The sequence below is a fragment of the Ovis aries genome, chromosome 1, assembly GCF_016772045.2.
Source record: "Ovis aries strain OAR_USU_Benz2616 breed Rambouillet chromosome 1, ARS-UI_Ramb_v3.0, whole genome shotgun sequence".
Lineage (NCBI taxonomy): Eukaryota > Metazoa > Chordata > Mammalia > Artiodactyla > Bovidae > Ovis > Ovis aries.
Genome location: NC_056054.1, coordinates 35,689,193 through 35,761,281, shown reverse-complemented (window position 1 = coordinate 35,761,281; position 72,089 = coordinate 35,689,193).

The following is a 72,089-nucleotide window of genomic DNA, read 5'->3' as shown; positions in this document are numbered from 1 at the left end:
GTAAGCATCTTTTAATTTCATGGTTGCAGTCACCATCTGCAGTGATTTTGGAGCCCCACAAAATAAAGTCAGCCACTGTTTCCACTGTTTCCCGATCTATTTGCCATGAAGTGATGGGACCAGATAGTTGGTCCCATGATCTTAGTTTTCAGAATGTTGAGTTTCAAGCCAACTTTTTCACTCTCCTCTTTCACTTTAATTAAGAGTGTCTTTAGCTCTTCTTCACTTTCTGCCATAAGGTGATGCTGCTGCTGCTGCGTCACTTCAGTGGTGATGCTAGTTCTCTCCAATTAGCAGCTCTAAATGGGAGGTTGCCCATGTTTCTTTGATCTTTCCCTTCCTTTGTTTAGAATTAGAGAGAGTGGGTTGTCCTTACCACTGGTACTTTCTAGTGATTGGACCTATTTTCATAGCATACACAGGGAATTGAGTCAAATAATGTTGAATTTGGAACCAAAGGTCTAAGGTTTAAAACTGAATTAATTATATAACTTTGGTATCACTTATTTTGTTCTCCCATTCTTCTAGAGTTATTCTGATAATGATATATGAAGGATAGAATTTTGTAAACTATGACACACTGCAGAAAAGTGGGAATTAAAACTTCTCCCCCTGGTGCTTATATTAAAGATGATCCCTCATTTGAAGATAATGGATCAGGGAGACTATTTAAAGAGAAGATTAAAATATTTGACATTTTTAATGTGTTGAGGATGACTAAAAATGACAGATGTTGCCGAATTTTCTAGGGTTAGTGAATGTGATAGTGAGGCAGTGCTGGTGTCATATACTGAAGTAAGGATTATTGAAAAGGAGATTTTAAAAAATTGAGATGTACTTAATATAACATAAAATTCACCAGAGTTCCAAAGAATAGCAAGAAGAGATAAAAAAGCCTTCCTCAGCGATCAGTGCAAAGAAATAGAGGAAAACAACAGAATGGGAAAGACTAGAGATCCCTTAAAAAAAAATTAGAGATACCAAGGGAATATTTCATGCAAAGATGGGCTTGATAAAGGACAGAAATGGTATGGACCTAACAGAAGCAGAAGATATTAAGAAGAGGTGGCAAGAATACACAGAAAACCGTATGAAAAAGATCTTCACGACCCGGATAATCACGATGGTGTGATCACTCACCTAGAGCCAGACATCCTGGAATGTGAAGTCAAGCGGGCCTTAGAAAGCATCACTACGAGCAAAGCTAGTGGAGGTGATGGAATTCCAGTAGAGCTATTTCACATCCTGAAAGATGATGGTGTGAAAGGGCTGCACTCATTATGCCAGCAAATTTGGAAAACTCAGCAGTGGCCACAGGACTGGAAAAGGTCAGTTTTCATTCCAGTCCCAAAGAAAGGCAATGACAAAGAATGCTCAAACTACCACACAATTGCACTCATCTCACATGCTAGTAAAGTAATGCTCAAAATTCTCCAAGCCAGGCTTCAGCAATATGTGAACCGTGAACTTTCTAATGTTCAAGCTGACTTTAAAAAAGGCAGAGGAACCAGAGATCAAATTACCAACATCTGCTGGATCATGGAAAAAGCAAGAGAGTTCCAGAAAAATATCTATTTCTGCTTTATTGACTATGCTAAAGCCTTTGACTGTGTGGATCACAAGAAACTGTGGAAAATTCTGAAAGAGATGGGAATCCCAGACTACCTGACCTGCCTCTTGAGAAATCTGTATGCCGGTCAGGAAGCAACAGTTAGAACTGGACATGGAGCAACAGACTGGTTCCAAATAGGAAAAAGAGTACGTCAAGGCTGTATATTGAAACCCTGCTTATTTAACTTATATGCAGAGTACATCATGACAAACGCTGGACTGGAAGAAGCACAAGCTGGAATCAAGATTGAAGGGAGAAATATCAATAACTTCAGATATGCAGATGACACCACCCTTATGGCAGAAAGTGAAGAGGAACTAAAAAGCCTCTTGATGAAAGTGGAAGAGGAGAGTGAAAAAGTTGGCTTAAAGATCAACATTCAGAAAACAAAGCTCATGGCATCTGGTCCCACCACTTCATGGAAAATAGATGGGGAAACTGGAAACAATGTCAGATTTTATTTTGGGGGGCTCCAAAATCACTGCAGATGGTGATTGCAGCCATGAAATTAAAAGACACTTATTCCTTGGAAGGAAAGTTATGACCAACCTAAATAGTATATTCAAAAGCAGAGACATTACTTTGACGACTAAGATCTGTCTAGTCAAGGCTATGGTTTTTCCAGTGGTCATGTATGAATGTGAGAGTTGGACTGTGAAGAAGGCTGAGCGCCGAAGAGTTGATGCTTTTGAACTGTGGTGTTGGGGAAGACTCTTGAGAATCCCTTGGGCTGCAAGGAGATCCAACCAGTCCATTCTGAAGGAGATCAGCCCTGGTATTTCTTTGGAAGGAACGATGCTAAAGCTGAAACGTCAGTACTTTGGCTACCTCATGCGAAGAGTTGACTCATTGGAAAAGACTTTGATGCTGGGAGGGATTGGGGGCAGGAGGAGAAGGGGATGACCAAGGATGAGATGGCTGGATGGGATCACGGACTCGATGGACATGAGTCTGACCAAGGATGAGATGGCTGGATGGCATCACGGACTCGATGGACATGAGTCTGAGTGAACTCCGGGAGATGGTGATGGACAGGGAGGCTTGGCATGCTGCGATCCATGGAGTCACAAAGAGTCGACGCGACTGAACTGAACTGAACTGAACTGAAAATTAACCTTCTTAAACTGTACAAATCAGTGGTTTTTACTATATTCACAGTTGTGCAACTATCATTTTAAAACATTTCCATCACCCCCAGGGTGCCTCATACTCCATTAGAAACCATTTCCAGTCCCCTTCAGCCCCACTCCCTGGCAAAGTATTTCTGTCTTTATGGATTTGAATATTTTTAAAATTCCATATAAATTACATCATACAATTTTTGTCTGACTTCTTTTGTTTAATATGATGTTTTAAAAGTTCCTCTGTTTTGTTGTACCATGCATCAGGACTTCATTCAGTTTTAAGTTGAATAATATTCTATTGTACAGATACATCACATTTTGTTTACCATCACTTGGTGGTTATTAGTATTATCTCTGCTTTTTGGCTATCTTAAATAATCCCCCTATGAGTATTTGTGTACAAATTTTTGTGCAGACATTTGTTTTCATTGTTTCAAGTGACTACCTAGAAGTTTAACTGCAAGATCATATGGCATCTCCATTTTCAAAATTTTAGGAACAGCCAAACTATTTTCCAAGGTGGCACAAAAGAGATAATTGAAGAAAAAATTTGAGAGTTAACTTGGTTTTTTACATGTTGAATTTGAATTGTTTGCAAGACCTACAGAAGGCTATTTTGGGGAGACTGACAATTATATGTGTCTTAGACTTAGTAGAAAAGTATAAATTAGAGCTGTGGGTTTTGTAGAACTAAGATAGGAGACAGCAAGAGCTCATCCAAGGAAAGTATTTTAAGAGACAATAGCAGGGAAATAAAGACATGGGCATAAGGAAGAACTACATCTCTAAGGCCAATTTAGACAAGTATGAGCAGACTGTATGAGGGATGACAGGAAAAGGGGAGATGAATTAGGACTTGGCAGGTAATCACTCAAGGTTTTCTTTGTGTAGTGAGAAGATCTGCACATGGGAACAATTTCACTGGCAGCGATGGGCATACAGAAAGCAGAGAATGGCATCCTGATATAAGATCTTAAATCTTGAGAGAAAAGGAGGAGTCTACTAAGCAGAGGAGTGTGGGAAAGACTTTACAAGCATAAGAAACAGTGTGTGTACAGGCACAGTAGTTCAAAGTATCTGATGAGTTCAAGTTAATTAAACAACATTCATTTGGTGGCTATTTTATGCGAGCACTTCTACTAAGTGCTTAAGTGCTTCATCAGATGAACTCATTTACACCTTTTGACAGCTTTCCATCTAGAGATCAGGAAGTAGACTCAATGGTGTTATATAATGAGCCAGGGCTACATATCTGGAAAATGGTAGGGCCCCGCTATGACCTGGTAATTTGATTCCAGAGCTATACTCTTACATGGTACAGTAACTCATCTACCTTCTTGTAGGTAGCAGGTATTAAGTTACCGGTATTCCTCATCAATGTTTCACTCCTGGTAGCTGATTGTCTTTACATGGTGCTGTGACAGCTCTTTGGTATGCTCTTCATCCTTCTTCATTCTAGAACAGGGATTCTGAAATGTCAGATTCATTTGGGAAGTACTCCTTAAGTGACTGTGCTCCACTCAATCTGGTTGGATAGTATCACCAACTCAAAGGACAAAGGACGTGAGTTTGAGCAAACTCCAGAAGATAGTGGACAGGAAGCTTGGGGTTGCAAAGAGTTAGACATGACCTAAGGACTGAACAACAGTCTGGCTACTATAATAGATGTGTCGTAAGTTAATCATTACTGAGAATTCTCAGATATTCAAATTGAAAGATAGTCCTTCCTAACTTTCCAAGTTTAGTTGCTGAAATAGTAGAAAATATTAAAGATTTGTTATTCTGGCTATACTGGACCTTATTTATCCTAAAGTATGTGTGTGTGTTTCTTTCATGCTTATTGAGTATCATCCATATACTAGGTGCTTTCACTGAAATTACTTATTTACTTTTCAAGATATCATTATGATATGTGACAGGCTATTCCATTTTGACATAAGAAAAAATTTAAAATCAGAAAACTTAAATAACTTGATCCAGTTCATGGGACTGGGAAAAACAAAAAATTAAGCCCAGAGATTCATAATTCAAGTCCAGGGCCCTTTCCAGTATCCCAGACAATCTATCTTAGGGAAATGTTTGATAAAAACATTAATCCATTACTAGCTTTCCAGTAGTATATTCTTCATTTTCACGATGTGCAAAGACTTGTGTAAGGCTACCTATGAGAAAGTTCCAAGCTACTCACTGGTTACACTTCATAATGGGACTTATGTGTTTGGAAAGAAATTTTAAGTTTGAATTCTTCTTTCTCTAATATGCAAATGTGAGCCATCATGTGGTCTGAGACTACATCTGTTGAAGGATCATGGACCTTTCTGGCAGAGGAAAATAAACCCCAACAGTTGGAGCTGCTAGCCATCTGTCTTTAGCTATTTCACATTTTATCAAAAATCATCAGCATACTTAGAAAATAGCAGTGACCAACTGATATTACTAAAATTTAAAGTATAATTAGTTGGAATCCCCAAACTGTTTATTCAGAGATAAGATATGTATCTTTTGATACTTTGGAAGAACATGAAGAATTATGGAAGATAATCATATTGCAAAGCTATTGCAGAATATTTGACAGTTTTCTGGAAGAAAATAGATTTATATACAAATATTTTATAGGTACAGAGTCTTAATTTCTTACACTAGAAATGTAATTTAATTAGAGACCATTTCTCTGAATTCTTTTGTCTTATAGGTGAGAAAAATGTAACCAAGAGAGTTTAAATTGCTGGTCTGAGATAATAAAGCACAGAAAAAAAAGTGAAAGTGAAGTTGCTCAGTCATGTCTAACTCTTTGTGACCCTGTGGACTGTAGCCCACCAGGCTCCTCCATTCACTGGATTCTCCAGGCAAGAATACTGGAGTGGGTTGCCATTTCCTTATCTTATGATGTGAAAAGAGAGAGTCATTTAATTATTATTATTATTACTAATACAAATAGCTCCAATTTATTTCATATGATTTTAAGGACTTTACATATATTAACCTAGCACACCAAATCAAGGTGGTAAATATTATCATTGCCATTTTACAGAGGAAGACTAAGGGCTATGATAATTAAGCAATTGCAACATGGACTCTATACAGATGTATGAGTGAGTGAGTGAGTGAAGTCGCTCAGTCATGTCCGACTCTTTGCGACCCCATGGACTGTAGCCCACAAGGCTCCTCTGTCCATGAGATTCTCCAGGCAAGAATACTGGAGTGGGGTGCCACATCCAGAATGCTATAAATAAATAAGCAAATAAATACATGATGAAGAAGTAAAAGCTCTTCCTTGGATTAGAGGGCCATCTCATGAATGAGGAAGGAATGATGAAATCAGAAAAACCACCATTTAGCAAGCATATTATTCATTGATGAAGGTATATGATAGTGCAAGTGGGTGAAACAGTAGAGATTAAGATATTTACCTAGACCACAAAGTTTTGTCAGGTAAGATACTTATGATTACAGATGACAAAATAACAATATTTTCACAGTGAAGAAACCTAGCACATACCAACCAGTGATCAAGTTTAATATCTGTATGAATAAGATGAATAATATCCTGTTCCTCCTGACCTCATGCACTGGGAATGACACAGCATCATGTCTGGGGTATTCCTGTCAAAAACGCATAACCTGAAACATGTATCATCATGCAAAAACTCAAAAATGAGGGGCATTCTAAAATATATCTGACTTGTTTCTTTCAAAAATGTCAGTGCTGTGAAAGACAAAAACAGAACAAAACATGTGACCCAGGGTTTTCTTTTGATAGGAAGGACAATTTAGGAATAAGTGGACAAATATGAATGCCATCTGAAAGTTAGATGATAGATTTAGATCAATGTTGATTTCCTGATTTTTTTATTTATACTATGGTTATGTAACAGAATGTCTTTGTTTGTAGAACATACACACTGAATTGTGAATGGTCATTTTGTTTGTAACTTACTTTCAAATTGTTCAGAAAAAGTGTGTGTATGCATGTATATGAATGATAAAACAACTGTGGAAACATGTTAACATCCAAAAACTCTGGGAGAAGGTCCTAGGGAATTCTTTGTCATCTCCTTATACCATTTGTGTTACTGTATTATTTGTACTATTTAAGGAAATTTAATATATTTTCCTAAAATCTAAAATCACATCCATACCAGTGATGATAACAGTTTACATTCCCACCGACTGTAGGAGGGCTCCATTTTCTCCATACCCTCTCCAGCATTAATTGTTTGTAGATTTTTTTATGATGGCCATCCTGATCAGTGTGAGATGATACTGCATTATAGTTTTAATTTTTTTATTGTTCAGTTTCTCAGTCATATATGATTCTTTGCAATCCGCTGGATTCCAGGCTTCCCTATACTTCACCGTCTCCCAGAGTTTGCTCAGTCTTATGTCCATTGAGTCAAAGATGCCATACAATCATCTCATCCTCTGTGGTCCCCTTCTCCTCCTGCCCTCAATTTTCCCCAGCATCAGGGTCTTTTCCAGTGAGTCAGTTCTATACATCACATGGCATTTCTCTAATAATTAGTGATAGTGAGCATCTTTCATGGTTAAACGTCTGTATATCTTCTTTGGAGAAATGTCTATTTAGATCGTAAAAAAATAAAATCATGTCAAAAAGAAGTTAGGAGAAAAAGAAACTTGCAACACCTCACAGCCTTAGGTCTGGGACACTAAGCCCTGCCTGCCAGAGTTCAAAGTCTCTCCTGCCTCAAGCATCAGAGGGTGCATTAAGCACTCATGGATGCTGTGTATTGTCTCATCTTGACAGAGGGGCTCTTACCTCACCTTTGAATCCTCTAAATTTTACTGTGAGGCAGAGAGTTCTACTTACCTAGATATATCTCTCTCATATAATTTCACTAACAATGACCCTTAACTTTATCAGACAGTGCAGTTCGGATGTGAAATCTGGAACCTATTAATCGCCCTGTGTCAATCTCAGTTTCCTCCCCTGAAAGAGGGTATGATAACATCTATATCAAGAACTGTTGTGAGGGTTAAATGTAATCATGATAATACACTTATATTTTGAAAACACATGATAGTCTTTGAAAACTATTTTAGTTGTGCTTTCATTTTCCCTTGGGTGTCTGCCATGATAAGTAGAAGAGACAGAGTGTGTCTAGGGAACAGACTGGGTGATGACCAAGTTTTGCCAAAGGTTAAATTATACAAAACTGTCTTCTCTAGGTTCCTGGTTCTGTAAGGAAAGTGTTATATACTCTAAGGCAAACGTTGCAGGAGAGACATGAGATCGTGGAAAAGGCACTGGCACCCCACTCCAGTACTCTTGCCTGGAGAATCCCATGGATGGAGAAGCCTGGTAGGCTGCAGTCCATGGGGTCGCTAAGAGACTGCTCAGACAGGAATGAGCCACTTGACTTTCACTTTTCACTTTCATGCATTGGAGAAGGAAATGGCAACCCACTCCAGCGTTCTTGCCTGGAGAATCCCAAGGACAGAGGAGCCTGGTGGGCTGCCGTCTATGGGGCTGCATAGAGTCGGACATGATTGAAGTAACTTAGCAGCAGCAGCAGCAGCATGAGATTGAGTTCACTTAGAGGAAAGGAACTACATGGGATCAGAGGGTGCCTCTTTTCTAAAAGCTCTTCATGCTTATATGGCATGTTTACAGGATGTAAGAAGAGATCAAGAATCTGTTCTCCGACAGTATTTTTGAGTCAAGAGATTTCAACAATATCTTAAATGGCAACAGGCTTATCATTGAAAAAGGAACATTGTGTTTGGAATTTGAGACTGTCAAAAACCATTATAAAATACATGTTCCACAGTTAAATAAAATGAAAAATGATGAGTATATCGGGGAACATCCTTAAAGGTCTTGTATACCAACCTCCTGGAGAAGGAAATGGCAACCCACTCCAGTATTCCTGCCTGGAAAATCTCAAGGGGAGAGGAGCCTGTGGGTTATAGTCCATGGGGTCACAAATAATTGGACACAACTAAGCACATGGGTCACACATACCAACTTACATGCTTTAGACTTGGGAAAGGCAGATGCAGAGAGGGGAAATAACATGCTATTTTAGTGAATAATCCTAGTGAATAATAGGATGAGATTTGTTCTCTTGACATTTAGACATATAAAAAGGAGAGACATTACTTTGCCAACAAAGGTCCATCTAGTCAAATCTATGGTTTTTCCAGGAGTCATGTATGGATATGAGAGTTGGACTATAAAGAAAACTGACACTGAGGAATTGATGCTTTTGAACTGAGGTGTTGGAGAATACTCTTGGGAATCCCTTGGACTGCAAGGAGATCCAACCAGCCCATCCTAAAAGAAATCAGTCCTGAGTATTCGTTGGAAGGACTGATGCTAAAGCTGAAACTCTAATGCTTTGGCCATCTGATGTGAAGAACTTACTCATTTGAAAAGACCCTGCCTGATGCTGGGAAAGATTGAAGGTGGGAGGAGAAGGGGACGACAGAGGATGAGATGGTTGGATAGCATCACCGACTCAATGTACACGAGTTTGAGAAAACTCCAGGAGTTGGTGATGGACAGGGAGGGCTCGCGTGCTGCAGTCCATGGGGTTGCAAAGAGTCAGACACGACTGAGTGACTGAACTGACTGAACTGACTGACTGACATTTAAACAATGGAATCACAGAAAGGTGGTTTTATGTTCCTTTGTGTCTGGTGAGTTTTTCTAAACTACTGAAAGTGACTGGAGGAATTTCTGTTTTTTGTATCTCTAGTATGGTGGACTAGATATACAGAGTAAACCCCCACTTAAAAATTTTAAAAACCTAGTAAATAAAATGTAAAAGAAATCTTGAATGCACCATTGAAATAGCAAGAAAACAAGAATTCCTCAGGGGCAAAAAGAAGTTAAAGCAGGAATCCAGGATATTAAGCTAGTAAGATTTAAGACAAAAATACAAGGAAATTACACAAGATGCTGTGTTATTCATTAATGCTGATCTTTGTTTTCTAATTCTCTGACTTCTTGGTACATTGTAAGATCATACTTTCTGGATCGCCATATAAACAATTCTGCAGAGTGGCTTGTGAGGAGAAATGACATGTGTCTCTTCTGGGCTGAGCATTTAATTTTCAATGAGACCCTCCAAGACCCTCTTTCTTTTTTTCTAGGATGATTGGCAATATTCTAAATACTGTTTTTTTTTTTTTTGTCTATCTAGGTTTTGGAGTAAAACTGATAAGTAACAGATGGAGTCAATTCTTATAGAACATATGGTGGAAGTGAAAAGAAATACAAATCAAAACCATAAAGCCTTGTTTCGATTTCACTTTGTTTCTGCAGCATATTCTGGCCTATCCCAATACAGAAATAATAGAGTTAATAATATCAGTGGCAATAAAAATAATACTAGCAAACATTAAGGCAACTGTTAACATGTGCCAAGCGCTTTCTAGGTGCTTTGTGCTATGCTGTGCTCAGGTGCTCCATTGTGTCCTCCTCTTTGCGACCCCATGGACTATAGCCCACCAGTGCTTTACATATATCAGTTAATCTTCTCAATAACTATATGAAGTAGATATTATTATTATTCTCACTTTATTTATAAGGAAAGTGAGACCATAAAGTTTAAATAGTTTGCTTGAAGTCACAAAGTAAATGATGAAATAGATACTTCTTGCAGTAAAAAGGAAAATTATCCCTATTAAGAAAGTCTAGTGTGCAATGGCACATACAGATATTGATACATATGTTGTTGTTCAGCCACTAAGTCATGTCTGACTTTTTGTGACTCCATGGACTGTAGCATGCCAGGCTCCTCTGTCCTCCACTATCTCCCAGAGTTTGCTCAGATTCATGTATATTGAGTCAGTGATGCCAATCAACTATCTCATTCTCTACTGCCCCCTTCCCTTTTTTCTTTCCCAGCATCAGGGTCTTTTCCAATGAGTTGGCCCTTCGCATCAGGTGGCCAAAGTACTGGAGCTTCAGCTTCAGCATCAGTTCTTCCAATGAACATTCAGGATTGATTACCTTTAGGATTGACTGGTTAGATCTCCTTGCTGTCCAAGTGACTCTCAAGGGTCTTCTCCAGCACCACAGTTCAAAAGCATCAATTCTTCGGTGCTCAGCCTTCTTTATGGTCACATTCTCACATCTGTACATGACTACTAGAAAAACCATAGCTTTGACTATACAGACCTTTGTTGGCAAAGTGATGTCTCTGCTTTTTAATATGCTGTTTAGGTTTGTCATAGCTTTCCTTCCGAGGAATAAGCATCCATATGAGGATATATCTAAATAAAGAATGATTAAATAACGGTAAAAAATAATTATTGGGTGGTTATAAGAACAAAGGGCTTTCCTTGTGGCTCAGCTGGTAAAGAATCCGCCTGCAAGGCAGGAGACCTGGATTCGATCTCTGGGTTGGGAAGATCCCTTGGAGAAGGGAAAGGCTACCCACTCCAGTATTCTGGCCTGGAGAATTCCATGGACTGTATAGTCCGTAGGGTCACAAAGAGCCGGGCATGACTGAGGAGGGGAGGTGGTGAGGAGATACCCCTCGTCCAAGGTAAGGAGCAGCAGCTGTGCTTTGCTGGAGCAGCTGTGAAGAGATACCCCATGTTTAAGGTAAGAGAAACCCAAGTAAGACAGTAGGTATTGCAAGAGGGCATCAGAGGGCAGACACACTGAAACCATACTCACAGAAAACTAGTCAATCTAATCACACTAGGACCACAGCCTTGTCTAACTCAATGAAACTAAGCCATGCCTGTGGGGCCACCCAAGACAGGCGGGTCACGGGAGAGGTCTGACAGAATGTGGTCCACTGTAGAAGGGAATGGCAAACCACTTCAGTATTCTTGCCTTGAGAACCCCATGAACAGTATGAGAAGGCAAAATGATAGGATACTGAAAGAGGAACTCCCCAGGTCAGTAGGTACCCAATATGCTACTGGAGACCAGTGGAGAAAACTCCAGAAAGAATGAAAGGATGGAGCCAAAGCAGAAACAATACCCAGTTGTGGATGTGACTGGTGATAGAAGCAAGGTCCGATGCTGTAAAGAGCAATATTGCATAGGAACCTGGAATGTCAGGTCCATGAATCAAGGCAAATTGGAAGTGGTCAAACAAGAGATGGTAAGAGTGAACGTCGACATTCTAGGAATCAGCAAACTAAAATGGACTGGAATGGGTGAATTTAACTCAGATGACGATTATATCTACTACTGCGGGCAGGAATCCCAGAGAAGAAATGGAATAGCCATCATGGTCAACAAAAGAGTCCGAAATGCAGTACTTGGATGCAATCTCAAAAATGACAGAATGAACTCTGTCCGTTTCCAAGGCAAACCATTAACTATCACAGTAATCCAAGTCTATGCCCCAAACAGTAATGCTGAAGAAGCTGAAGTTGAACAGTTCCGTGAAGACCTACAAGACCTTTTAGAACTAACACCCCAAAAAGATGTCCTTTTCATTAAAGGGGACTGGAACGTAAAAGCAGGAAGTCAAGGAACACCTGGAGTAATGGGCAAATTTGGACTTGGAATCAGAATTAAGCAGGGCAAAGATTAATAGAGTTTTGTCAAGAAAATGCACTGATCATAGCAAACACCCTCTTCCAACAACACAAAAGAAGACTCTACACATGGACATCACCAGATGGTCAACACCAAAATCAGATTGATTATATTCTTTGCAGCCAAAGATGGAGAAGCTCTATACAGTCAACAAAAACAAGACCAGGAGCTGACTCTGGCTCAGATCATGAACTCCTTATTGCCAAATTCAGACTTAAATTGAAGAAAGTAGGGAAAACCACTAGACCATTTAGGTATGACCTAAATCAAATCCTTTATGATTATACAGTGGAAGTGAGAATTAGATTTAAGGGATTAGATCTGATAGGCAGAGTGCCTGATGAACTATGGACTGAGGTTCGTGACACTGTACACGAGACAGGGATCAAGACCATCTCCATGGAAAAGAAATGCAAAAAAGCAAAAAAAAAAAAAAAAAAAAGCAAAAGAGAAGCGAAAAGCAAAGGAGAAAAGGAAAGATATAAGCATCTGAATGCAGAGTTCCAAAGACTAGCAAGAAGAGATAAGGAAGCCTTCCTCAGCAATCAATGGAAAGAAATAGAGGAAAACAACAGAATGGGAAAGACTAGAGATCTCTTCAAGAAAATTAGAGATACCAAGGAAACATTTCATGCAAAGATCGGCTCGATAAAGGACAGAAATGGTATGGACCTAACAGAAGCAGAAGATATTAAGAAGAGGTGGCAAGAATACACAGAAGAACTGTACAAAAAAGATCTTCACGACCAAGGTAATCACAATGGTGTGATCACTCACCTAGAGCCATTCATCCTGGAATGTGAAGTCCAGTGGGCCTTAGAAAGCATCACTATGAACAAAGCTAGTGGAGGTGAAGGAATTCCAGTTGAGCTATTTCAAATTTTTTTCCTGAAAGATGATGGTGTGAAAGTGCTGCACTCAATATGCCAGCAAATTAGGAAAACTCAGCAGTGGCCACAGGACTGGAAAAGGTCAGGATTCATTCCAATCCCAAAGAAAGGCAATGTCAAAGAATGCTCAAACTACCACATAATTGCATTCATCTCACATGCTAGTAAAGTAATGCTCAAAATTCTCCAAGCCAGGCTTCAGCAATACGTGGACCATGAATTTCCAGATGTTCAAGCTGGTTTCAGAAAAGACAGAGGAAACAGAGATCAAACTGCCAACATCTGCTGGATCATGGAAAAAGCAAGAGAGTTCCAGAAAAACATCTATTTCTGCTTTATTGACTAGGCCAAAGCCTTTGACTGTGTGGATCACAATAAACAGTGGAAAATTCTGAAAGAGATAGGAACCAGACCACCTGACCTGCCTCTGGAGAAACCTATATGCAGGTCAGGAAGCAACGGTTAGAACTGGACATGGAACAACAGAGTGGTTCCAAATAGGAAAAGGAGTCTGTCAAGGCTGTATATTGTCACCCTGCTTATTTAACTTCTATGCAGAGTACATCATGAGAAACACTGGACTGGAAGAAGCACAAGTTGGAATCAAGATTGCCAGGAGAAATATCAATCACCTCAGATATGCAGATGATACCACCCTTATAGCAGAAAGTGAAGAGGAAATAAAAAGCCTCTTGATGAAAGTGGAAGAGGAGAGTGAAAAAATTGGCTTAAGCTCAGCATTTAGAAAACTAAGATCATGGCATCTGTTCACATCAGTTCATGGGAAATAGATGGGGAAACAGTGGAAACAATGTCAGATTTTTTTTGGGGGGGTGGCTCCAAAATCACTGCAGATAGTGATTGCAGCTGTTAAATTAAAAGACGCTTACTCCTTGGAAGAAAAGTTCTGACCAACCTAGACAGCATTTTAAAAGCAGAGACATTACTTTGCCAACAAAGGTCCGTCCAGTCAAGGCCTTGGTTTTTCCAGTGGTCATGTATGGATGTGAGAATTGGACTGTGAAGACAGCTGAGAGCTGAAGAATTGATGGTTTTGAACTGTGGTGTTGGAGAAGACTCTTGAGAGTCCTTTGGACTGCAAGGAGATCCAACCAGTTCATTCTAAAGGAGATCAGCCCTGGGATTTCATTGGAAAAAATGATGCTAAAGCTGAAACCCAGTACTTTGGCCACCTCATGCGAAGAGTTGACTCATTGGAAAAGACTTTGATGCTGGGAGGGATTGGGGGCAGGAGGAGAAGGGGACGACCCAGGATGAGATGGCTGGATGGCATCACTGACTCGATGGACGTGAGTCTGAGTGCACTCTGGGAGTTGGTGATGGACAGGGAGGCCTGGCATGCTGCGATTCATGGGGTCGCAAAGAGTCAGATATGACTGAGCAACTGAAGTGAACTGAACTGATAAAAGCAAACTAAAACTAAAATATCAGACAAAGAATAGAAAACTAGATTTTTGCCGATGTTTAAAAATAGGACAAATACGTTAATATTTTTAAACTTTGTAATATATCCAGTAAAAATATCCAGCAAAATATTTCTAGAGTAAGCACTACGAAGTTAGCTACAAATTTGAGGATGTTAAAAAATAAGAATAAAATCTCAATGTAAAGGGAGACAAAATGGGGAAATATGGAAAAAAGTAGAAAAATAAATAAAAATTAGGTGGTAGAAATCAGAATCTTATTAGTGATTGTGGTTTTATTTAAGAGGACTTAGCACACAATTTACAATACAAAAATTTTAATGTCTGCTATTCTTGATATCAAAATTAATGTTAGTAGAAGAAAAAAGAATTACATATTATTTCTACTTATATGTTAAAGCCCTAACAAATTATCAGCAAAAATAAATCAGCATCTGAAACTATATAATACATCAAGGATATTTAAATTTTTTCAGACTGTTAGGTTTAATATAAAACAAATTAAGATAAAGTTATTATATTAGCATATGATTCAAAGGGAAACATGAATGTTCTTTTCAATGGATATCAAAGAAGCATTCACTAAATTTCAGTATTCATGAGTGACAAAAATGAGGATCAGAAGGAACATTTTATAGAGAAATATTGAAATATATATAAAACAAAAATGATTATTGTAACTACTTCCTCTTCATGATTTCCTGGAAGTCCAGGACAAGAGAAAGGCATAAATGGATAAACACAGAAAAGGAAAACAGAGTTTTGCAATCATTTTTCATACATCCTCTCCTGCACTTCAACAGGGAATACTGCAATGGGAATTTCTCCAAACAAGAACCCTTGAGTGGATAGCCATTCTCTTCTCCAGGGAATTTCCCCGACCCAGGGATTGAACCTGGGTCTCCTGCGTTTCAGGCATATTCTTTACCATCTGAGCCACCAGGGAAGCCCCAATCAGAAATAATATAATCTTAGAGAATTCCATTACATTTCTGTGCATTACCAACAAGAGTCAGAAAATTTAAAATTAAGATGCTGTCATTAAAAATCATTTATTTATTTATGATGACTGTGTTAGTTCTGTGTACTAGCCTTCTCCAGTTGCTGCGAGTAGGGGTTACTCTCTAGTTACAACATGCGGGCTTCTCATTGTGGTGGTTTCTCTTTGCAGAGCATGGGCTCTAGGTACGTGGGTTCTAGGCACATGGGTTTCGTTGTCCTGCAGCATGTGGGATCTTCCTAGAGCAGGGATGGAACCTGTGTCCTCTGCATTGCAGGCAGATTCTTTACCACTGAGACACCGGGGAAGCCCTAAAATGATATCATTTATAATAACAATAAAATATTTACTCTCTATACACACATTCATATATATAGATAGATAAGATGAAATCTAAGATTTTCAAGATTTAGAGGAAAAATTATAAAACAATTTTAAAATTTAAAAAATAAAAACTAAAAAAAAAAAAGAATACTTAATGTAATTACCAATATCTTTATATGTAAGATGAACCTGTTACTATTTATAGCATCTTTTACCTGTTCCTTTCCCTCAGCCATTGTCTTCTTTCAATTAACCATATGTTGTATTTTTTTTCATTTATTACCCTATTTTTATGCAGTATTTTATGTCCAATATATTCTGCCTGACAAAAAAAAAAAATAAAAGCATTCAAGAAGATCTAAACTAAAGGGAAGATATACCATGTTTATGTATTTAAAAATCTCAAAAATTTAAAATTATCAAGTTTACTCTAAGTTATCTACTCCTGTGAAACTTTTACTAAGGCTTTTGCACAACTTAAAAAATTGATTCTAAAATTCTAAATTGATTGTAAGTTTTTATGAAGGAGGAAAATCTAAGAAAAGCCTATCCATACCTGAGAAGGGAGAAAAACAGAAAGTGAGGGACCTATTAGGACCTGTTAGGTATCAAAATTCTTACATAAAGTGCTAACAATGAAAAGTGTAGTTTTCATCTTTTTGTTGTTGTTCAGTTGCTAAGTGGTGTCTGATTCTGTGAGCCCATGTGTGGCAGCATGTCCTCCACTAGCTCCTGGAGTTTCCTCAAATTCCTGTCCACTGAGTCAGTGATGCTATCTAACCATCTCATCGGCTGATGCCCCCTTCTCCTCCAGCCCCCAATATTTCCCAGCATCAGGGTCTTTGCTGCTGAGTTGGCACTTCATATCAGGTGGCCCAAGTATTGGAGCTTCAGCATCAGTCCTTCCAATGAATATTCAGGGTTGATGACCTCTAGGATTGACTGGTTTAATCTCCTTGCAGTCCAAGGGACTCTCAAGTCTTCTCCAATACCATAGTTTGAAAGTTTTTGTTTGAAAACAGGCAAATAAATCAATGAAATTTAAAAAGAAATTACAGAACTTAACTCACAAACATATAAAAACTTGATATGTAACAAAATGTGCAGTGCAAATCATTGTGTAAAGAAGAGATTACTTAAGTAGTGATACTGTATGAAATAGCATCTATATTAGAAAAAAATTAAATTGGATTTGTATCTTTCTATATGCAAAAATCAATTCCAGTTAGATTAAATACTTAAATTTGAAGAAGGGAATATAAAAGAATACCTATGTGACCTTGGAGCAAGGGATGCTTTTAAAAACAAGACACAAAAACACTGTCATAAAAACAAAATTATATAAAATTTATAAAACCATTTAAACATTTTGTAAAATATACTATTTGTATTTGCTAAAAAAGGAAGATTTTCATCAACTAATGTCAAGTTTTGATAAATAAAATGACTCATACCTCTGTTGGTAGGTATTTACACTATACAAACTATTTGGAAATCAATTTGGAATTTAGAATTCTCTCCTAAAATCAGACTTTACAAAGAAGCAATTCATCTCCTTTAGAGAAATTCTTACACATATGCATGAAGAGTCAAGTCCAAACACATTCATTAGTATGTAATGGCCAAGAGAGGAAAAAAAAAAAAACAAAAAACAAATAAAGCAACAACAACAAAAAACTCCAAAGGAGAAAAACAACTCCATTGACAAGAGGTGGATAAATAAATTATAGTTTACCAGTGCAATGAGTTAATACACAGCAGTAAAAAATTGAATTAACAAGAGGTACATACATATTGGATGACAGAACTCACATAATATGATTCCATTTACACAAAATACTAACAACACACTGTTTAAGAATATATAAATAATTTGTAAAAACTATCCAGGAAGGAACAGGAATATCATACAATTCAGGATAATGATCTTTATTAGGGAATAGAGTAGAGAATGAGATCAGAGAGAAGCAAAGGAATTGTCAAGTCATTGCGCAATTGCGTACCGCATTGTGGTAATGTGTGTGTGTTTTAAGTTAGATAATGGTTATGTGAATGTTTATTTTTTAACTTACACTTTTGTTATAAATATTCAGATTGGAGCAGTTGTGTTGAAATTTACCTGAATCTTCTGTTTGTGTTTCTTTTTACCAAAAACCTGAGCAAGGTTTTGTCATGTTAAAAAGTCATGCTAAAAACTATTTCTCATTTAGTGTTTATTCAGGATATCAGATGAATGATGATCTGCCTTAGATTCGGCAAATTTATCTTTTAGTCATAGTTATCCATCTTTGGTATCTTAAAAAGAATGAATTTCCTTTCCCAGAGAACTGAAAGTGATTTGCTATAACCACATTGGAAATGGAATCTGAAATTGTTGGGGCCTCCAGCATGGCCTATTTGGTGGAATTTCTTCTTATTCTCATTGGCTCATCCTCACTCAACTCTGAATCACATCAGATGGTGCTAGCAGCACCATCATCAACCCTGTCCTTTATCATAGTCAACGGTGAGTCACTGACTGCAAGACCCCCAAATGAATATATTTGCAACCAGATGATATGAATTTGTGGCTTTGCCTTTCCATTTACTACCTAGCGACTTGATCAAAATTTATGTAAGGTGGGGTGGAATAGTGACAAGAGGTAAAGTCAGAGATCAGCAAGAGAAGAGAACCTAGTACACATTTATTAGATTCTTATACTGGGCACTGTGGTAGACAGAATAATGACTCCCCAGAGAGGTCCATGTGTTGATCCATGAAGCCTGCGAAGAGTTATCTTACATAGCAAAGGGACTTTGCAAATGTGACTAATGATCTTGAGATGGGAAGTGTATCATGTATTATCAGGTGGGTCTAATGTAATCACAAGCTGTCCTTATAAGAGGGAGGAAGGTGTTGGTGTTAGAGGGGAAAGTGTGATGGTGGAGGGAGAAATCAGAGTGAGGCCATTGTTGAAAGGTCTCCTTGAGCCAAGAAATGAACAGCCTTTAGAAGCTGGTGAAAGTAAGAGGTGGATTTCCTCCTAGAGCCACCAGAAGGAATGCCGCCCTGTTGACTCCTTCATTTTAGCCAAATTACAGTCATTTTTAACTTCTAATATCCAGCTCGGTAACAAATTTGTGGTGTTTTAAGCCACTGTTTGTGATAATGTATTGTAATAAATAGGAAACACCACCTCTAATGGTCTCTGAAGATCCCTGAGGTCTTCATCATTTGCCCAACTATTGCTGTTCAGTTCAGTTCAGTTCAGTCGCTCAGTGGTGTCTGACTCTTTGCGACCCCATGAATAACAGCATGCCAGGCCTCCCTGTCCATCACCAACTCCTGGAGTTCACTCAAACTCATGTCCATCGAGTCGGTGATCCCATCCAGCCATCTCATCCTCTGTTGTCCCCTTCTCCTCCTGCCCTCAATCCTCCCCAGCATCAGAGTCTTTTCCAATGAGTCAACTCTTCGCATGAGGTGGCCAAAGTATTGGAGTTTCAGCTTTAGCATCATTCCTTCCAAAGAAATCCCAGGATTGATCTCCTTCAGAATGGACTGGTTGTATCTCCTTGCAGTCCAAGGGACTCTCAAGAGTCTTCTCCAACACCACAGTTCAAAAGCATCAATTCTTTGGTGCTCAGTCTTCTTCACAGTCCAACTCTCACATCCATACATGAGCACTGGAAAAACCATAACCTTGACTAGATGGACCTTTGTTGGTAAAGTAATATCTCTGCTTTTCAATATGCTATCTATATTGGTCATAACTTTCCTTTCCAGGAGTAAGCATCTTTTAATTTCATGGCTGCAGTCACCATCTGCAGTGATTTTGGAGCCCCCCAAAATAAAGTCTGACATTGTTTCCACTGTTTCCCCATCTATTTCCCATGAAGAAATGGGACCGATGCCATGATCTTCGTTTTCTGAATGCTGAGCTTTAAGCCAACTTTTTCACTCTCCTCTTTCACTTTCATCAAGAGACTTTTTAGTTCCTCTTCACTTTCTGCCATAAGGGTGGTGTCATCTGCATATCTGAGGTGATTGATATTTCTCCCGGCAATCTTGATTCCAGCTTGTGCTTCTGCCAGTCCAGCGTTTCTCATGATATACTCTGCATAGAAGTTAAATAAGCAGGGTGACAATATACAGCCTTGACAGACTCCTTTTCCTATTTGGAACCAGTCTGTTGTTCTATGTCCAGTTCTAACCATTGCTTCCTGACCTGCATATAGGTTTCTCAAGAGAAAGGTCAGGTGGTCTGGGATTCCCATCTCTTTCAGAATTTTCCACAGTTTATTGTGATCCACACAGTCAAAGGCTTTGGCATAGTCAATAAAGCAAAAATAGGTGTTTTTCTGGAACTCTCTTGCTTTTTCAATGATCCAGTGGATGTTGGCAATTTGATCTCTGGTTCCTCTGCCTTTTCTAAAACCAACTGGAACATCTGGAAGTTCATGGTTCACATATTGCTGAAGCCTGGCTTGGAGAATTTTGAGCATTACTTTACTAGTGTGTGAGATGAGTGCTATTATGAGGTAGTTTGAGCATTCTTTGGCATTGCCTTCCTTTGGGATTGGAATGAAAACTGACCTTTTCCAGTCCTGTGGCCACTGCTGAGTTTTCCAGATTTGCTGGCATATTGAGTGCAACACTTTCACAGCATCATCTTTCAGGATTTGAAATAGCTCAACTGGAATTCCATCACCTCCACTAGCTTTGTTCATAGTGATGCTCTTTAAGGCCCACCTGACTTCACATTCCAGGATGTCTGGCTCTAGATGAGTGATCATACCATCGTGATTATCTGGGTCATGAAGATCTTTTTTGTACAGTTCTTCAGTGTATTCTTGCCACCTCTTAATAGCTTCTGCTTCTGTTAAGTCCATACCATTTCTGTCCTTTATCGAGCCCATCTTTGCATGAAATGTTCCCTTGGTATCTCTAATTTTCTTAAAGAGCTATCTAGTCTTTCCCATTCTGTTGTTTTCCTCTATTTCTTTGCATTGATAGTTGAGGAAGGCTTTCTTATCTCTCCTTGCTCTTCTCTGGAACTCTGCATTCAGATGCTTTATCTTTCCTTTTCTTCTTTTCTTTTCACTTTTCTTCTTTTTACAGATATTTGTAAGGACTCCTCAGACAACCGTTTTGCTTTTTTGCATTTCTTTTCCATGGGGATGGTTTTGATCCCTGTCTCTGGTACGATGTCACGAACCTCCGTCCATAGTTCATCAGGCACTCTGTCCATCAGATCTAGTCCCTTAAATCTATTTCTCACTTCCACTGTATAATCACAAGGGATTTGATTTAGGTCATACATGAATGGTCCAGCGGTTTTCCCCACTTTCTTTAATTTAACTATTTCTGTAGTGACCAGCAATGACTCGTTTGCGGAGCTGTAACCAAATAGGCTTCACCCCTCCTATATCTACTGAAGGTGTCTCTGATGCCTCCTCTCTGATGCCTCCCTGACAAACATATACAACCTGGAAATGAATGACTTAGAGTTGCTCTCACCTGTGGGGGAAGGGGAAGGTTGCTGATGAGTAAATACTTTCTTCTTTTTCCTTTTGGTAATAAGTGATATTAAAGAAAATGACAAAAGGTAACCTCTTAAAAATGGCAGCAATATCCATTCATCTGCTGATGGACATCTAGGTTGTTTCCATGTCCTGGCTATTATAAACAGTGTTGCGATGAACATTGGGGTACATGTGTCTCTTTCAATTCTGGTTTCCTCGGTGTGTATGCCCAGCAGTGGGATTGCTGGGTCACAAGGCAGTTCTATTTGCAATTTTTTAAGGAATCTCCACACTGTTCTCCATAGTGGCTGTACTAGTTTGCATTCCTACCAACAATGTAAGAGGGTTCACAACCTAGATGTCCATCAGCAGATGAATGGATAAGAAAGCTGTGGTACATATACACAATGGAGTATTACTTAGCCATTAAAAAGAATACATCTGAATCAGTTCTAATGAGATGGATAAAACTGGAGCCGATTATACAGAGTGAAGTAAGCCAGAAAGAAAAACACCAATACAGTATACTAACACATATATATGGAATTTAGAAAGATGGTAATGATGACCCTGTATGCGAGACAGCAAAAGAGACACAGATGTATAGAACGGACTTTTGGACTCTGAGGGAGAGGGAGAGGGTGGGATGATTTGGGAGAATGGCATTGAAACATGTATACTATCATGTAAGAAATGAATCGCCAGTCTATGTTCGAATGCAGGATACAGGATGCTTGGGGCTGGTGCATGGGGATGATCCAGAGAGATGATATGGGCTGGGAGGTGGGAGGGGGGTTCATATTTCAGAACTCATGTACACCCATGGCAGATTCATGTCAATGTATGGCAAAACCAATACAGTATTTTAAAGTAAAATAAAGTAAAAATAAAAATTAAAAAAAATTCAAAGTACACAAATGGAAAAAAAATGGCAGCAATATGTAAAATATTTGTAAAAAAATAAGATGGAGTCTCATATAAAGCATAGTAATTTAAACCACACAAAAATGAGAAAAAGAGAGAGAATGTCTCTACATTTAAATTTTGGTACTGTAATTGGGCACATTATTTTTTTCAAAAGGAGAGACACATTTTACTCAAATGTTAAGAAATATCCAGTGTTGTTTAGTTGCTAAGTAATGTATGACTCTTTCCTACCGCAGAGTTTGAAGTGCACCAAGCTTCCTTCCCTGTCCTTCACTATCTTGTGGAGTTTCCTCAAACTCATGTCCATTGAATCAGTGATGCCATCCAACCATTAACCATAATAGTTTCAATAAAAATGTTCTTAAATTTAAAAAAGTTCTAAGATTCATTTCATAAGACTCCAGGGAAAGAAGGTTAGGCACCATTCATCTGCATTAGTGACCAACTCGATAATATTCGTGCACTGGTTTTCTCTTCTTCCCTGTATTCCTCCCTGAACATTTACCCATGCTCTAGTAGATCAGTTCCAGAATAAACTATATGTATGCCTCAGATTTTGATCTCAGGGTTCCCAGATTAAGACAAAACTATACACTATGTGGATTGCTCTGCATGCATTTTCCCATTTAATTAAAATTATCCATCTAGTACAATATATATTGCTATCCCCATGGTTTTATTAACTCAGATTAATAATTCACAGAAGGCTATTCAATTAAAATAACAATGGATAGAACTTGGATTCATCTGGTAGCAAAATCTGCATGTTTTCTGTTCTATTACTCAAATTCTCAAATGTTATTGGGAGAGATTAAATGAGATCATAAGCATAAGAATCTTGATGTAGTTAGTTCTCAAAAAAGGGCTTCAATCTGCAGAATTCATTTCCTGTCTTCAGGAAAGAAAAATATTCCACACCCCATTTCACCCTCAAAGAAACATGGAAAAATTCAGCTGATGCTCCAAATGTTAAGTTTTGTGCTGCTTAGACTATTTAGTTCCTACAAAAAAGAAACTGAAGAATTTATATCAGTCTGTAGGGGGAGAATAGAAATCAGTCCATCACATTATGCCCCAAACGCAGAAGAGCAGCCAAATCTGATTGCCCTGCACATTTAAGTGCAGTGAAATTCTGGGAATTGGGATCATCTGTCACTTCAGACTTGTCATATTCTGCTGAAATAAAACATATAGTCTAATTTGCAAAGTTCTTTTGTGGAAAGAGTCTTAAAAATGTATGTAACCTCTGTCCCAGTAATTCCATTAGGAATTTATCCAACCTGAAATCTAAAATGTGGAAAAAGATCTACATTTTGGATTCTTATGGCTGCATTATTTAAAACTATGAAAATTGGAAGCAACCAAAGTCTGCAAAACAGACTGATGGTTAAGCAGTATACTGCATCCATGCTATGAGATGTAGTAATTCAATATTCAGAGTATATTTACATGGGAAATTATTCATGGTATAGTATTTGGATAAACAGGGAATGAATTATATTGTGTTTTTAAAATGACTATCTGCATATTTTTATGAGCCTGAAGGATAAGACAGTAAAATTTTAATCATTTTTCTTGAATTGTTGGGGCTATGGTAATCTTAATTTTCTTAACACTTTTTGGTCTTCTCTCTTTTTATAAAGACCTCTAACTTGTAACAACAAAACCCCCAAGTTATTAAAAGTATTGTTCTCTTTTATGAAGAACAAAATTATGATTCAGCAACATTACTTCAAGAACCCTAAAAAAAGTTATTAAACTGTTTGATATAGATAGTCTGTCTATTTTAAAGAGAATGGAAGGGAAGAGAGGTAATATAATCAGATCTTTGTTGTTTAGTTACTAAGTTGTGCTGACTCTTTTGCAAGCCAATGGACCATAGCCTGTCAACCTCCTCTGTCCATGGGATTTCCTAGGCAAGAATATCAGAGTGGGTTGCCATTTCCTTCTCCAGTGGATTTTCCCCACCAGGAATTGGACCCATGTCTCCCGCATTGGTAGGCAGATTCTTTACCACTGAGCTACCAGGGAAGCTCCATAATCATGTCTAGTGCTGGGCATAATCAAGAAGATATAGGCCATGTCCTTTATCAGGGTTTTTTTTTTTTTTTTGCTTTTAATTTTTGTTCTTGAATTCCTTGAACCCCATCCACCTTGTGACTACAGGAAAATTTCCATTAGGCAAGTCTAACCGTTATATTTTCCTGGAAAAGCCATTTGATGGCAATTGTCATCAGGATAAAGTCATTGCTTGTTTTAGTTAATTCTCTCTCAGTTGAAAATATCAGACAATTTCAGTAAGTATAGTAAAAAAATAATAATTGACTGCCTTATATTCCTGAGAATAAAACTGGAAAGCTAATAGAACTGAAGAAAAATCTATAGGAGATAAGTTGTCAGGTAATGGAGTTGGGACTTCAATGCAACGTTACTTTATGTGAGTTTTGTATTCCTACTTAGAAAGCGTCACTACGAACAAAGCTAGTGGAGGTGAAGGAATTCCAGTTGAGCTGTTTCAGATCCTGAAAGATGATGCTGTGAAAGTGCTGCACTCAATATGCCAGCAAATTTGGAAAATTCAGCAGTGGCCACAGGACTGGAAAAGGTCAGTTTTCATTCCAATCCCAAAGGAAGGCAATGCCAAAGAATGCTCAAACTACTGCACAACTGCACTCATCTCACATGCTAGTAAAGTAATGCTCAAAATTCTCCAAGCCAGGCTTCAGCAGTACATGAACCATGAACTCCCTGATGTTCAAGTTGGTTTTAGAAAAGGCAGAGGAACCAGAGATCAAATTGACAACATCTGGTGGATCATGGAAAAAGCAAGAGAGTTCCAGAAAAACATCTATTTTTGCTTTATTGACTATGCCAAAGCCTTTGACTGCGTGGATCACAATAAACTGTGGAAAATTCTGAAAGAGATGGGAATACCAGACCACCTGACCTGCCCCTTGAGAAATCTGTATGCAGATCAGCAAGCAACAGTTAGAACTGGACATGGAACAACAGACTGGTTCCAAATAGGAAAAGGAGTACGCCAAGGTTGTATATTGTCACCCTGCTTATTTAACTTATACGCAGAGTACAGCATGAGAAACGCTGGATTGGAAGAAGCACAAGCTGGAATCAAGATTGCCGGGAGAAATATCAATCACCTCAGATATGCAGATGACATCACCCTTATGGCAGAAAGTGAAGAGGAAATAAAAAGCCTCTTGATGAAAGTGAAAGAGGAGAGTGAAAAAGTTGGCTTAAAGCTCAACATTCAGAAAACTAAGATCATGGCATCTGGTCCCATCACTTCATGGGATATAGATGGGAAAACAGTGGAAACAGTGTCAGACTATTTTTTGGGGCTCCAAAATCACTGCAGATGGTGACTGCCGCCATGAAATTAAAAGACGCTTACTCCTTGGAAGGAAAGTTATGACCACCCTAGATAGTATATTCAAAAGCAGAGACATTACTTTGGCGACTAAGGTCCGTCTAGTCAAGGCTATGGTTTTTCCTGTGGTCATGTATGGATGTGAGAGTTGGACTGTGAAGAAGACTGAGCACCAAAGAATTGATGCTTTTGAACTGCGGTGTTGGGGAAGACTCTTGAGAGTCCCTTGGACTGCAAGGAGATCCAACCAGTCCATTCTGAAGGAGATCAACCCTGGGATTTCTTTGGAAGGAATGATGCTAAAGCTGAAGCTCCAGTACTTTGGCCACCTCATGCGAAGAGTTGACTCATTGGAAAAGACTTTGATGCTGGGAGGGATTGGGGGCAGGAGGAGAAAGGGACGACCGAGGATGAGATGGCTGGATGGCATCACGGACTCAATGGATGTGAGTCTGAGTGAACTCCGGGAGTTAGTGATGGACAGGGAGGCCTGGCATGCTGCGATTCATGGGGTTGCAAAGAGTCGCACACGACTGGGTGACTGAACTGAACTGTCTCATCTTTGTGTGTGTGTGTGTAGGCTTTATTTTCTTACTCAGGTATTCTCCATGTGGTAGGGAACGTGATTGCTCTAGCCCCAGTTTAGCAACTTTAACAGAAATGGCTTCTTTATATTAACATCTATACCTTGTAGGAGGATTTCATTGTACCTATTCACATTGGATGCCCACACTTAGGACAATCCCTGTGTCCAAAGGACTAGAGTATTGTGGCCAAACTTGGGTCACATAGTTTCTTCCAACCAGTGGCAAGAGTGGAAGCCACATGCAAAGAGAAGTGAAAGTGCTGGGAGATGCAAGGTAGAAATTCAGTTCAGTTCAGTTTAGTCGCCCAGCTGTGTCTGATTCTTTGTGACCCCGTGAATTGCAGCACGCCAGGCCTCCCTGTCCATCACCAGCTCCCGGAGTTCACTCAGATTCATGTCCATCGAGTCCGTGATGCCATCCAGCCATCTCATCCTCTGTCGTCCCCTTCTCCTCCTGCCCCCAATCCCTCCCAGGATCAGGGTCTTTTCCAGTGAGTCAACTCTTCGCATGAGGTGGGCTATAAAAAAAAAGTCCTTAATGAATAAACCTTTTGTCTACTTTTCAGTTCTTATCTGCTGTCATACTTTTTGTGCTATTTAAAACTACAGGCATTCTAAAATATTTCATGCTTGTTTACAATCTGTGCTTTTGTAAAAGATTTCTTCAATCTGGAAACGCCATGAATTATCCATGTTTCTCAACTATAAAATATTTGTTCTTTTAGTTTCATTTCCTCTAAGAAAATTTTCTTGACTCCTAGTAGATATTAATTTATTTTGAATATACTTCTACTGTAACTGCATTCTGCTTTCCTACTTACACTGGAAGCCCCTTGATAGTGTGGGGAGAGGAGGTTTGTAATATCATTTTATGTTTATAGCCCCAACACCAAGCAAGGCTCTTAGTATATTGATATAAAGAGCATTTAAAAATGTGTTGAGAAATCACTAGTTTTCTGAAAGGATCCATGATAGGAAAATGAATGAATTTAATAAACTAAATGTATTCATATGTACAATAAATTATTGGATCATAGTACATATAAAAATCAACTTTAGGATGATTGAAAACTTAAATTTTAAAAGCAAAGTTAAAATTTACTGGAAATACAGACCATGATACCTTTCTGACCATGGGGAAAGTAAAGATTGAGATTTTTAAAAAGAAAATCCATAAAAGACTGATAAATTTGACTATGAGATTTAAGAAGTATTCATCCAAAGATATCTCATAGTATTTAATATCCTAGAAGGAGGACCTAAGATTGAGACTTTTGTTTGAATAGCGTATTGAGGACACACTGTCAGGAGTCACCTTTACAGAAATGAGAAAAATATAGGGAGAAGAAGGGGCTGAGAAACGATGTGACTTCAGTTGGAGTTTAGTTTCAGCCTAATTTCATAGGAAGCTCTGGAACATGAATTGTTCCACAGAATATGTCTTGTCTTGAGGTAAGGGGACCAGCCTCTTATATCTGTATATTAGTCAGTTATTGGCTATAAGCTGACTTCCAGGATTTGTGTAAGAAAGAACCATTGGCCACGTATAATTCCTTTGAGAAAGATGCAGTTGTAAACTGCTAGCAGTTAACACTCATTCACGAGCAGCAAGTACTAGGAAAGTCAAAAGGCAACATACAAACTAGGTGAAGATACTTAACTTGGACCTGACATAGGATTTGGATGTATAGACCAGATAGGATTTTTATTGCAAATAAAGAAGTTCTACCAAAAAACTTCTTTGTGATACAAATTCTATGGACAGAATTCCATGGACAAAGGAGTCTGGCAGGCTCCATAGGGTCACAGAGAGTTGGACACAATTGAAGCGACTTAGCATGCATACACGCACCAAAAGAAATACATATGGTCAATGTATAAAGACAGTCTCAGCCTCATTAGCAAGTGAGGAAATGCAAATTGACACCATGAGAGATCATTTTACGGTTACCTGACAATTACTGCAGAAAAGGTAGATCATCAGGATTTCATACCTTGTTGGTGGGTTTGTAAATTTTTATTATTTTATAAAAGCAACTTGGCATTTTCCTGTAAAATTAAATATTTACATAACTTACAACCCAGGAATTCTCTCAGGTATATACTCGAAAGAATGTTGAAAATTTCATGACAGCATTATTCATAGTAGAAAAAACAAAAAAACTGAACATGGCCCAAATTTCTATGACTAGAATGATAGTTTAATTACAGTGTATTTATAAAATGAAATATTATTCAATACTCAAAATAAGGAATTGCAACTCTGTGAAACAGTGGACAAATATAGTAATGTTAAATAAAGAAAACAAAAATTTTTAAAAACTACATAAGTGAGATAATTTTAATATAAAGTTCAAAAATAAAAAAGTGAAAAAAGCTATAGAGAAAGAAAATAGTCAAATTACAAATGCTTTAGGGTTGGACAGTAAATCAAGAGTTGGTGAGGTAGGGAAGGAAAAGTCTGTAGATGTAGATAGTTAAAGAGAATGTTTTAGTTGTAGGAATGAGTGATGAATTTATAATATTAGTCATATTAAAAAATGAACATATGCATACAAGCAAAAAAATCAGGGACATGCACGAACTGGCGATAACTGAGATAAACCTAGGGATATGATTACTCTAATTTTGTACATCTTCAGTTCAGTTCAGTTGCTCAGTCGTGTCCGACTCTTTGTGACCCCATGAATCACAGCATGCCAGGCCTCCCTGTCCACCACCATCTCCCGGAGTTCACTCAAACTCACATCCATCGAGTCGGGTGAAGCCATCCAGCCATCTCATCCTCGGTCGTCCCCTTCTGCTCCTGCCCCTAATCCCTCCCAGAATCAGAGTCTTTTCCAATGAGTCAGCTCTTGTATGAGGTGGCCAAAGTACTGGAGCTTCAGCTTTAGCATCATTCCTTCCAAAGAACACCAAGGGCTGATATATTAGGTATATTTAAATAAAAGGAAAACTCCAAGGAACACATTATCAGCATGTGGCTCTAAAACAGATCTTCCTAGGTTGTGCTTGTCGTAAAGAAATTGCCTGCCAATGCAGGAGATGCAAGAGATGTGGGTTTGATCCTGGGGTGCAGAAGATCCCCTGGAGTATGAAATGGTGACCCACTCCAGTATTCCTGCTTGGAAAAATTGCATAGACAGAGGAGCCTGGCAGGCTACAGTCCATCAGGTTGCAAAGATTCAGACATAACTGAGAGAATGAGCAAGCATGCAGCGCTCTAAAAATTCTACTTAATTGAAGACAGCATATTAGAATTGAAATCACAAAAAGGGAGTTGATTTTTTGTTTGTTTGTTTCAAGTTTATTTCACACGCAGTACTGGATAAGACTTCTCTTGAGTCTGTCTTCTCTGCTTCCTTATCTGAAAAATGGGATTAAAGATAGCTGTCCTTACAGTCTTGTGTGGTTATCTTGAGATTCCGGAGAGACCTTTTATGTAATCTGTGTAAGCTATAGACAGACACAGACATATATAGATGTGTATATATATGTATGATTGAAGTGTATGATTGAAAAAGCAATTATTACAAAACAAAAAGTATTTACTGAAAGTGTGCTAGGCATGGAGCTAGGTACAGTCCAGCTATAGAGATGCACATGTAGCTGGTAACCATAGTGAAAATTAATACATGTTTGAACAGGGATATGATCAAGGTGTTGTTGAGTCTTAGAAGCAGGAACAAAAGAGTAAATCAGAATGACTTCACTGAAGATAAAATTGTGTTGCATCTTGAAGGATGAATAATTTATCAAAAAAGAAGACATTCCAGGTAACTTGAGTAGCACATGACTGATGAGTTTAGAATATGTAGGATTTTTAAAGTTACAGGAGGAGAAGAAGGCTGTAATCAAAGTGAAATTCAGCTGTTGAAAAAGTAGGGACCCAAGCTTAAATGAGAGTAAAGAAATTTATTATATATCACATGACTTTTTAAAAAGAGAACTCACTGCATCTAATTTATCCTAAACCAAATATTTTCCCAAATATTCATGAAGTCCTTTCTTAGAGAATAAGCGAAGTACTGAAATATTTTGGCCACTTGATGCAAAGAGCTGACTCATTTGAAAAAACCCTGATGATGGGAAAGATTGAGGGCAGGCAGAGAAGGGGACTACAGAGGATGAGATGATTGGATGGCATCACCGACTCGATGGACATGGGTTTGGGTGGACTGCGGGAGTTGGTGATGGATAGGGAGGCCTGGCGTGCTGAAGTTCATGGGGTTGCAATGAGTCAGACACAACTGAGCAACTGAAATGAACTGAACTGAATGTGCTTTATGACTCTAAGGAGTTATGAAATCCATTCATAATTAACTTTTTTAAAGACAAAACTATTTTATGAATCATATGTTTACCATTTGCCTTCTCACTGTGGGATCATTTCCTTAATATAGAGGGGAATAAACTTAAGAGCTGTATCAGTTCAGTTCAGTGGTGTTCAACTCTTTGCGACCCCATGAATCGTAGCATGCCAGGCCTCCCTGTCCATCACCAACTCCCGGAGTTCACTCAAACTCACGTCCATCGAGTCGGTGATGCCATCCAGCCATCTCATCCTCTGTCATCCCCTTCTCCTCCTGCCCCCAATCCCTCCCAGCATCAGAGTCTTTTCCAATGAGTCAATTCTTTGCATGAGGTGGCCAAAGTACTGGAGCTTCAGCTTTAGCATCATTCCTTCCAAGGAACACCCAGGACTGATCTCCTTCAGAATGGACTGGTTGTATCTCCTTGCAGTCCAAGGGACTCTCAAGAGTCTTCTCCAACACCACGGTTCAAAAGCATCAATTCTTCGGTGCTCAGTCTTCTTCACAGTCCAGCTCTCACATCCATACATGACCACTGGAAAAACCATTGCCTTGACTAGATGGACCTGTGTTGGCAAAGTAATGTCTCTGCTTTTGAATATGCTCTCTAGGTTGGTCATAACTTTCCTTCCAAGGAGTAAGCGTCTTTTAATTTCATGGCAGCAATCATGATCTGCAGTGATTTTGGAATCCAAAAAAATAAAGTCTGACACTGTTTCCACTATTTCCTCATCTATTTCCCATGAAGTGATGGGACCAGATGCCATGATCTTAGTTTTCTGAATGTTGAGCTTTATGCCAACCTTTTCACTCTCCTCTTTCACTTTCATCAAGAGGCTTCTTAGTTCTTCACTTTCTGCCATAATAGTGGTGTCATCTGCATATCTGAAGTTAATGATATTTCTCCTGGCAATCTTGATTCCAGCTTGTGCTTCTTCCAGCCCAGCATTTCTCATGATGTACTCTGCATATAAGTTAAATAAGCAGGGTTATTATCAATTCCACCTAATTCATTAAAACTTACCTTCAATTTTTAAGAACTATCCTAAGATTTTTTTCTTACTCCAAATTCCTGATCAAACTTAATCTTTAAGCTAGCCCCAGGTCTCATATTTATTAAATTATTTGAGGGAAACCACGGAGACCACATCATTTGGAGACCTTTCACTCGTGCGCTTCAAATGTCCCCAAACCAACAGCAACCAAAAGGTTATCTTGCTTCTTACTATTGTATAAATAGAGCCTTTCAATGTCTCGTTTTATTGTAATAGTGTTGCAATGGAGGACTATTTTCTTATATAATAGAGTCCTACCTTTTGGGTGCTTAATTACTTTAAAAGATGAAGTGTCTGTCCATTGTGTATTCATGTCAATGTATGGCAAAACCAATCCAGTATTGTAAGGTAAAATAAAGTAAAAATAAAAATAAAAAAAAGAAAAAGTTGAGCGATAGCATTCAAAGTGGTAGTCATCGACTTTATTTTTCCATTTTTCTCTATTTGCTAGAGATTGCTATTTCTTCTAGATTCAGATGGCTTCACCTTGGCAGAGAAAGTAAAGACTTCTGGAAAAGTGCAATACATCCTAAGACTATCAGGGTATTTTAGCAAATCTAGGGCTTCATTTGGTATACTGAAAGACCAATGAGACTTAGAAGATAGATTGATAAATAGATTGATATTTTTCCTCCTAAATTTTGCCATTACCTGCGATTTCTTTCTTGTTCATACTTATCTTACTTTGAATGGATTTTGTGGGTTATATCATCTATTCTCATAATTACCCACTGTAAGCTAATTACTTTCAAATTTTTACCTTGCCCCAATCTTTCCTCTTAGCTCCAAATCCACACATCCAAATTTTTATATCAATTTGAAAGTCCCCAAACCTTACCACTTTCAGAATAAAATTCATCTTTCCTGTCCTTCTCCCAGCTTGCTCTTAAACCTGTATTTTAATGTTTACTTAACCACCTCCAAACAAGGAAGCTGGTCCTCCTTGACCCTCTCCTGCCATGGACAAATTTTCAAGTCTTAGAGATGGTTGGCCATGAAGATTTAAAAATTACATTCTTTTGTATTTACTCCCCATTATGACTTCCTTAGTTATAACCTTTATAATTCCATGTCCTCATTACTGCTGTGCCATCTCAAATAATTTCCTGCTTCTATTCTTCCCCTTTTCACGTTTATGTTTCACAGAGCTGCAGAGCTGCAGGAATGTACTATCTAAAGGGAAAGCATAAATATGTATCTCAGCTATTTAAAACTTTTCAGTAGTTCCATATTGCTTTCAGGAAAAGTAAACCATACAGTTTAGGATAGCATACAGAGGGTATCATAGTCTATCTAGCTGATTATCTCCTCAGGCCTACATCTTGTTACATCTTCATTTTCTGAGATCTAGGCACACTAGATTATTGGCAATTCTCTGAACCTGCTGGACTCTATTATCTCAGTCACTGTGAGTATTCCTTTTGCTTGAAATATCTTTCCTCCTTGAGCCATTCATGATATCCCACCCCTTTCTCTAAGAGGTAGCTCAAGCTTCATCTCAGGCTTCCCTGGTGGCTCAGATGATAAAGAATCTGCCTGCAATGCAGGAGATGCAGATATGATTCCTGAGTTGGGAAGATCCCCTGGAGAAGGGAACGGCTACCCACTTCAGTATTCTTGCCTGGAGAATTCCATGGAGAGAGGAGCCTGGTGAGCCACAGTCCATGGGGTCACACAAAGTCAGACATGACTGAGCAACTAACAAGCTTCATCTCATTTGAAATGCTTTCACTTACTCCTGGAATTAACCATTTCCTCCTTGTCTGTATCCAGTGTTTTTGTACTCTGCTATAGATAGCATTCATCATACGAATGACTGGTCACTTATTTATGTGCCTCATTTAACTATGGGCATTTTAAGAACCTGTATAAGAAGCCTTGTCTTCTTATATCTCCCGTTCTTAGCACCCCCATTGATACCTGACCCAGAATAGGAATCTAGTGAATATCAGTTCCATAGTTATAATAATTTCTTGAAGAAACAAAAAGATAGCCATAAAAACTGTAATTTTCTCTCTTCCTGTCCTCATTTCAGTTCAAAGGTTGAATTCTTCCAAGGATAATTGTGAAAACACCCACATTCTTTATGAAAAACTCTACCTTTCACTGACAGAGGTACTGTCTGGCTGTATGACCACAAGACATTGATACAAGAGGGCAATAGTCCAACATCAATACTGGTTGAAAGGCTCAGGTATTTACCTCTGAATTCACCACTTGCCTAAGGTCACAACACTAGGAATAGATGGAGCTGAGATTCAAATCCAGTACAGCCTGAGCTGGCCCAAGCACACACAGCTCTTTCATCCAATTCATCTTGACTTAAATGTTGGGCCTGCACTTCCCCCCGCCCCCCGCACTTAACAATCATTGCATCTCTATTACTAATCTCCTTTGATCAAACAAAAGCATGTGCATCTTGGTCAAAACAAGTAATAATTTACAGCCTAAACTACTTAATAAAGAAATCTTTCAAAGAAGCAACAAAATATGCAGAAAAAAATAGCTTTGCTAAAACATACATTAAATTTGCATTGCCAAATAGCACATTTATCCATTTAGTCTAAAACATATGCATTCAGGTTATTTCACTATTTTTTCTAAGAAGGGGGATGGGGGTGGGGTTGGCAGACAGTACTTATGTTACATTTGCATAACTAAGTACAAATATCCAGATGATTCTTCCCACAACAAAAGAATGATATACTCCAAATTTAATTAAAATATATACCACTTGTAAAATAGAAAAGCTCTATTACTTTTTTAAAAACATCCATTTGTTGAGGGTTATTTTAAAAAATTGGAGTGTGTGTGTTTAGTCGTTGAATCATGTCTGGCCCCTTGGACTGTAGCCCACCAAGGTCCTCTGTGCTTGGGATTTCCCAGGCAAGAATACTGGAGTGGGTTGTCACTTCCTTCCCCAGGGGATCTTTGCAACCCAGGAATAGAACTTGCATCTACTGTGTCTCCTGCATTGCAGACAGATCCTTTGCCTACTGAACCATCAGGGAATAATTGCTTTAAACCACTATGTCAGTTTCAGCTGTTCAGCAAAGTGAATCAGCCATATCTGTACATATCAATTCAGCCAGTTCAGTTGCTCAGTCATGTCTAAATCTTTGTGACTCCATGAATTGCATGCCAAGCTTCCCTCTCCATCACCATCTCCCAGAGCTTTCTCAAACTCATGTCCATCGAGTAGGTGGTGCCATCCAACCATCTTATCCTTTGTCATTCCCTTCTCCTCCTGCCTTCAATCTTTCCCAGCATCCGGGTCTTTTCCAATGAGTCAGTTCTCCACAACAGGTGGCCAAAGTATTGGAGCTTCAGCTTTATCAGCAGTCCTTCCAATGAATATTCAGGACGGATATCCTTTAGGATTGATTGGTTTGATCTCCTTGCAGTCCAAGGGACTTACAGGGGTTTTCTACAACACCACAGTTCAAGAGCATTAATTCCTCTCCATGAATTGATTGTATGGATGTGAGAGTCGGACCATAAAGATAGCTGAGCACCAAAGTATTGGTCTACACATATAGCCCCTCTCTTTTGAATCTCTTTTCCATTTAGGTCACCACAGAGCACCAGGTAGAGTCCCCTGCGCTGTATATAGTAGGTTCTCATTAGTTACCTATTTTATACGTTAAGTGAAAGTTGCTCAGTCATGTCCGACTTTTTGTGACTCTATGGACTATATAGTCCTTGGAATTCTCCAGGCCAGAATGCTGGAGTGGGTGGCCTTTCCTTTCTCCAGGGGATCTTCCCAACCCAGAAATCAAACTGGAGTCTCCTGCATTGCAGGTGGATTCTTTACCAGCTGAATTACCAGGAAAACCCATCTTACACATAGTAGTGTACATATGTCAATCTTAATTTCTCAGTTCATCCCATCTTCCCTTTCTCGCTTGGTACCCATACATTTGTTCTCTATATCTGCGTCTCTATTTCTGCTTTATAAATCAGTTCATCGTTACTATTTTGCTGCTGCTGCTGCTGCTAAGTCTCTTCAGTCGTGTCCGACTCTGTGCGACCCCATAGATGGAAGCCCACCAGGCTCCCCTGTCCCTGGGATTCTCCAGGCAAGAACACTGGAGTGGGTTGCCATTTCCTGCTCCAATGCATGAAAGTGAAAAGTGGAAGTAAAGCTGTTCAGTCATGTCCGACTCTTAGCGACCCCTTGGACTGCAGCCTACCAGGCTCCTCTGTCCATGGGATTTTCCAGGCAAGAGTACTGGAGTGGGTTGCCATTGCCTTCTCCTAGATTTCACATATTTATGTAAACAGATGATATCTTTCTCTTTCTGACTTATTTCATTCTGTATGACAATCTCTGAGTTCAGTTCAGTCACTCAGTCATGTCTGACTCTTTGTGATCCCATGGACTGCAGCATACCAGGCCTCCCTGTCCATCACCAACTCCCAGAGTTTACTCAAACTCATGTCCACTGAGTCAGTGATGCCATCCAACCATCTCATCCTCTGTTGTTCCCTTCTCCTGCCTTCAATCTTTCCCAGCATCCAGGTCTTTTCAAATGAGTCAATTCTTCGCATCAGGTGGCAGTCTCTAGGTGCGTGCATGTCTCTGCAAATGACACTATTTCATTCCTTTTTATGGCTGAGTAATATTCCATTGCATGTGTGTGTGTGTGGTTTTGATGATGGCCATTCTGACTGAACTAGGGTGATATCTCCTTGTAGTTTTGATTTTCTTTTCTCTAATAATTAGCAATGTTGAGCACCTCTTCATGTGCTTTTTGACCATCTGTATGTCTTTGGAGAAATGTCTATTTAGATCTTCTGCTCATGTTTTGATTGGGTTTGTTTGTTTCTTTGATATTGAGTTGCGTAAGTTGTTTGTATATTTTGGAGATTAATCCTTTGTCAGTCACTTTGGAAATATTTTCTCCCATTCTGAGGGTGATTTTTTTTCATCTTGTTTATGGTTTTCTTTGCAGTGCAAAAGCTTTTAATTTTAATTAGATACAATTTGTTTATTTTTGTTTTTATTTTCATTACTCTAGGAAGTCCCTGGAGAAGGAAATGGCAACCCACTCCAGTATTCTTGCCTGTAAAATCCCATGGGCAGAGGAACCTAGTGGGCTGCAATCCATGGGGTCACAAAGAGTCAGCCACAACTTAGTGGCTGAACAACAATTTTAGAAGTAGATCAAAAAAGATCTTGTTGCAATTTATGTCAAAGAGTATTCTGTTTGTGTTTTCCTCTAAGAGTTTTATACTGTCTGGCCTTATATTTAAGTCTTTGATCCATTTTGAGCTTATTCTTGTGTATGGTTTTAGGAAGTGTTCCAATTTCATTCATTTACATGTAGCTGTTCAGTTTCTCCAGCACCACTTATTGAAGAGATTGTCTTTTCTCTATTGTTTATTATTTCCTCCGTTGTCATAGTTTAGGTGACCATGGGTACATGGGTTTTCCTCTGGGCTCTCTACCCTGTTCCATTGATCTACACTTCTATTTTTGTACCAGTTCTAGACTGTCTTGATTACTGTAGCTTTGTAGTATAGTCTGAAGTCAGGGGACCTGATTCCTCCAGCTGCATTTTTCTTTCTCAGTGTTGAAGATTTAAACAACAACAAATAAGACTCAATCAAAGTAATTTAGAACGAATGAATTTATGAAAGATAACAATAATAGTCATAATAACAACAATAAAGTCTTAATAGCAATAGTAACAATATCAATAGAACTATTTGCCAAGTTTATTTTTAAGTACATTCATATATGTTAATTAATTTGCTCCTCCCAATTATTCCTTGTGGTAGATACAATTATCTCCATCTTACAGATAACGTTTTAAATAAGACATTATTTAAGGTAATCCCTGAGATTCAGAGATTGTTACTTGAATTCTAGATGGAGCTAGAATTCAGTTTCTGGAGATCTGGTTTCATAATTTATGCTTTTAACCACTACAATATAATGCCTAAATGAATGATAAATACAGATGCCACATTATAAAACACATGTATATGTGTATGCATGTACTCAATTCTCAGATCATAATTAACATAAATATGTATATTACAGAGATGATGTATGCCTCTATGTATATACATATATTTATATACATACACCATATATATGGACACACTCTCACATGTGTTATACAGATATACATAAAGAAATGGAGACATACATATTTATATATACACACAAACATGAAAATATACATTATGTGATAAATATAAAATATAACTTCAGCAATAGTTTTAGTAACTTTTCCTACAAAAATATGATTGGACCTCCTAAATCTAACAATATGAAAAGGAGAAAAAAGTTTCCCTCGCAATTATATTTAGCAAATGTTTTCCAAGAAATATTGTTTAATCACTTCAGGGAAACAGAACTTTCTAAGGCTGCAGCCAAGTTAAACTTTTGAAAACTGTTTTTGTAATGTTTACTCAGTGAGATCATATTTTCATTGCCCTGATGAAATACAGGTGCAAAATCTAAATACACCAGCCCCCATAGTGCAGTTTCCTGCTGAGTTCCTTTCTTATGTGGCTGAAATCCTTCCACCTCTTTTTCTTCTACCTCCATCCTTCATCCCAAAATTTATTGTACTCAAGTGATTCTAATAATATCCTCTGAAAGGAAAAACAGAAAAAAAAAATACTACTTACTGAATGCCTGATATGTGTCAGTAACTTTAACAAACATTATTTTATTTCACAGACTCAATGGCCTTATGTGGTGTGCATAACTTTTACAGAAGGAGAAACAAGGGTCCAGAGAAGTTAAGCAACATACACAAGAAAACAAGGCTACTGATTGGTAGAACCAGAAACTTGTGGTGTTCCTTCGAAGTTATAGCAAAAAGAAAGAATTGTAGAATACCATTGTTAGGAGGTAATTTATTCCATTGTAATTGTCTGTTTACTGTATACTCCTGGAGGAAGATGAACAATTGTTTCATATTTGAATCTCCAGCCATGTGCACCATGCTATCACAGATGTTAGCATGTGTGCTTAGTATGTACTAGATGCCTGCATGTGTGCTTAGTCGCTTAGCCCTGTCCAACTTTTTTCTACCACATGAACTGTAGTCTGCGAGGCTCCTCCATCCATGGGATTCTTCAGGCAAGAATACTGGAGCAGGTTGCCATATACTCCTCCAGGGGCTCTTCCCGACCCAGGGATTGAACCAGCATCTCCTGCATTAGCAGGCAGATTCTTTACCACTGCATCACCTGGGAAGCCCATGTACTGTATAGCTGTTTATATTTTAAAACTGATTTAAAATATTAGTTTTTTTTTAAAAAATTATTGTTCAGTTGCTTAGTCGTGTCTGACTCTTTGTGATATATATATCTCCAGGGGCTAACATGTGTCAAACATTTTGCTATCTTGGTCGTGCATTTTCTCTCCTTTAATGGGCTCTAGCACAGCCTTCTAACATTGCATTTGAGGAAACTGAGTACAAAAGGTAAAATAGTTTATCCAATCATTTGGGATTAGTTCTCTTTGCATGCCACAGGAAACAATTCTTAATGAATAATTTGTCAGATTGGTTTAGATGATTTGAGCTTAGATTTGAACCAAGCAGAAGAAAAAACTATCGATTCTTTTCCCATCTAAATTGCCAGTGCCATTTCACAGACCAGATGGAAATAATGTTTACTCCTAATAGCTTTAGGAGGTTAAGGCATCATTTTTGTTTCTATAAGCAGGGCGGCAGCACCCTCAGCCTGGAACCCATGCCTCTATGCTAAGGGCCAGAGCTGCCAACCGTGAACCAAAAGGGTAACAGCCTCTGTTGGGGATTCAGACCCACATATCCCTCCGTGAAGAAAATCTTTTTTGCTCCTTAATTCAATCACATACCCAACTGGCAATCTTGCATATCAAAATGGGAATCCTGGGAGGCTGTTGGAATATGCAGATCAACAGAAGCTAATTAGCATTAACTTGCAGCCATCCTGAACTGATTGGCAGCACAGCTGTAGGGACCCAACAAAACATGCTGAGTGCATGTTTGTCAGGCCACCTGCCACTTGGTGGAATCCAAAGTAGTGCAAACCACCGTGCCATAATAACTCGGTGACCTTAGTTTGGGAGAAGAAGGGAATGGACATATTTGGATCATGCAGTGATTAGCACTGCCTTCACCTGACACGCATTCAACAATAGACTTCATGGCGGTACCTTCCTCCTTTGACACGTTGATGTCTTAATTGAGATTGACAGCTTCTTCCTGAGGCTACTAGTTCTCCATGAAGTTTGCATTCTTACTCAGGATCACTACAGGCACTGAGACTAGTATGATTTCATTTCCAGCCTCCAGAAGCCTGGCTCTTATTTCTTAAATCAAGGGTACATTTTAGGAATAAAAACAAAAAAAACATTAGGGGAGGTACGGGGAGTGTGGGAGCCAGAGATCTGGTTGGGTGACTTTATGCTTGTTACCTAACATCTTAAATCTCAGATTTCTCATCTGAGTTGGGGCACCTCCTGGAACTATTGTGAATGTTGAATGAGGTAAAGTGTGAAAAGCTCTAACACAAAGTAGGGGCTCAATATGTGGAGGCCACTGTTCTTTTTATAATAATTAACACGCACACACACCAGAGAACAAAGGAGCTAACCATTTGGATTCAGTTTTTATAACATGCCAAAGGAAATCATAATAATATTTATGAATCAAAGCACTATCACTTCCATTTGAGAAATTTGCAAAGTAGATAATAAAATTTCATTTTATTTTTCCCAAGTCTCCACTTTATATGTATAAGGAAAATGAACTTTAATAATGAGGACAATCGCTAACATTTATTGAAAATAACTATATTATATGCATCTTCTCTAATCCCCATAAACCCAGGAGATGAGAACTACTAACAGTTCAAATTTAAGATGAAAATACTGAGGACTGGGGACTTGCCCAAGGTCAACTTTGAATCTAGTACATTTTGTCTTTCCGCAGATTTTAGATGATCCAGATAATAGTTTTATTTTGCACTTGGATGGTGCTCAATCCTTATTAGGAAATTGAGCTCCCTATTCAGAACGTCTGCAAGGAGAAATTGAATACTCCCTTCACTGTAGAGAAGATGTATGCAGCTAATGCAAGGTTAGGGGGATTGTTAGGTTTCAGCTTGGTAGTTTCTAAATTCCATTCCAAATCTGAGAGACTCTAATCAGCATATTTATTTTTATTATAATTGGGTGAAAAGTTCTCTAAAGTTTCTTTCATTTCTAATAGATAAGACAGGTGAAGTAATAACAGCTTCAGTTTTAACACAGTTTTAATAGTGGTGAACCTTGGAGATCAGGATTGAGGGGTCTGAACTCTGGAATAATTACTCTTATGGGGATCTGAAGTTCCATTGATCTATGTCACACAGATGTTCTGAGATATTGCAGGCTTTGCTTTTGTTGGATTTCAGTTGTTTTGAAAGTTCCATTGATTCCTGCCAATGATCTATTAGTGAGCCTTTTGCAGTTGCCTGCTAGAGTAAGTTCACTGTGCCAGGAATCCCCTTAGTCACTTCCCCTGCATCCCTCACTACCACTGCTGGTAACCCCTGCTACCTTTACACACTGCTTCTGGAATATTTTAAAAGAATATTGCACTTGGCATGGATACAACACCAAGTCTGAGATGGCCAAATAGGTTTCAGATAGGATCTTGGCTCTGATCTATTAGAAATAGCAGTTAGAACACTGGATGATGATGGCTTTGAAGCCCCATTCTTGCCCATCAGGAAAGGATGATATGATGAGTGAAAATGAGGTCAGTGAGCAATGAACAAGTAAATGTCATTTCTCCTCTAAGTTTTTCTTAACTATTGACTGTTTTTTTTTTTTTTTTACAGTAGATTTATGCTGGAGAGCAGCAGGCAGGGAGAACATGAGAACAATCTATATCAGAAAGGAAAAAAAGAGAATCATGAAGATAAATGGAATAAATTGAGCTGGGATGTCCCTTATAGGCATTAACAAATAAGGAAGCAAAAAACAAGCAACTAACATTCAAAAGCATCTGAGAACAATACTGATGATCTGCCTTTACTGGAGGGTATACTGTAATCCTTGTCTGGGAGCTGAGGGAAAGGAGTTTCCATCACAGTAAGCATGTAGGGAAAAGGGGAGGGCTGTGGCTCAAATGCCACAGACTCTAGCTGATCTTACCAACGTTTAGTAGATGTTCTCCCATGGACTGCAGCCTACCAGGCTCCTCTGTCCATTGGATTCTCTAGGCAAGAATACTGGAGTGGGTTGCCATTCCCTTTTCCAGACTAAGTACTAGCTGATCTTACGAATATTTAGTATATGTTCTAGCACATACTATCACAGTCAATCATTTGACCTAACAAAGAAACTGCAGACTCAGAATTTGACCAGATAAGAGAACTAGCACATGATGGTGACATGTAGAGCCCAGTCCTCATATAGATGTTTATGTTCATGCTCTTTTCCCTATACAATTCCATCTCTTAGCCTAGAATGCAAAGATGTTCAGTTAAACAAGCATCATGGAAGATTTCAATGTGATACTGAGGGTTCTAATCCTCTCTGCTATCTGTGACACTGGGCAAGTCACTTGTCCTAACAATATTAAAAGCTACATTTTGTTGAGTCAGGGCATGCAGTAAACACGCGGCATAATTGCTTGGTTAATTCTTACACTGCGCTATGAGGAAGATGTGACTAACTATTTTTACAGGGGAGGTTAAATCACTTTTCCAGGTGAATATCTGGGGTACAAATCCACATCTCCAGGCCCCAGCTCTTAACAAATCTATCATGGGAAGGTCAATTATAAAATTATTGTTTCCAGAGTAAATGAGTACTTTGGTGAAATTACTACTATGAGAAGTGAATTGAAAGGGGCGAAGTAAGGATTTGAGACTCTGATGAGAGGGTATTATATTGGTAAGAGAATGGATAGTAGTTGGTAAACTGTGTAATGTATCTAAAGTGCCTATATATAGTATACAATCACCAACTCTGGGTTCTATCTTCATCTTCCCCTCTACCCTATGCCCACGGACTTTTTAAGAAAATATTTAAACTTTTTAATTGTACAATTGCTTTATAATGTTTTATTTATTTCTGCCACACAAACACAAAGATATATATACACCTTCCTCCTCTATCCCCATCCCACCCCCTAGGTCCTCACAGAGGGCCAGGCTGGGCTCCTTGTGTTATATACCAACTTTCCACTAACTATGTATTTTTCACATTATAGTGTACATATGTCAAAGCTACTTTCTCAATTAGTCCCGCTCTCACCTCCCCCTGCTGTGTCCACAATTTCATTCTTTACTAGGTTCATCAGTATCATTTTCCATATATATGTGATAGACTCCATATATATGTGATAGATTCCATATATATGTGATAGATTCCATATATATATGTGTTAATATATAATACTTTTTTTTTCTTTCTGACTTACTTCACTCTGTATAAGAGGCTCTAGGTTTATCTACCTCACTACAACTGACTCAAATTCATTGATTTTTATGGCTGAATAATATTCCATTGCATATATGGACCACATCTTCTTTTTTCATTCATCTGTTGATGAACATCTAGGTGGCTTCCAGGTCCTGACTATTGCAAATATTGCTGCAATGAACATGGGGGTGCATGTGTCTTTTAAAATTGTGATTTTCTCAGTGTATACCCGGTGGTGGGATTGCTGGGTCATATGGTAGGTTTATTTCTAGATTTTAATAAATCTCCATACTGTTCTCTATAATGGCTATATCAGTTTACATTCCCACCAACAGTGCGTGAGGGTTCCCTTTTCTCCACATCCTCTTTGTCATTTATTGTTTGTAGATTTTTTTGATGATGGCTATTCTGACTGGTTTGAGGTGATATCTCTTTGTAGTCTTGACTTACATTTCTCTAATAATGAGTAATGTACCCAAGGAATTTTGTTCAACACTGCAGGGAAATATCAACTTGTACACTCCGTCTTACTTCTTTGATGAAGCCTTCCTATCTTGTCAGCTAAGGCTGCTATAACAAAATACCAAACTAGGTAGTTTATCCACAGTTAACTTTCTGACCTTATAAGGATACTAATCCCATTCATGTGGACTATACTCTCAGGATTTAATTTCATTCTGAAAGCCCCATTTCCAAATACTATCCCATTCAGATTAGGGTTTTAGCATATGAAACATTAGGTCCATAGTCTCTGTAGGGCCTTTGGATCAACTAGATTCTGCCCATTGCCTGTGTGTGTGTATGGGGAAATACCAAGAGGAAGAATTTCAGATTAAAGTAACCAGGGTTACTGGTTTAAGAGGAAGCCACCATGGGGTCCACTGAAAGGAGCCTGAGAAAATCTAAACATAAACTGAGAAAGCAAGAAATCCTGAAACCTTATTTTATACAGAAAAAACAGCACTCAGGAGGGACATGGAGAAATCTCAAGTCTCATTAGGTGTCAATATGATTTTTGTAGGCCAACTCTTAAGTTTTTGGAATGGTTTACCAGTGGAGAAGAAAAGGAAAAAGCAAACAACAACAACAGAAAAACAAACCAAAAACCCAAAACACAAATCCAGCCTGGTAATGGAGAGGTGAAGGATAAAAGACGGGAAGCTAACCACGGGGCCTTCACTGTGACACCGGCTCTGCATCCGTTCTCTCTGGGGTTAACCAGACCTTCTCTGGAGCTATGAACTGAATTGTGTCCTCCCAATATTCACATGTGGAAGCTCTAACCCCCAAAGTGATAGTTACTGGAGATACGATCTTTAGGAAATAATTAAGATTAAATGAAGGTGGGATCCTTCTCTGATAGGACTATGTCTTCGTAAGAAGCAGAAGAGATCTCCACCATATGAGGGTACAGAAGGAAGGCAGCCGCTTGCGAGCCAAGAACATAGGTTCCAACCATGTTGACAATGTGATCTCAAGCTTTTAGCTTCCAGAATTGTGAGAAAAGTTTCTGTTCTTTAAGCCACATAGTCTGTGGAATTTTGTTGTAACAACTTGAGGTAGAATACCTGGAATATTATGTAATCATTTCAGTTCAGTTCAGTCGCTCAGTCGTGTCCGACTCTTTGCCATGAATCGCAGCACTCCAGGCCTCCCTGTTCATCACCAACTCCCAGAGTTCACTCAAACTCATGTCCATCGAGTCAGTGATGCCAACCAGCCATCTCATCCTCTATCGTCCCCTTCTCCTCCTGCCTCCAATCCGTCCCAGCATCAGAGTCTTTTCCAATGAGTCAACTCTTTGCATTAGGTGGCCAAAGTATTGGAGTTTCAGCCTCAGCATCAGTACTTCCAAAGAACACCCAGGACTGATTTCCTTTAGAATGGACTGGTTGGATCTCCTTGCAGTCCAAGGTACTCTCAAGAGTCTTCTCCAATATCACAGGTCAAAAGCATCAATTCTTTGGCGCTCAGCTTTCTTCACAGTCCAACTGTCACATCCATATATGACTACTGGAAAAACTATAGCCTGACTAGATGGACCTTTGTTGACAAAGTAATGTCTCTGCTTTTCAATATGCTATCTAGGTTGGTGATAACTTTCCTTCCAAGGAGTAAGCATCTTTTAATCTCATGGCTGCAATCACCATCTGCGGTGATTTTGGAGCCCCCTCAAATAAGTCTGACACTGTTTCCACTGTTTCCTCATCTGTTTCCACTGTTTCCTCATCTGTTTCCACTGTTTCCCCATCTATTTCCCATGAAGTGATGGGACCAGATGCCATGATCTTCGTTTTCTGAATGTTGAGCTTTAAGCCATCTTTTTCACTCTCCTCTTCCACTTTCATCAAGAGGCTTTTTAGTTCGTCTTCACTTTCTGCCATAAGGGTGGTGTCATCTGCATATCTGAGGTGATTGATATTTCTCCCGGCAATCTTGATTCCAGCTTGTGCTTCTGCCAGTCCAGCGTTTCTCATGATGTACTCTGCATATAAGTTAAATAAGCAGGGTGACAATATACAGACTTGACATACTCTGTTTCCTATTTGGAACCAGTCTGTTGTTCCATGTCCAGTTCTAACCGTTGCTTCCTGACTTGCATATAGGTTTCTCAAGAGGCAGGTCAGGTGGTCTGGGTTTTTAATCTCTTTCAGAATTTTCCACAGTTTATTGTGATCCACACAGTCAAAGGCTTTGGCATAGTTAATAAAGCAGAAATAGGTGTTTTTCTGGAACTCCTGCTTTTTCGATGATCCAGTGGATGTTGGCAATTTGATCTCTGGTTCCTCTGCCTTTTCTAAAACCGGCTTGAACATCTGGAAGTTCATGGTTCATGTACTGCTGAAGCCTGGAGAATTTTGAGCATCACTCTACTAGCATGTGAGATGAGTGCAATTGTGCAGTAGTTTGAGTATTCATTGCCTTTCTTTGGGATTGGAATGAAAACTGACCTTTTCCAGTCCTGTGGCCACTGCTGAGTTTTCCAGATTTGCTGGCATATTGAGTGCAGCACTTTCACAGCATCATCTTTCAGGATTTGAAATAGCTCAACTGGAATTCCATCACCTCCACTAGCTTTGTTCATAGTGATGCTTTCTAAGGCCCACTGGACTTCACATTCCAGCATGTCTGGCTCTAGGTAAATGATCACACCATCGTGATTATCTGGGTCATGAAGATCTTTTTGTACAGTTCTTCTGTGTATTCTTGCCACCTCTTCTTAATAGCTTCTGCTTCTGTTAAGTCCATACTGTTTCTGTCCTTTATTCAGCCCATCTTTGCATGAAATATTCTCTTGGTATCTCTCATTTTCTTGAAGAGCTCTCTAGTCTTTCCCATTCTGTTGTTTTCCTCTATTTTTTTGCATTGATCACTGAGGAAGGCTTTCTTGAGTATTCTGTGGGGCTGCTTATTAGAATGCAGCCCAGCCTACTGGGTCTGTGAGGATACTATGTAGCACAGGGAATGCTGGGAAAACAAAGCTCCAGGGTGATGGACTCAGAGAAACCATGGCTCAGTGCTAAATTTCAGAAAAATTAATAACCATCAGTTATTGAGCACCAAGTGCCAAGTGACTGACCTATTTAGATCTGCCATTTAGATCTCATCAGAACCCTGATATATAATTTAATTACCTACATGGCAGGGAAGATGTAACCAAAGTTCCAAGGAGAGGCATAACCCCTTGAGTTCCTGTATCTAGAAACTAAATTTCTGGCTGAAACATTGGATTCTATTACAAACAGTTCTCTTTGCTTACTGTCCTCAGGTTTAAGGGTAAAGATCATTGAGCCTGTGTCATAAACGAAAGTTAATAAGATTTGGTCCCTACTCTAGGAATTTTTAATCATGTGTTTGTATGTTGGGGGCAGTCTTGAGTTAAAAGTGCTAAGGATAAGTGGTCAACCATGCAGAGGATAAGAAGTATTTTTACTTCTTGTCGTGATGTCCATGACAGGACCCTGCACTTCTGCAGGTCACCTCATAGAGACTACCCGAGTCACGGACAGGAAGACCTTCCCAGCTTGTCAGAAATTCAAGACTCCAAGTCTGGTTTTGATTTTCTAAAGTTCTGATTTCCAGCTCTGATTTCTCCTAAAATATACTTCATTTTGATCCCCATTATCAACGGCTTCTTAATACTGGCCTATCATGCTTTCTCCCCAGCTTGTCTGTTATGAATAATTTTGCTACGAACTGCTCTTCATGTACAAGGTTGGGTGGACATATGTTTTCATTTCTCTCACATAGATGCCAAGCAAAGGAATCACTGGGTCATATGTAAATCTATGTTTAACACTTAAAGAGACTGCCAAACCATTTTCTAAAGTGGCTGTATCTTTTAACAGTCTAATTTCCAATTTTTCTGTATTCACATTAACATTTGTTTTTGCTTTCTGATTGTAGCCATTCTAGTGAGCATGGAATGATATCTCATTATAGTTTTAATTTGTATTTCCGTAATGCCAAATTATATTATGCATTTTTTTCATGATCTGGTTGCATAATCATATGTCTTCTTAGTCAAAATGCCTGTTTAACTTTCTTTGTGCATTTTTAAACTGGCTTACTCATTGTCTTATTATTGAAGTATAAGCGCTCTTTTATTCTGGGTACCAGTCTCTCATTAGATGTATGATTTACAAATATGTTCTCCTAATTTGTGACTTATCTTTTACTTTCTTGATGTTTCCTGAAGTGAAAATGTTTTAAATTTTGGTAAAGTCCAGTTTATTATTTTTACCTTGGATCCCTTGGGTTTTTGTTGTTGTTGTTGTTGTTCCTAAAGAGGAAGGATTTGGGTCTCATACTTATTTCCAATAAAAATTTTAGAAAATTTAAAGTAAAACATTTTGGATACCTTGGGCTACTGAAAATTTTACTTTAGTAGGCTTCAGTGAGCACATTCAAATAAGTTCTAACATACAGAACCTCAAGCTTCATCTGCAGATTGTAATTATACTACATCCATGTCCTTCTTTATTGGCATATTTAAAAAATCATTTTTGGGGGGATTATTTCAGAACTTCTAAACCATCACCCCACATGGTCCCTTCATTACCCTCTCTTCTTGGTACTCTCATGCGCTCATAAGAATATTTCATATATCTCCTTGTCAATTGCCCTGCAATTGGACAGATATAACTGCTTTGATTACAGTTTGATCCCGTTGTCAAAACCCCAAAGCTGGACTTGTTTTGCTGACTGCCAAGGCTCTGTTTTGTGTTTTATGATTGAATGTAGAGGGTGAAACAGTTTTGTCTCTGATACTGCTGAGTTCTTATTTTTTTTATGAAGAGGAATTTAAGATTTTGGGAGTGAAACCATGATTATGACATTTTGTTTTATTGACCTGTTTATTCTATTGGTAAATCAAGAGTATGTTTTATGGGATTTAAAAGCTAAACACATACCCAAATTGAACATCAGGTTGCTGCAGCCGCAGTGATAAATTTTAAAGTTCTTTCCTCTGCTGAGAACATTTTGAGGTTGTCCCAGGAGATATTTTAGGATTCCACAGACCCAGATAGTATGTGAGCCAGGCCATGGGGGCACATCTTATTTGAGCATTAAATCCTGAGCACCTAACATAATACCAAGCACATGTTGGTGCTTAAATAGAAAATCATTTTTTCCCCATATCTATCCTTTTATTTTCCTTCTGCTTGCTTTTTTACTTCTCAGCTCAGAACTCTAAGTATCTCTGAGCTTTTCAGGTTTACATGGGAAAATGACAACTATTGCTAGATTTTATTAATGATCAAATGGTCTCCTTCTCACAGGATGGTTTGAGAGTTCCTAGGATACTGAAAAGACTTAAAGTCCCTTTCTGGTAATGATGCTGCAACCACATGGTCAGGAGCTAAATACCCTTTTGTTGACTCCTTATTTTAGAGGTGCCTCTAAGGTTGAATGACAGAGAGCTAAGCTGACTGGGCATTTAAAATGTACTCAAATGTAAGTATTACAAGATGTCCTCTTGTTTAATCATTCAATAAATAAATAAGGAACAACTATCAGTGCCACTCCCTGTGATGGAAACTAGAGATAAAAAGATGAAGATAGCCTCTGTCCTCAAGAAGCTTCAATGCAATTGGGCAGGGGAAACACAACAGACTCTGACACATTGTGCTGAAGGCTATGTTACAGGAATGAATAATGTGCTCTGGGAAGTAGAGGAGGGAGTGAAAAATGTTGCCTGGGGGTTGGGGAAGTGTGCTTGTTTTGTTGGTGTGCATACTCTTTCATCACTGGAAGCCCTGAGGACAATTTTTACACATACCCATTTGGCAAGATAATATTTGTAAAATATTTTACTGTCCTCAGCCCATAAGTGTAATGATTCATATGGCATAGCAGGACATGAAGCATCGGTCTAACACTGGATTAATACTTTCAAAGTATTTATAGGCATCACTGTAAATAACCTAGATTCTAATTGCTTTGTGACAATGGATGCAAAATGAAACTTGCTGGACAAACAACTGTTTCATCTGACCAAGGATATCTTCTGCCTAATTGCTAGTGTTAAGAAAAGCCTTTCTTTTCTTCCTTCCCTTATGTCTCCCCTCTCCCTCACTTCTAGTTTTTTTTTTTTTTTTTTTTTTGAGCACTTGCCATGTGTTTCTGAGAGTACAAAGATGGCTAAAACAGTCTAGCAGGGGAGACAAAGAAATAAACAAATCAACTTTATTCGCTAGGACACATTCTGTAATAGAAGAGTGTACAATATGCTGGGGATGCTTCAAGACACAGTAATTCTATCTGCCTCAGGGGGATCCAGCAAGACTTCTCAGAGGAGGTGATATTTGAACAGGGGCATGACAAACACATTGTCTGTTTTGTATATAAGGTCTTAACTTATAACCCAATTAGTGTCTAGACAACTGTAGTGACCTTTGCAATTATGAGCTCTGTCTTTGTAAAAATAACACACAAGTTATAAACTAAAATTTGATTCTGGAAATAATATATTTAAATATAACAACTATTTCATTAATGTTCTTTTGAAACATTTGTTTAATGAAAGCTGAATTGGCTGAGCTTGTTGAAAATAAATTTGATGAATCAGGGATTAACATTCTTTGAGCTTGATGTTCTTTGAAGTATAGAGAGCACTAAATGTTTTTGAAATATAATTCTAATACAAGGGTAGTTTCCACAGCAATAACATAAGGTCATGCAATCTGCTCAGGGCTGCCTCCAAGGGGTGCTGTTCTGAAAGAAAGGCTGTGATACAAATTTTCTCCTGTGAGTCGGGCAGTATGACAGTCTTGATAATTCCTAAGATGCTCTCATGTCTGTCTCTTGTATATGTGTGTATATACATATACACATGTACATCTGGATACATGCATTATGTATATCTACATACACAAAGTTATATGTGTGTATATACATTTAAAATTTTTTATAGATATTGTTGTTGTTAAGTTGTTAAGTCATGTCTGACCCTTTTTATGACCCCATGAACTATAGCCCTTGAGGCTCCTCTGTCCATGGGATTTCCCAGGTAAGAATACTGGAATGGGTTGCCACTTCCTTCTCCTGAGGATCTTTCTGACCCAGGGATCAAACCTGTGTGTCCTGCATTGGCAGGAGGATTTTTTTTAATACTGAGCAACCAGGAAAGCCTTTTTATAAATATATTTAAATATAGAAAAGTATACATAAATTATGGAGAAGGAAATGGCAACTCACTTCAGTATTCTCGCCTGGGAAATCCCATGGACAGAGGAGCCTGTTTGGCTGCAGTCCATGGGATTACAAAGAGTTGGACGTGGTAGAGAGACTGAACAAATACAACAACATACATGTAGTAAGTGTATATAACTTATTTGGTTATCAAAACTGCACACACCCATGTAATAAACCTGTAGATGATAAGTAGGATACCAAAACATTACCATAAAGTTCTTCTTATGCAATTTCTACTTTTTTCTCCTATGAAGTTGACAACTATCTTGATTTTGAATAGCATTAATTAATTTGCATGTGAGTGTGTGTATATATAAGCTTTAATTAGCTCAATATCTTTGTACTTTCAATGCTTTGAAGTTTGATACATGCATCTTTATTTTCCTTCAAGCAATGTTTTATCATTATACGATTCCATTATAGTATCAAAACTTTACAACAGTATACTTTCATTTTTTCCTTCCATGTTTTATTCTGCTATGGCTAGAATTTTCATGTGCACATGTGTTTTAGATTTCCAAATACATGACTATTATTTTTATTTAAACAATTATCTTTTATATTTATTCAATTATTTTATAATTAATAATTAACAATTATCTTTTGAACAAAACTAAAAAATGAGAAAAATATCTTTGGGATTTATCTTATATTTACCCTTTCTAGCTGTCTTTATTTCTTTGTACAGATTCAAATTTTCATCTTATATGAGTTTTCTTCAGCTTGAAGACTGTTTTAATATTTTTGTGTGTGTAGTTATGCTGGTGATGAATCCTTTCAGCTTTTGATTTTCTGAAATCACACAGGCCTACCTTGTTTTATTCTGCTTTGCTTTATTGTGCTTCCCAGATGTTGTTCTTTATTGATTGAAAGATTGTGACAACCCTGTGTTGAGGAAGTCTATCACTACTAGTTTTTCACAGTATATGCTTATGTTATTTCTCTGTGTCGCATTGTTAGTTCTCACAATATTTCAAGATTTTCATTATTGTTGTAGTGATGTATGATTACTGATCTTTGAGGTTACTATACAACTTGCTAAAGGCTAAGATGATGGTTAGAAATTTTTAGGAAAAAAGTATTTTTAAATTACGATATGTACTTTGTTTTTCTAACTTTTAAAACAGTTTATTGACATATAGTTGACTTACAATATTAATTCCAGATGTACAACATAATGATTAATATTTTTATGTTATACTCCATTTAAAGCTGTAGTATATTCTTGTTGTATGTTCACTTTATACCTAGTAGTTTGTGTCTCTCTTTTTTTCTTTTTTTTTTTGAAAATTTATTTATTTTTATTGAAGGATAATTGCTTTACATAATTTTGCTATTTTCTGTCAAACCTCAACATGAATTAGCCATAGGTATACCTATATCCCCTTGCTTTTGAAATACCCTCCCATCACCTTCCCTATCCCACCCCTCTTGGTTGATACAGAGCCCCTGATTGAGTTTCTTGAGCCATACACCACATTCCCCTTGGCTATCTATTTTAAATATGGTAACGTTGGAGAAGGTGATGGCATCCCACTCCAGCACTCTTGTCTGGAAAATCCCATGGATGGAGAAGTCTGGTGGGCTGCAGTCCATGGGTTGCTAGGAGTTGGACACAACTGAGTGACTTCATTTTCACTTCTCACTTTTATGCACTGGATAAGGAAATGGCAACCCACTCCAGTGTTCTTGCCTGAAGAATCCCAGGGATGGGGGAGCCTGGTGGGCTGCTGTCTATGGGGTCGCACAGAGTCAGACATGACTGAAGTGACTTAGCAGCAGCAGCATATTTCCATGTTACTCTTTCTGTACATCTCACCCTCTCCTCCCCTATCCCCATGTCCATAACTGTATTCTCTATGTCTGTTTCTTCACTGTTGCCCTGTAAATAAATTCTTCAGTACCATTTTTCTAGATTCTATATATATGTGTTAGAATACAATATTTATGTTTCTCTTTCTGACTCACTCCACACTGTATAATAAGTTCTAGGTTCATCCACCTCATAGAACTGACTCAAATGCATTCCTTTTAATGGCTGACTAATATTCCATTGTGTATACATGCCACAACTTCTTTATCCATTCATCTGTCCACGAACATTTAGGTTGGTTCCATGATTTAGCTATTGTAAATAGTGCTGCAATGAGCAATGGGATACATTTGTCTCTTTCAGTTTTTGTTTCCTCAGGGTATATGCCTAGGATTGGGATTCTTGGGTCATATGGTGGTTTTATTCCTACTATTTTAAGGAATCTCCATACCATCTTCCATAGTAGCTATATCAATTTACATTCCCACCAGCAGTGCAAGAGTGTTCCTTTTTCACCACTTCCTCTCCAACATTTATTGTCTCTAGACTTTTTGATGAGGGCCATTCTGACCAGTGTGACATGATATCTCATTGTAGTTTTGATTTACATTTCTTTAATAATGAGAAATATTGAGCATCTTTTCATGCATTTGTTAGCCATCTGTATGTCTTCTTTAGAGAAACATCTGTTTGCATCTTTTCCCCGCTTTTGATTGGGTTGTTTGTTTTTCTGGTATTGAGTTATATGAGCAGCTTGTATATTTTGGAAATTAATACTTTGCTAGTTGTTTCATTGAAGTATGACCTAAATCAAATCCCTTATGATTATACAGTGGAAGTGAGGAATAAATTTAAGGGACTAGGTCTGATAGACAGAGTGCCTGATGAACTATGGACGGAGGTTCATGACATCATATAGGACACAGGGATCAAGACCATCTTCAAAAAAATAAATGCAAAAAAGCAAAATGGCTATCTGAGGAGGCCTTACAAATAGCTGTCAAAAGAAGAGAAGCCAAAAGCAAAGGAGAAAAGGAAAGATATATCATTTGAATGCAGAATAGCCAAGAATTTTCTCCCTGCCAGGAGACTTGCTCAGCGATTAATGCAAAGAAATAGAGGAAAAAGGCAGAATGGGAAAGACTAGAGATCTCAAGAAAATCAGAGATATCAAGGAAAAATTTCATGCAAAGATGGGCTCAATAAAGGACAGAAATGGTATGGACCTAACAGAAGCAGAAGTTATTAAGAAGAGGTGGCAAGAATACACAGAACTGTACAAAAAAGATCTTTACAACCCAGATAATCATGATGGTGTGATCACTCACCTAGAGCCACACATCCACACATTGAATGTGAAGTCAGGTGGGCCTTAGGAAGCATCACTATGAACAAAGCTAGTGGAGGTGATGGAATTCCAGTTGAGCTATTTCAAATCCTGAAAGCTGATGCTGTGAAAGTGCTGCACTCAATATGCAGCAAATTTGGAAAACTCAGCAGTGGCCACAGGACTGGAAAAGGTCAGTTTTCATTCCAATCCCAAAGAAATGCAATGCCAAAGAATGCTCAAACTACCACACAATTGCAATCATCTCACATGCTAATAAAGTAATGCTCAAAATTCTCCAAGCCAGGCTTCAGCAGTACATGAACCGTGAACTTCCAGATGTTCAAGCTGGTTTCAGAAAAGGCAGCAGAAGCAGAGATCAAATTGCCAATATCTGCTGGATCATGGAAAAAGCAAGAGAGTTCCAGAAAAACATCTATTTCTGCTTGATTGACTATGCCAAAGCCTTTGACTGTGTGGATCACAATAAACTGTGGAAAATCCTGAAAGAGATGGGAATCCCAGACCACCTAACCTGCCTCTTTAGAAATCTGTATTCAGGTCAGGAAGCAACAATTCGAACTGGACATGGAACAGACTGGTTCCAAATAGGAAAAGGAGTCCATCAAGGCTGTATATTGTCACCCTGCTTATTTAACTTCTATGCAGAGTACATCATGAGAAATGCTGGGCTGGCAGAAGCACAAGCTGAAATCAAGATTGCCAGGAGAAATATCAATAACCTCAGATATGCAGATGACACCACCCTTATGGCAGAAAGTGAAGAGGAAATAAAAAGCCTCTTGATGAAAGTGAAAGAGGAGAGTGAAAAAGTTGGCTTAAAGCTCAACATTCAGAAAACGAAGATCATGGTATCTATTCACATCAGTTCATGGGAAATAGATGGGGAAACAGTGGAAACCATGTCAGAGTTCATTTTTCTGGGCTCCAAAATCACTGCATATGGTGATTGCAGGCATGAAATTAAAAGATGCTTGCTCCTTGGAGGAAAAGTTATCACCAACCTAGATAGCATATTCAAAAACAGAGACATTACTTTGCCAACAAAGGTCCGTCTAGTCAAGGCTATGGTTTTTCTTGTGGTCATGTATGGATGTGAGAGTTGGACTATGAAGAAGGCTGAGCGTTGAAGAATTGATGCTTTTGAACTGTGGTGTTGGAGAAGACTCTTGAGAGTCTCTTGGACTTCAAAGAGATCCAACCAGTCCATGCTAAAGGAGATCAACCCTGGGTGTTCTTTGGAAGGAATGATGCTAAAGCGGAAACTCCAGTACTTTGGCCACCTCATGTGAAGAGTTGACTCATTGGAAAAGACACTGATTCTGGGAGGGATAGTGGGCAGGAGGAAAAGGGGATGACAGAGGATGAGATGGTTGGATGGCATCACCGACTCAATGGACGTGAGTTTGAGTGAACTCCAGGAGATGGTGAGGGACAGGGAGGCCTGGCGTGCTGCAATTCATGGGATCGCATGACTGAGTGACTGAACTGATCCAAACTGATGGCATTAGAAAGTGTTTCTTATCTCATTCTTTCACATGTAGCTGTCCAGTTTTCCCAGCACCATTTATTGAAGAGGCTGTCTTTGCCCCATTGTATATTCTTTCCTCTCTTGTCAAAAATAAGTTTCCATAGGTGCGTGGGTTTATTTCTGGGCTTTCTATCTTGTTCCATTGGTCTATATGTCTGTTTTTGTGCCAGTACCATACGGTGGCAGGTGCTCTAAGTGCAGGCGGCGGCAGCGGTGGCTGGCGCACTAAGCATGGCTAAGAGCTATCCCACGTCCGAGGTCAGGGGCAGCGGCCTAGAGTGCCAGGCTGCAAGGGCGCAGGAATGGCCAAGAGGAGCTACCCCACGTCTGAGGTCAGAGGTTGTGGCTGAGAGGAGCTACCCTGCATCTGAGGTCAGGGGCGGCAACTGGGAGGAGCAACCCCAGGCCCAAGGCTACGGACAATGGCCGGGAGGAGCAACCACACGTCCAATGAGTGGTGGCTGTGTGGGCGCGGAAGGCCTAGAGGAGTCATCCCACATTGAAGGTCAGGAAGAGTAGTGGGAGGAGATACCCCTCATCCAAGATAAGGAGCAGTGGCTGTGCTTTGCTGGAGCAGCCGTGAAGAGATACCCACCCCCAAGGTAAGAGAAACCCAAGTAAGATGGTAAGTGTTGCAAGAGGGCATCAGAGGTCAGACACACTGAAACCATACTCACAGAAAACTAGTCAATCTAATCACACTAGGACCACAGCCTTGTCTAACTCAATGAAACGAAGCCATGCCTGTGGGGCCACCCAAGAGGGGTGGGTCACGGTGGAGAGGTCTGACAGAATGCGGTCCACTGGAGAAGGGAATGGCAAGCCATTTCAGTATTCTTGCCTTGAGAACCCCATGAATAATATGAAAAGGCAAAATGATAGGATACTGAAAGAGGAACTCCCCAGGTCAGTAGGTGTCCAATATGCTAGTGGAGATCAGTGGAGAAATAACTCCAGAAAGAATGAAGGGGTGGAGCCAAAGCAAAAACGATACCCAGCTGTGGATGTGACTGGTGACAGAAGAAAGGTCCGATGCTATAAAGAGCAATATTGCATAGGAACCTGGAATGTCAGGTCCATGAATCAGGGCAAATTGGAAATGGTCAAACAAGAGATGGCAAGAGTGAACGTCGACATTCTAGGAATCAGCAAACTAAAATGGACTGGAATGGGTGAATTTAACTCAGATGACCATATATCTACTACTACGTGCAGGAATCCCAGAGAAGAAATAGAGTAGCCATCATGGTCAACAAAAGAGTCCGAAATGCAGTACTTGGATGCAATCTCAAAAATGACAGAATGATCTCTGTTCGTTTCCAAGCCAAACCATTCAATATCACCGTAATCCAAGTCTATGCCCCAACCAGTAACACTGAAGAAGCTGAAGTTGAATGGTTCTATGAAGACCTACAAGACCTTTTAGAAATAACACCCCCAAAAGATGTCCTTTTCATTGTAGGGGACTGGAATGCAAAAGTAGGAAGTCAAGAAACACCTGGAGTAACAGGCATTTTGGCCTTGGAATGCAGAATGAAGTAGGGCAAAGGCTACTAGAGTTTTGCAAAGAAAATGCACTGGTCATAGCAAACACCCTCTTCCAACAACACAAGAGAAGACTCTACACATGGACATCACCAGATGGTCAACACCCAAATCAGATTGATTATATCTCTGCAGCCAAAGATGGAGAAGCTCTATACAGTCAAGAAAAACAAGACCAGGAGCTGACTGTGGCTCAGATCATGAACTCCTTATTACCAAATTCAGACTCAAATTGAAGAAAGTAGGGAAAACTGCTAGACCATTCAGGTATGACCTAAATCAAATCCCTTATGGTTATACAGTGGAAGAGAGAAATAGATTTAAGGGCCTAGATCTGATAGGTAGAGTGCCTGATGAACTATGGAATGAGGTTCGTGACACTGTACATGAGACAAGGATCAAGACCATCCCCATGGAAAAGAAATGCAAACAGCAAAATGGTTGTCTGGGGAGTCCTTATAAATAGCTGTGAAAAGAAGAGAAGTGAAAAGCCAAGGAGAAAAGGAAAAATATAAGCATCTGAATGCAGAGTTCCAAAGAATAGCAAGAAGAGATAAGAAAGCCTTCTTCAGCAATCAATGCAAGGAAATAGAGGAAAAAAACAGAATGTGAAAGACTAGAGATCTCTTCAAGAAAATTAGAGATACCAAGAGAACATTTCATGCAAAGATGGGCTTGATAAAGGACAGAAATGGTATGGACCTAACAGAAGCAGAAGATATTAAGAAGAGGTGGCAAGAATACACAGAAGAACTGTACAAAAAGGATCTTCAAGACCCAGATAATCACGATGGTGTGATCACTCATCTAGAGCCACACATCCTGGAATGTGAAGTCAAGTGGGCCTTAGAAAGCATCACTATGAACAAAGCTAGTGGAGGTAATGGAATTCCAGTTGAGCTGTTTCAAATCCTGAAAGATGATGCTATGAAAGTGCTGCACTCAATATGCCAGGAAATTTGGAAAACTCAGCAGTGGCCACAGGACTGGAAAAGGTCAGTTTTCATTCCAATCCCAAAGGAAGGCAATGCCAAAGAATGCTCAAACTACCGCACAATTGCAATCATCTCACATGCTAATAAAGTAATGCTCAAAATTCTCCAAGCCAGGCTTCAGCAATACATGAACAGTGAACTTCCTGATGTTCAAGCTGGTTTTAGAAAAGGCAGAGGAACAAGAGATCAAATTGCCAACATCTGGTGGATCATGTAAAAAGCAAGAGAGTTCCAGAAAAACATCTATTTCTGCTTTACTGACTATGCCAAAGCCTTTGACTGTGTGGATCACAATAAACTGTGGAAAATTCTGAAAGTGATGGGAATCCCAGACCACCTAACCTGCCTCTTTAGAAATCTGTATTCAGGTCAGGAAGCAACAATTCGAACTGGACATGGAACAACAGACTGGTTCCAAATAGGAAAAAGAGTACGTCAAGGCTGTATATTGTCACCCTGCTTATTTAACTTATATGCAGAGTACATCATGAGAAACACTGGACTGGAAGAAGCACAAGCTGGAATAAGGTTGCTGGGAGAAATATCAATAACCTCAGATATGCAGATGACACCACCTTTATGGCAGAAAGTGAAGAGGAAATAAAAAGCCTCTTGATGAAAGTGAAAGAGGAGAGTGAAAAAGTTGACTTAAAGCTCAACATTCAGAAAACGAAAATCATGGCATCCGGTCCCATCACTCCATGGGAAATAGAAGGGGAAACAGTGGAAACAGTGTCAGACTTTATTTTGGGGGGCTTCAAAATCACTGCAGATGGTGATTGCAGCCATGAAATCAAAAGACGCTTACTCCTTGGAAGAAAAGTTATGACCAACCTAGATAGCATATTCAAACTAGAAACATTACTTTGCTGACTAAGGTCCGTCTAGTCAAGGCTATGGTTTTTCCAGTAGTCGTGTATGGATGTGAGAGTTGGACTGTGAAGAAGGCTGAGCACCGAAGAATTGATGCTTTTGACCTGTGGTGTTGGAGAAGACTCTTGAGAGTCCCTTGGACTGCAAGGAGATCCAACCAGTCCATTCTGAAGGAGATCAACCCTAGGATTTCTTTGGAAGGAATGATGCTAAAGCTGAAGCTCCAGTACTTTGGCCACCTCATGCGAAGAGTTGACTCATTGGAAAAGACTGTGATGCTGGGAGGGATAGCAGGCAGGAGGAGAAGGGGACAATCGAGGATGAGATGTCTGGATGGCCTCAGTGACTCAATGGACATGAGTCTGAGTGAACTCTGAGAGTTGGTGATGGACAGGCAGGCCTGGCGTGCTGCGATTCGTGGGGTCGCGAAGAGTCGGACACGATTGAGCGACTGAACTGAACTGACCTAACTCTCTTGATGACTGTAGCTTGGTAGTATAACCTGAAGTCAGGAAGGTTGATTCCTCCAGCTCCATTCTTCTTTCTCAAGACTGCTTTGGCTATCTGGGGTCTTTTGTGTTTTCCATATGAATTGTGAAATTTTTTGTTTTAATTCTGTGAGAAATGTTTGGTAATTTGATAGGGACTGCATTAAATCTGTAGATTTCATTTGGTGGCATAGTCGTTTTCACAAAATTGATTTTTCCTACCAAGGAACATGGAATATCTCTCCATCCATTTATGTTTCTTTGATTTCTTTCAATAATGTCTTATAATTTTCTGTGTACAGGTCATTTGTCTCCTTAAATAAGTTTATTCCTAGATATTTAATTCTTTTCATTGCAGTGGTGAATGGAATTGATTTCTTCATTGCTCTGATTTTTCATTGGTAGTATATAGAAATGCAAGCGACTTCTGTGCATTGATTTTTTGTCCTGCAACTTTGCTAAATTCATTGATTAGCTCTAGTACTTTTCTGACACTATGTTTAGGGTTTTCTATGTACAGTATCATGTCATTTGTAAACACTGAGAGCTTTACTTCTTTTTTGATCTGGATTCCTTTTATTTCTTTTTCTTCTCTGATTGTTGTAGCTAGGACTTCCAGAACTATGTTGAATAATAGTGGTGAAAGTGGACACCGTTGTCTCATTCCTGATCTTAGTCGGTATACTTTCAGTTTTTCACCATTACGGATAATGTTTGCTGTAGGTTTATCATATATGGCCCTTACTATGTTGAGGTAGGTTCCTTCTATGCCCATTTTTTGAAGAGTTTTAATCATAAATAGGTGCTGAATTTTGTCAATGCTTTTTCTGCTTCTATTCAGATCATCATATGGTTTTTATCTTTCAACTTGTTAGTATGGTATACCATACTGATTGATTTCTGTATATTTAAGAATCCTTGCATCCCTGGAATAAACCCAACTTGATCGTGGTGTATAAGCTTTTTGATGTGTTGCTGAATTCTGTTTGCTAAAATTTTGTTGAGGATTTTTGCATCTATGTTCATCAGTGATATTGGCCTGTAGTGTTCTTTTTGTGTGTTTTTCTTTGTCTGGTTTTGGTATCAGGGTGATGGTGGCCTCATAGAATGCATTTGGAAGTGCCCCTTCATCTGCAATTTTTTGAAAGAGTTTTAGAAGGATACGCATTAGCTCTTCTCTAAATGTTTGATAGAATTCTCCCGTGAAGCCATCTGGTCCTGGGCTTTTGTTTATTGGGAGAATTTTGATCACAGCTTCAATTTCAGTGCTTGTAATTGGCTGTTCATAATTTCTGTTTCTTCCTGGCTCAGTCTTGGAAGATGGAACTTTTCTAAGAATCTGTCCATTTCTTCCAGGTTATCTGTTTTATTGCCATACAGTTGTTCATAATAGTCTTTTATAATCCTTTGTACTTCTGCCTCGTCTGTTGTAACCTCTCATTTTTTGTTTCTAATTTTGTTGATTTGATTCTTCACTCTTTTTTCTTGATAAGTCTGGCTAAGTGTTCGTCAATTTTGTTTATCTTCTCAAAGAACCAGCTTTTAGTTTTATTAATCTTTACTATTATTTCTTTCATTTTTTAAATTTCTTTTTGCTCAGATCTTTATGATCTCTTTCCTTCTACTAATCTTGGGGCTTTTTTCTTCTTCTTTTTCCAGTTGCTTTAGGTGTAAAGTTAGGTTGTCTATTCAATGTTTTTCCTGTTTCTTGAGGTAGGATTGTATTGCTATAAACTTCCCTCTTAGAACTGCTTTTGCTGCATCCCATAGGTTTTGAGTTGTTGTGTTTTCATTGTCATTTGTTTCTAGAAATTTTTTGAATTTTCTTATGATATCTTCAATAACCCATTGGTTATTTAGAAGCATGTTGTTTAATCTCCATGTGTTTGTGTTTCTTACAGCTTTTTTTCTTGTAATTGATATCTAGTCTTATAGCGTTGTGGTTTGAGAAGATGCTTGATACAATTTCAATTTTCTTAAATTTACTGAGGTTTTATTTGTGATGCAAGATGTGGTCTATCCTGGAGAATGTTCCATGTGCACTTGAGAAGAAGATGTATTCTGCATTTAAATGGAATGTCCTAAAGATATCAATGAGATCCATCTCATCTAATGTATCATTTAATACTTGTGTTTCCTTATTAATTTTCTGTTGTGATGATCTGTTCATTGGTGTGAGTGGGTTGTTAAAGTCTCCTACTATTTTTTGGTTACTGTCAATTTCTCCTTTCATGTTAATTAATGTTTGTCTTACATATTGAGGTGCTCCTATGTTGGGTGCATCAGTCAGTTCAGTTCAGTCGCTCAGTCCTGTCTAACTCTTTGTGACCCCATGAATCGCAGCACGCCAGGCCTCTCTGTCCATCACCATCTCCCGGAGTTCACTCACACTCACGTCCATTGAGTTGGTGATGCCATCCAGCCATCTCATCCTCTGTCGTCCCTTTTCCTCCTGCCCCCAGTCCTTCCCAGCATCAGGGTCTTTTCCAATAGGTCAACTCTTCACATGGTGGGGGGCAAAGTATTGGAGTTTCAGCTTTAGTATCATTCCTTCCAAAGAACACCAAGGGCTGATCTCCTCTAGAATGGCCTGGTTGGAGCTTTCTGCAGTCCAAGGGACTCTCAAGAGTCTTTTCCAACACCACAGTTCAAAAGCATCAATTCTTCAGTGCTGAGCCTTCTTCACAGCCCAACTCTCGCCTCCATATATGACCACTGGAAAAACCATAGCCTTTAATTGTTATGTTTACCTCTTGGATTGATCCCTTGATCATTATGTACTGTCCTGCCTTATCTCTTGTAATCTCTATTTTAAGGTCTGTTTTGTCTGATATGAGGATTGCTACTCCAGCTTTCTTTTGCTTCCCATTTGCATGGAATATATTTTTCCATCTTCTCACTTTCAATCTGTATGAAGTCTCAAGTGGTCTTCTTGTAGATAGCATATATATGGGTCTTGTTTTTGTATCCATTCAGCCAGTCTGTGTCTTTTGGTTGGAGCATTTAATCCATTTCTATTTAAAGTAATTATTGGTATATATGTTCCTATTGCCATTTTCTAATTGTTTGGGGTTGATGTTGTAGATTTTTTTTTCTGTTGTATTTCTTGACTGTTTAAGTCCATTTCACATTTGTTGTAAAGCTGATTTGGTGGTACTGAATTCTCTTAACTTTTGCTTGTCTGAAAAGCTTTTTATTTCTCCATCAATTTTGAAAGCGATCCTTGCCAGGTACAGTAGTCTCAGTGGTAGATTTTTCCCTTTTAGTCCTTTAAATATATCCTGCCATTTGTTCTGGCCTGCAGAGTTTCTGCTGAAAGAACAGCTGTTAAGCGTATGGGGTTTCCCTTGTATGTTACTTGCTGCTTCTTCCTTGCTGCTTTTAATATTTTTCTTTGTGTTTAGTCTTTGTTAGTTTGATTAATATGTGTGTTGGCAATACCTAGTAGTTTGTGTCTCTTAATCCCATATCTATATTTTGCACATTCCAAATTCACTCTTCTCACTTTTCCCTATCTGTATTTTTCTGTTATATATATTTGTTGCTTTAATTTTATAGATTCCATATATAAGAGATAACATAATTGTTGTTTTATGCCTGACATGTCACAGAACATAATACTTTCCAGGTCCAGAATTTCATTCATTTTTCAGGGCTGAGTAATTTTCCTGTGTGTGAGTGTGTGTATATCATACCTTCTTCATCTATTCATCTGTGGATAGACACTTAGGTTGCTTCCAATGAAATTAGGGTGTATGAATCTTTTCAAATTAGTATTTAGTTTTGTTTTTTGCTTATTTGTTTTTGGATATATAACTAGTAGTGGAATTTCTGGCCCATATAGTTGTTCTGCTTTTTCTTTTTTTTCTCTTTGAGGAAACTCTATACTGTTTTTCATAATGGCTGCACCATTACGATTCCACAGTGCATGAGGGTGCCCTTTTCTTCACATCATCACCAACATTTGTTATTCTTAGACTTTTTGATGACAGCCATTCTGTCAGGTGTGAAGTGATAGCCAGTGGTTTTGATCTGCGTTTCTGATTAGTAATCTTGAGCATATTTTTTATGTGCTTGTTGGCCATCTGTATATCTCTGGAAAAATGTCTAAATCTTCCACATATATTTTAATTGGGTTGTTTGGTGTCTTGATATTGAGTTTTGTGAGATATTTATATATTTTGAATAGTAACCCATTATTGGTCATATTATTGGCAACTATTATCTCTCATTCTGTAGATTGGAATTTCATTTTTGTCAATGATTTCTGTTGCTGTGCTAAATTTTTTAAGTTTAATTAGGACCTATTTGTTTATGTTAGTTTATATTTTCCTTGCCTGAAAAGACAGATAAAAAAGATTGCTACAATTTATGTCAAAGAGTGTTCTGACTATGTTCTCTTCTAGGAACTTTGTGATTTCAGTTTACACTTAGGCATTTAATACACTTTGAGTTTGTTTGTATATGATGTGAAGAAATGATGAGATCTCATTCGCTTACATGTAGTTGTACAGTTTTCCAAGTCGGAATTAGTGAAGAGACTGTTTTTTCTCCATTAAGTATTCTTGCCTCCTTTGTCATAGATAAATTGATTGTAAGTGCCTAGGTTTATTTCTGGGCTCTCTGTTCTGTTCCGTTGATCAATATGTCTGTTTTTGTGTCAGTACTATAGCTTTGTAATATAGGCTGAGGGAGGGATTGTGATACCAACAGCTTTATTCTTTGTTTCTCAAGATTGCCGTGGCAATTCTGGGTCTTTTGTGGCTCCATGTAAATTTTAAAATTATTTGTTCTTAGTCTTCTTCTTTATTATAAAGTTTTAGATTTCCACCATTGAGTATGATGTTTGCTATGGGTTTGTCATAAACAACCTTCATTATGTTGAGATTTGTTCCCTCTCTACACAATTTGAGAGGTTTTAATTATGAATGGATGTTTAGTTTTGTCAAATGTTTTTATGATATCTATTGTGATGATCATGTGCTTTTATCCTTTGTTTTGTTAATATAGTGTATCACACCATTTTGTGAATACTGAACCACTTTTGCTCCCTGGTGTAAAAGTTTAATAATCCCTGGAATAAATCCTACTTGCTCATGGTGTATCATACCTTTTGGGTATATTGTTGGATTGGTTTGCTAATATTTTGGTAAGGATCTTTTTGCATCTATTTCCATCAGAAGTATTGGACTAAAATTTTCCATTTTTTGTTGTGTCTTTGTCTGGTATCAGGGTAATGGTTGCTTTGCAGATCACTTTGAGAGTGTTCCCTACTCTTCAATTTTCTGCACTAGTTTAAGAAAGATATTAGCTTTTCTGTATTGTTTGGAAGAATTCCCTTATGAAGCCATCTGGGTCTGATTTTTTTTTTTTTTTTTTTGCTGGGAGTTTTTTTATTTTTAATTGCAAATTCAATTTCACTAGTAATGGTATATTTTGTTCAGATTGTCTATTTCTTCCTGATTTTAGAAAGTTGTATGCTGCAAGAAATTTGTCCATTTCTTCTAGGTTGTCCAATTTGTTGACATATTGCTTTTTGTAATGTTTTCCTGATTTTTTTGTATCTCTGTGGTATTGATGGTTATTTCCCCTCTTTCATTTCTATGTGGGCTTTCAGGGCCACTCTTTTCTTATTGATGAGACTAGCTACAGATTTTAAAAGTTCTTTATCATTTCAAAATCCAGCTCTTTATTTCCTTGATCTTTTCTATTGTTTTTTTCTTTGGTCTCTATTTTATTTCCTCCGTTCTTTATTATTTCTTTCCTTAAGCTGACTTTAGGCATTGTCTTTCTTTTAATAATTCATTTATGTGAAAGGTTAGGTTGTTTAATTAGACAATTTCCTGTTTCTTGAGATAAATCTGTATCACTATAAACTTTCCTTTTAGAATGGCTTTATTTTGGAAGTTGTGCTTCCATTTTCACTTGTCTCAAGTATTTTATCATAATCCTCTTTGAAATTTTCATTGACCAACTGTTTTTTTAGTACCATTTCGTTTAGTCTTCAAATGTTTGTGCTTTTCCCATTTTCTTCCTGTAACTGATTTATAATTTCATACTATCATTCAGGAGAAATGCTTGATATTATTTCTATCCTCTTAAATTTGTTGAAACTTTTGTACCCTAGCATGTGATTTGTACTGGAGAATTTTCTGTAAGCACTTGAAAAAAATGTCTATTCTGCTGTTTTTGGATGGAATGTCCTATAGATATAAGGTCCAACTGGTGTATGGTGACATTTAAGACCACTGCTGCCTTACTGATTTTCCATCTGGATGATCTGTCCACTGATGTAAATGATGGGTTAAAATTCTCTACATTTACTGTCTATTTCTCCCTATATGTCGGTTTATATTTCTTTTACATATTTAGGTGCTTCTGTATTGAGTACATATATATATATATATATATATATATATATATATATATATATATATATATAAACAAGTGTAATATCCTTTTTTGTGTGTGGATTGCTTTATATTTTGTCTTTTCACTTTTTTAAAGCTATTTATTGAGTATAATTGATAATGTTGTGTTTCAGGTATACAGCAAAGTGAATCAATTATACGTATACAAATGAATACAATTTTTAAAGATTCTATCCCCATATAGGCTATTACATGTTATTGAGTAGAATTCCTTCTTATGCAGGTTCTTATTACTTATCTACTTTATATAAAGTAGTGTTAATACCAATCTCCTAATTTATCCATCCTTCAACTTATCCCTGATAACCATAATTTTTTTCTGCATCAGTATCTCTACTTCTGTTTTGTAAACAAGTTCATTTGTACTCTTCTCTTTTTAGATTCTACATATAAGTGATATCACATGATATTTCTCTTTCTGTTTCTGACTTACTTCAGTCAGTATGAATTTCCCATTCATGTTGCTATAAATGATATCATTTTGTTCACTTTTTTAGGGCTGAATAATGTGTGTGTGTATATATATATATATATATACATATATATATATATATATATATATATATACACATCATCTTCTTTGTCCATTCCTCTGTTGATGGACATTTAGGTTGCTTCCATGTCCTGGCTATTGAGAGTCCCTTGGACTGCAAGGAGATCAAATCAGTCAATCCTAAAGGAAATAAGTCCTGAATATTCATTGGAAGGACTGATGCTGAGGCTGAAGCTCCAATACTTTGGCCACCTGATGTGAAGAACTGACTCATTGGAAAAGACCCTGATGCTGGGAAAGATTGAAGGCAGGAGGAGAAGGGGATAACAGAGGATGAGATGGTTGGATGGCATCGCTGATTCAATGGACATGAGTTTGAGCAAGCTCTGGGATTTGGTGATAGATAGAGAGGCCTGGTGTGCTGCAATCCATGGGGTTGTAAAAAGTCAGACACAACTGAGTGACTGAACTGAACATTGGGGTGCATGTATCTTTTTGAATTATTGCTTCCTCTGGGTATATGCCCAGGAGTGGTGTTGCTGGTTCATATGGTAGTTTTATATTTAGTTTTTTAAGGAACCTCCATGCTGTTCTTCATAGTAGCTGAAAATTTACATTCCTATCACCAGTGTAGGAAGGTTCCCTTTTCTCCACACACTCTCCAGAATTTATTATGTATAGATTTCTTCGATGACGGCCATTCTGACTGATGTGAGGTGATGCCTCATTGTAGAATGTCACTCTTGGCAATATTATTCAACATAGTTTTGGAAGTCCTAGCCATGGCAATCAGAGAAGAAAAAGAAACACAAGGAATCCAAATTGGAAAACAAGAAATGAAACCATTACTGTTTGCACTTAATATGATCCTATACACGGGAAATCTTAAAGATGTTACTAGAAAACTACTAGAGATCATCAATGAATTTGGTAAGGTTACAGGATAAAAAATTAATTCATAGAAATCTCTTGCATTCCTATACACTAACAATGAGAGATCAGAAAGAGAAATTAATGAAACAATCCCATTTAGCATTGCAACAATAAGAATAAAATACCTAGGAATAAATCTGCCTAAGGAGGCAAAATATCTGTACATAGGAAATTATAAGATACTAATGAAAGAAATCAAAGTTGACCAAAAAGATGGAGAAATATACCATGTTCTTAGATTGGAAGAATCAGTATTGTGGAAATGACTACCACCCAAAGTAATCTACAGATTCAATGCAATCCCGGTCAAATTACCCATGACATTTTTGGGGGGGTTCATGTTTGGGAATGCATGTAAGAATTAAAGATTTTAAAATTTAAAAAAAAAATAGAACAATTTTTTAAAAAATGTATGGAAACATAAAAGACCCTGAAAAGCTAAAGCAAACTGGAGGAATCCTGCTCCATGACTTCAGACTATGCTTGTAGTTTGATTTTTCTTTTCCGGTATGCTTGTATTTCATTCTTTATAGTTTTTGAATCTCTATTCTTGGTTTTTGTTTTGTGGTTAGTTATGGGTTCATATAAATTGACCCATAAATTGACTTACAACTATATTCATTCATTTTAAGCAGGTGGTTTTTTAACTTCAAACACATTCTATAGGATCTACTTGTTTTTACTCCTTACCCTCACATTTTGTCTTTTAAAAATTATTATTATTTTTAAATTTTTTACTTGGAGAATAATTACTTTACAATATTATGTTGGTTTCTGCCAAACATCAGTTTGAGTCAGCCATAGATATACATATGTCCCAAGCCTCTTGTACCTCCCTTCCACCACCCACCCCTCTAGGTTGTCACAGAGTACCTGATTTGAGTTCATTGCATCATACAACAAACTTCCACTGCTTATCTATTTTACATATGGTAATTTGTGTTTCCATGCTACTCTCTCAATTTGTCCCACCCTCTCCTTTCCCCACTGTGACCACAAGTCTCTTCTCTGCATCTCCATTGCTGCCCTGAAAATAGACTCATCAGTACCATATTTCTATTCCATATATATGTATTAACATATATTTGGTTTTCTCTTTCTGACTTTTTTCACTCTGTATAACAGGACTGACTCAAATGTGTTCCTTTTATGGCTAAGTAATATTCTATTGTATACATGTACCACAACTTTCTTATCCATGCATCTGTCAATGAATATTTAGGTTGCTTCCATGTCCTAGCTTCTGTAAATAGTGCTGCAACAAACATTGGAGTACATGCATCTCTTTCAATCATGGTTTTTCTACATGCCCAGTAGTGGGACTGTTGAATCATATGGTAATTCTATTCCTAGATTATTAAGGAATCTCTATATTGTTCTCCATAGTGGCTTTATCAATTTACCTTTCCACCAACAGTACAAGTGGGTTCCTTTTCTCCCCACCTTCTCTGGCATTTATTGTTTGTATTTTTTGTGACTGCCATTCTAACTGGTGTGAGGTGATACCTCATTGTAGTTTTGACTTGCATTTCTCATAATAATGGTGATGTTGAGCATCTTTACATGTGTTGGTTAGCCATCTGTATGTCTTCTTTGAAGAAGCATCTGTTTAGGTCTTCTGCGCAGTTTTGGATTGGGCTGTTTGTTTTCCTGATGCTGAGCTGTGTGAGCTGCTTATATATTCTGGAAATTAATACTTTGTCAGTTGTTTCACTTGCAATTTTCTCCCATTGTGAGGGTTGGCTTTTAATCTTGCTTATAGTTTCCTTTGCTGTGGAAAGGCTCTTAAGTTTAAGTCCCATTTGTTTAGTTTTGTTTTTATTTCCATTACTCATGTGTGTGTGTTAGTCACTCAATTGTGTCTGTCTCTTTGCAAGCTCAATGATGGTAGCCTGCCAGGCTCCTCTGTCTGTGGAAGTCTCCAGGCAAGAACACTGGATTACTTCAGTGGTTGCCATTCTCTTCTCCAGGGGATCTTTCCTACCCAGGGATCAAACTCAGGTCCCCTGCATTGCAGGCAGATTCTTTACTGTTTGAGCTACCAGGAGGTGGGTCAAAGAGGATCTTGCTGCGATGTATGTCAAAAAGTGTATTGCCTATGTTTTCCTCTAAGAGCCTTATTATAGTTTCTGGCCTTACATTTAAGTCTTTAATCTATTTAGAGATTACTTTTGTGTATAGTATTAGAAAGTGTTCTAGTTTCATGCTTTTACATGTAGCTGTCCAGTTTTCCCATCACTGCTTATTGAAGAGTTGTCTTTTCTCCATTGTATATTCTTTTGACCCATAGTAAGCTAACCTACAACTATATTCATTCATTTTAAGCAGATGATTTTTTAAGTTCAAATGCATTCTACAGGATCTGTGTTTTTTACTCCTTCCACACTTTTGTCTTTTAAAAATTATTATTTTCTAACTTTTAAAAAGTTTATTGATTTTTATTATTTTTGGCTGTGCTGGGTTTTTGTTGCAGTGCTTGGGGTTTCTCTAGTTGTGGTGAGGAGGAGCTACTCTCTAATTGCAGTGCACAAACTTCTCATTGCAGTGGCTTCTCTTGCTGTGGAACACAGACTCAAGGGAACACAGGCTTCAGCTGTTGTGGCATGTGGGCTCAACAGTTGTGGTTTTTGGGCTCCTGAGCATGGACTCAGTTGTTGTGGTACATGGACTTAGTTGCCCCATGTCATGTGGAATCTTCCCTGACTAGGAATGAAACCTGTGTCCCCTGTATTGGCAGGTTGATTCCTAACCTGTGGATCATCAGGGGAGTCCAGGACAGTTTGTCTTTTGATGTCATATATACATCTTCATGCTTATCCTTTTAATGATTGTTAGTTATAGTTGACTTTACAATTTTGTCATTTAATTTCCATACTAGTTTATTTAAGTGGTTGATCCACAGGCTTAATTTATATTTACTTTTACTAGTGGGAATTTTCTTTTCCAACAGTATATCCTTCTTGTTATGGCTTTTTGTTGTCTACTAGGGAAGACCCTTTAATATTTCCTCTAGGATTTGTTTAGTATTGATGAGTGTTTTTTTTTTTTTAAAGGTTTTGCTTATATGAGAAGTCTTTATCTGTCTTTCAGTTCTAACTGATGGTCTTGCTGGTAAAGTATCCTAGGTTGCAGGTGTTTTTCTTTCAGCAGTTCAAGAATATCATGCTACTCTCTTCTGGCTTGTAAATTTGTGCAGAAGAATCAACTGATAGCCCTAAGTGAGTTCCCTTGTATCTGACTTTTTCTCTTGCTGCCTTTAGGATATTCTTTACCTTTCACATTTGACATTTTAATTATATGTCTTATTGTGGGCCTGTTTTGGTTCATCTTATTTAGGATCCCCTGTGCTTCCTGTACCTGAATATCTGTTTTCTTCTTCAGGCTTGAGAACTTTTAAGCCATAATTTCATTAAATATATTTTTGACACACTCCTCTCTCTCTTTTCATTCTGAGACCCAATCATGTGAATGTTGATACATGTGATGTCATCCTAATGACCCACTAAATGTTTAATTTTTTCAATTGCTTTCCTTTTTGCTCTTCTGATTGGGTGTTTTCCATTGTTTAACTTCGAGAATACTTAAGCATTCTTCTGGATCACCTAGTCCAACACTCATTCCTTCTAGTGTGCTTCTCATTTTAGTTATTCTTCACTTTATACTGGTCCATTTTTATATTTTCTAGTTCCTTGTTAATATTCTCATTGTGCTCACCTATTTTTCTCCTTAATTTCAGTTAGCATTCTTTTGCTAATGTGTTAAGTTCTTAATCTCATAAGTTGTTTATTTCTGTTTTATAAATTGTTTTTGGGAGAGTTTCTCTTGCTGTTTCAATTGAGATAAATGCCTCTGTCTTCCCATTTTGCTTATCTTTCTCTTTCTCTATGAAATTAGGTCAAACACCTATGGCAGTTCTGAAGAGGGAGGTGGAGGTTCTCATGTGGGAGCATCCCTATACAGTCTATGTGTACCCAGTGGCTTTGGTGGACAGCAGAATTTGACATAAACACAAGTCACATCTTTCCTCAGGATGTGCAGAAATTGACACATTGGTAGGAGGTGAGGCTGAAGATGGAGAGGCTTGGGCTGGAGCCAAATGTAAGACAGCGCTTCCCTATGCTCAATTGTCATCACTATCCTATCAGGGAAAATGCCAGTTCTCAAGTAGCTGGAGTAGAACTCCCAAGCATTAAGTCTGAGCTAATTCACTTTCCTTTAAGTGAGTACTATGGCTCCATCCAGAGCTGTTACCCTAACCCCAGAGGAAAGCAGCACTGGAGTAAGAAAGGCTGGCATGCTCACTCAGCAAGTGTTGGGGCATAGGTGGGCCACTGTCAGTGATCCAGACTACTGCTGATATACCACCTACCACCTGTTAATTACCAGTAATGACGTTCCTACCCTGCTCGGACACCACTTCAGGTTTGAGCCATCTTAGCATCTCAGAGCTGAGATCTTTTCCTCCTCCATGACAGCCCTCACTGTAGTGTGAATCTGTGACATGATGCACGAAGGACTGGCATATTCATTTCTCTTAGGCTGAGGAAAGAGCCGGGGGTTCTGCAGGAAACTAGATAGCCACTTGTGTATTCTCAATTGACTCTCCTTGCCCTATTTCAGGAGCCAGTAAGCATCTGTGTGTCCCTCATGAATGGAATCCTGGCTTACCATAGCCCTTCTGTTAGTCCCACTGGCCTTCTAACCAGCCAGGGAGGCTTCTCTTTCCATTGTTGAACTCCTGGGCTGGGGCATCCAGTATGAGGCTTTAATTGTTGACTCCCCAGGGACAATCTCTCCACTCATGTAATCTCCCTT